This window comes from Oryctolagus cuniculus, chromosome 13 (genome assembly GCF_964237555.1).
Source record: "Oryctolagus cuniculus chromosome 13, mOryCun1.1, whole genome shotgun sequence".
NCBI classification, from domain to species: domain Eukaryota; kingdom Metazoa; phylum Chordata; class Mammalia; order Lagomorpha; family Leporidae; genus Oryctolagus; species Oryctolagus cuniculus.
The window spans coordinates 77,685,185-77,737,980 of record NC_091444.1 but is presented as its reverse complement, the minus strand read 5'-3'; the positions used below and the strand labels follow the sequence as shown (position 1 = coordinate 77,737,980).

Sequence of the window (52,796 nt, the reverse complement as noted above, 5' to 3'; positions counted from 1 at the left end):
TACATAAGTATATAAAATTTTATGAATCAGGGAATTAAGAATTTCAGGAGTTTTTCTTCCCCCTTTACTCCCTTTCGATAACTGTTATCTACACAGTTTAAGAAAATACAAGGGAAGAAAACATTGCAATTTTATTTTAAATTTTAAAACTACTTGTTTCATAGGCTTATGTCACAAAATTTAAATTATGTATATGAATACAAAGATGAACATAGGTGCTTTAAACACTGACAAAATCCACTAACAATATTTTTTTAACTTCCCATTTTTACAATGCAGTGGAAAACTAAATTCATAAAAAAGTACAGAGAAAAATATAATGATTTCAGTATTCTCATTTGAGACATTTGGCTCTCAAGGTAGGTCACTTAAGTATTTATATCACTAAAAAAAATATATATATTTTTAAAAGATTTATTCCTTGGAAAGACAGAGTGACACAGAGAGAGGGAGGGTAAGAGAGAGAGATTTTCCATCTGCTGATTCATTCCCCAGATGGCCCCAATGGTCAGGTCTGGGCCAGGAGCCAGGAACTCCATTTGGGTCTCCCACGTGGATGGCGGGGGCCCAAGTACTTGAGCCATCTTCTGCTGCTTTCCCAGGAGTATTAGCAGGAAGCTGGATAGGAAGCAGAGCAGCCAGGAATTGAACTGGTGCTCACATGGGATGTCAGCATCACAGGCAGCAGCTTAACCCGCTGAACCACAACACTGGCCCCAAGAACATATTTCAGACCAGTTCAAAATAGCTTTGGTAACCAGACTTTCTACATGGCATTATTTTTTAATGTTTATTCATTTTTAATTAATTGAAATGCAGAATGAGAGATCTTCTACTCGCTGATTTACTCCCGAAATGCCCACAACAGCCAGGACTGGGCCAGGCTGAAGCCAGGAGCTAGGAACTCCAACTGGGTTTACCACACATGGGTGGTAAGGCCCCAAGTACTTGGGCCATCAATTGTTGCCTCCCAGGTGCACTGGCAGGAAGCTCAACAGGAAGCAGAGGTGGGTCTTAACCCCAGGCACTCTGACATGGGATGTTGGTGTCCCAAGCCGTGGTTTAACCTGCTGTGCCACAACACCTGTCCCGCGCTAAGTTTTAGATATACATGTGTACTGAAATACAGTAATCCTCCCTTCATCTGTAGGAGATACGTTCCAAGAGTCCCCAGTGGAGGCCTGAAACCACAGGTAATACCAAGCCCTATATATACTATGTTATTTCCTATCCATAAATACCTATGCTAGAAATTAACTTATAAATAAATTCAATACAAGAAGAGATTAATAACACAGTAGTCGCCCTAGCCACAGTTTCAATTTCTGACCTGTAGTCAACCACGATCCAGAAATATTAAACAGAAAATTCCAGACATAATTCCCAAGTTTTAAATTGCATCTGTTCAGAGCAGCATGAAGAAATCTCAGTGACCCACGCTGTCCCTGGGATGAGTCATCCTTTGGTGCGGCAGATCCATGCACTATGTGCTATCCTCCTGCTACTCACTTAGTAGGCACCTCATTTATCATTTATGTGCCATGATGTCACAGTGCTTGTGTTCAAGTAACCTTTACTTAATAACAGGGCCAGAGTGCAGGAGTGGTGGTGCTTGCAATTCAGCTACGCCAAAGAAAAGCCCCTCCTGCAAGCGAAAAAGTTCTCAATTTACTAAGGAATAGGGGAGGGGCGGTGGTGAGATGAGGACGAAGGAAATAAGGTATCAGATCACAGAGTACTTGTAGAGCGTAGGGAGGAAAACTAGGGCAGCCCTGGGTTTGAGAACTCAAGACCCAACTGAGAGGGAAGTCTAGACCTCAGGCTGAAATCAACAAATTCCAAAAGAAAAGCTTGCTGAGTTAAATGAGGGAGTCCAGCTAACCACTCAGCAGACTAATTGGGGAATGAGCATTTTTTTTTTCTTTAAAGATTTATTTACTTATTTCAAAAGTCAGAGTTAGAGAGAGGGAGAGATCTTTGGGGCGCCGGATTCTGTCCTGGTTGCCCCTCTTCCAGGCCAGCTCTCTGCTGTGGCCAGGGAGTGCAGTGGAGGATGGCCCAAGTGCTTGGGCCCTGCACCCCATGGGAGACCAGGATAAGTACTTGGCTCCTGCCATCGGATCAGCGCGGTGTGCCGGCCACAGTGCGCCAGCCGCGGTGGCCATTGGAGGGTGAACCAATAGCAAAAAGGAAGACCTTTCTCTCTGTCTCTCTCACTGTCCACTCTGCCTGTCAAAAAATTAAAAAAAAAAAAAAAAGCCACGGCGGCCATTGGAGGGAGAGATCCTCCATCCATTGGTCCACTTCCCAGATAGTTGTAACGGCCAGTGTTGGGCCAGGATGAAGCCAGGAGATTAATCCAGGTTTCCCAGATAGGTGGGAGGCGCCCAAGCACTTGAACCATCTTCTGCTGCTTTTCCCAGGCCATTAGCAGGAAGCTGGACCAAAGTGTAGTAGTCAGGACACAAATTCGTGCCTATATGGGATGTGAACATCACAGAGGCCACTTTAACTGCTATGACACAATGCCAGCCCAGATGTAGTCCTTTTTACAGACAGCTTTGTGTCCAGCTGAAACTTGATGGTCTATTTCTACGGAAAAGGAGGTGAAAGTGTGCCAGGACAGGCAACTGATAACTGTTCAGTTGGGGTGGTCTGCCTTTTGTTTATCTTGGTCACTGGGGTATCTCAGACCACTCTCTGGTGCATGGTAGCTGCACAATAAATATTTATTGGAAATAATAAACCAAATTAACTTCATTAATATCTTCAAAGAGATAAAGTACAGAAGAAAGAGATCCAATGCCATGTTAAAAAAAAAAAAAGAAAAGAAAAAAAGAGGGCCAGCGCTACGGCTCAATAGGTTAATCCTCCGCCTGCGGCGCTGGCACACCCGTTTCTAGTCCCAGTCAGGACACCAGATTCTGTCCCGGTTGCTCCTCTTCCTGTCTAGCTCTCTGCTGTGGCCCGGGAGTGCAGTGGAGGATGGCCCAAGTGCTTGGGCCCTGTACCCGCATGGGAGACCAGGAGAAGCACCTGGCTCCTGCCATCGGATCAGCACCATATGCCAGCTGCAGCAGCCATTGGGGGGTGAACCAACGGAAAAGGGACTTTTCTGTCTGTCAAAAAAAAAAAAAAAAAAAGGGGCAGGCATTTGGTCTAGCAGTTAAGACTTTGGTAAGGACCCTGTGTCCCACATCAGGGTGCCTGGGACTACCTCCAACTCCTGACTCCAGCATTCCTGCTAATGCAGATCGTGGGAGGCAGTGGTGATGGCTAAGTAATTGGGTTCCTGCCACCCATATGGGAAATCTGCATTGTGCTCCTGGTTCCTGTTTCTGGCCCTATTGGGGTGCATTGTGGGCATATGACTCATGAAACCAGGCATGGGAGTTCTGTCTCTGCCTCTCAAATAAAAACAAATTAAAAAAAAAAAGAGTATATCAGAAAAAGATTCCAACAAAGGTTTAAGAAAAGGAAAACCAAGAAGTATAAAATAGGGGGAGAACTAAGGATAGGGAAAGATCAATTTGTAAGAGGCGGTATCTAACTGAAGTTCCAGAAAAAGATCATAGGAAAGTCAAACAAGGCTTATAATCATCATAACACGTAAGAGAAGGTTGATTTCCCAGTCTGACACACAAGTCACTATTCTGAAAGAGCCAACCAGATCACTACATTTCTGAACACTGGAGATGATTTTTTTCCCTTCAAAGTTTCCAGAGAGAAAGAGACATGTTAAAGAAAAATTAGGATGGCACTAGACTCCTCAACATCAACTGCTGGAAGTAAAGTGAAATGGAGTAATAGCTGAGAAGTCTGATGGAATGCAACTGAAACCCAGTCATACATATCATGGGATAAAATTCAACAGTGGGGACAGAATAATGGCATTTTCAGACATGCAAAAACTAAAAGCAGCCTAATGGAATTCCTGGGAGGAGTCTGTTAAAGGAAGAACAGGGGCCAAGCACAGGGACCATGGAAGATTCTAAAAATAAGGGTTCCAGATACACATCCAAAGGAAGACTCAAGATAGCAAAAGGTAGCAAACTGAGCAAAAGATCCATCCAGACTGGGGAAGCAGGCCTGCAGACTCTAGAGAGGTCTCGAGGAAAAATACAAAGCTAAAAGATTAACTAACATACCTGGTCTTCCGAAAAGAAAAATAATGGCAGATAAAATCAAACACAATTAGAAAAAAATTTAAGGAGCTAGCATTGTGGCACAGTGGGTTTAAATTGCTGTTCGCAATGCCAGCATCCCACAATGGAGTACTGGTTCGAGTCCTGGCTGCTTCACTTCCCATCTAGCTTCCTGCTAACGTGCCTGGGAAGGCAGCGGAGGATAGCCCAAAGCTGGCTATGGCAGCCAGTTAGGGCAGTGAACCAGCAGATGAAGATCTGTCTCTCCCTTTGTCATTCTGCCTCTCAAATAAATCTTTTTAAAATGTAAGATAAATACATAAACTAAACAATATTTAAAGCACTGGGCAGTTACAGCTACTCTAGGAAAATCCAGTTATATAAGAAAATAGGTGACAGCGCTATGGCATAGTGCTGCATGCTGGCATCCCATATGGGTGCCAGTTTGAGTCCCGCTGCTCCACTTCTGATCCAGCTCTCTGCTATGGCCTGGGAAAGCAGTAGAAGATGGCTGAAGTCCTTGGGGCCCTGCAAATACATGGGAGACTTGAAGGAAGCTCCTGGCTCCTGGCTTCGGATCGGCCCAGCTCTGGTCGTTGCAGCCATCCAGGGAGTGAACCAGTGGATGGAAGACCTCTCTCTCTCTCTCTCTCTCTCTGCCTCTGCCTTTCAAATAAATAAATAAACAAACCTTTAAAACATAGTATTGGCTCATAAGTGAAACAATATTTATGCAATAGTGTTAGCAGAGACAATGTCTTTAATAAAAAATATTGATGTAAATATATTAGAATAGAGGAAGAAAAAAGGGGAATGCACTTGCTTAAGAGAACTAAATCTTCCTCTCCCCTAACAGAAAATCATTAGAAAAATGTCAAAAAAATAATAAATCAAGAAATGGCATTATAAGCAAGTGAGTTAAAATAGGGAAGTAAATAAAAAAGACAGTTTTACCTGGGGAACAGGAATGATGGTGGCAGAACACTATTCCAATTTACTACAAATCTTTCAGTACTTGGTTGATTTTATAATTACATACAGATATAAAGTTGATCAAAAGCTGAAAATTCCAACCACCACCACCCTGAGCTTTCCAACCCAAGTTTTGATAATTAGGCAAAATTGCTTGAATAACTTAATGCAGTTGGACCTTCATGAAATATTCATACAAACTTTCATCTAGGGTGATTTGTTGACCCACAATCAGTTCACATCAGAAACAACTCAACATCAGTGTGATTTTTTTTTTTTTTTCAGTTCCTAATCTTGTCCTAAGTACACTACTTGCAAAGTATCTGCAAAGCAAGTCTTCATTTATTTGTTTTGGCCAAATTATTAGAACTGGATTTCACTTGTCCCTTTTGTTTTTCTATGAGAAATCAGTAATCAAGTCCCCTTAGCAATGCCATTCTTATGAACTCATTTCCTTCCCTTCTGTAAGATCTGGTTTCAGCAAGCCAGGCACACGCTTGGGTTTGTCACAGACCTTATCCATGGGTGGACAGCAGATGCTACCTTAGCTTTTCAGAAACTGAAAACTTCAGCTCAGACAGGAGGACGTGTGGGGTCAAACACAACAGGAAGAGAGGATGATAGAGATTTAATAAGAAGCACTTTTAATATCATGTGAAAGCACAGAGGAGGGGAGTAAAGGTGGTTACTAAAGAAAAAGACCCAGTTGTTACCAAACCAGGAAGTCGTTGGTACCCTGAGAATATTTTATAATATCAGCAGATTGTGTATCTTTTAAAGGGACACTAACATAACACGGTCTCACTTATTGTTTCACGAACCCAAGGCATTCTACACAAAAAATATTTCTCCAATCCCTTCCCTTCTCACGATTAAAAAAGAACAGTTTTAGGTTACTTTTTTTAAAAACATGGTTTCTATTTTGTGAATGTCTGATAACCAAAACAAAGGGAGCTTAGTATTTCATGGAACAGTGGCTATGTGTTGCTCTTCATTTAGCAAATAACAGCTCTAGCATAATAATTGAGTACTGACTAAAAAGAACTACAAATGGCCAAAAAATATACGAGAAAATGTTCAATATCACCAATAATTAGAGAAGTGCAAACTAAAATCACAATGAGGTATCATAGTACTCCAGTAGTTATTACCAAAAAGACAAAAAACAAACAAACAAAAAAAAACAAATCCACAACACTGGCAAGGATGCAGAGAAAAGGAAACCCTTACACACACTGTTGACTGAAATGCAAATTAATTCAACCACCATGGAGAACAGCAGGCAGCTTCCTCAAAAATCTAACAGTAGCTCACCTATGTGGCCCAGCTAATCCCACTTCTGGGTAGGTATCTGAAGGAAATGAAATCAGCCTATCAAAGAGGACACCTGTACCTCCATGTTTATCACAGCTCTACTCACAACAGCAATGATACAGAATCAACGATGTCCACCAGTGGGTGAATACAGATGGTCTACATACATAATGAAATATTTAGCCACGGAAAAAACAAAATCCTATCACTTTCTGCAAAATGGATGAAACTGGTCAGTCACAGAAAGCCAAATATCACATGTTCTCTGTCATATATGGAAGTTAAACAAAGTTGATCTGAATGTAGAATGATTACCAGAGCTTGGGGGCAGGGAGCGGGGGAGGGAGGGAGCTAGATAATGGGCTAACAAAACAGACAGAAGGAGTAAGTTCTAATGTTCCACAGCACAGGAGAGTGACTATAGCTCACAGCAACATATTTTTATTAGGAGAACCTAGAAGGTTCCAAACGAATATTGCTAAGGAAATGGAAGTGCGAGTAACCCAACTTGATCATTTCATGCTGTTTCTGTGTGTTGAGATATTACACTGGAGGCTGGTGTGGAACAAAGGGTAAAGAAAGCCTCAATGCTGGCATCCCATATGGGCGCTGGTTCATGTCCTGGCTGTTCCACTTCTGATCAGTACCCCTGCTAAGGGCCTAGGAAAGCAGAAGACGACCTAAGTGCTTGAGCCCCTGTCACCCACATGGGAGACCTGGAAGAAGCTCCCTGCTTCTGTTTGGCCCAGCACTGGCCATTGCAGCCATCTGGAGAGTGAACCAATGGATGGAAGATCTCTCTATGTAACTCTTTCAAATAAATATTTTAAAAACAAACAAAAACATGGAGAGTCAGGAGTGGAACACAGCTCTCTGAGACACCAAATCCATGCCCTTAACCATGACTTTAAAAAAAAATTACACTGCACCCCATAAAAATGTACAAATATTACATACTAAAACAACCTTTAAAATTTTCGAATACTTAGTACTAAGAGGAATATACTTTAGAAAGAAATCATTGATTTTCTCATATTGTCAATACATGCATTTATATTAAATTCATTCTTGTTCAACAGATTTTAAATGTTTAAACTTTACTACCACTACACACAGCATCATTTACATAATCCAGACTCATAAGGCTCTGGTGTAGGGTTCAGTCACTTCCATATCTTAGTACCTCTGAGGATCAGACAATAAGAGAGAACAAGACTAATCCAGAAATAAATTGACTAACAAAAATTCCAGAAATAGAAATACAATAAAGGGGAGGAAATTATCAAGGAAATAAAGAACAGCTTCCAGAATCAAAGGATATGAAGGATGGATGGAAAGAGTCCATCCTAAACGCACAGAATGAAGACTTTAGACTTCCAACACCTCCCTTAGTTCTCTCCAGTCATAAAGCAACATTCATAAACAAGCTTGCAATTAGTCTTTTATGACACTGTACATGTTACTTTCAGCCAAGCTAATTGTATACCATAATTCTCATTATTATACAACTTAACATTTTCCCTGAATTGAGTCAGAGTATGGAATACCCGAAGTCCCACCTTCCTGTTCTCATCTGCACTGAGGGTTCTCTAGGCCTCTGCACAGTACCAGACCAAGACTTCCTTGATTTATCATCTTGAGAATTACTTTCCTTCTCTCCTACATTGACTTCTGTTTCCTTGAGCCAATGTTATCTTCTTTATTTACTCCCTGAGTTACAGTGGGTTGAGTACTGGATGGAAATTTAGGGACTAGTACAGACCATTCTGACACATCTACCTAGGAAGAAAAGCAGCTTTGTAAAGATGTATGGGTATCTGGCAGAGCTGTTAAGCCACCACTTGGAATGCCCACATTTCATATTGGAGTGCCTGGGTTCAAGTCCTAGCCAAGCTTGATTCCAGCTTCTTGCTAATGTGCACCTTGGGAGGCAGCAGGCATTGGCTCAAGTAGTTGAATCCCTGCAACCCACAGGAGAATGAGTTCTGGGATCCTGGTTTTGGTCTGGCCCAACCCTGGCTGTTGTGGGCATTTGGGAAGTGAACAAGTGAACAAGAGGCACAGATCTGCCTCTGAAATGAATAAATAAAATCTTTAAAAAAGATGTCTTTAGAAAAAGAGGTGGAGTTGAGAAGGAATCCAAGTAAAAAAGTTAACATGTAGTTACCACAGGGGACATAGACTGGAAGACTGCTATTTTTCATGCAAAGGCTTGTGGTGCTAATACATCTAGCTTGAAGAGCCACTTACTAGGCACAAGGTTAACTGCTGGACGAGTGGAGGGCTGAGACAATTCTCCAGAGAGAACATGAGCAAAAATGAATGCCAGGGACTCCCCTGCTGGAACATAAGGTGATGCAGTAAGAACGTGCACAAGAGTGGCCAAGAAGTCTTCAGCTTACCAGCACGAATCTAGACCTGCTGTGGAGATGCAAAGATTTTTATATAAGACAGTAGCCTGAACAGCTAGGGTGTTGTCTTGGCAGACCAGAGGAATGAGAGTGCAACAACAGAGTTCAGCTGGAGCCATGGGTCTATAAAGAGGACGGGAAATAATGGAATCCCATTGGGCTAATACATAAGATGGAAAAGAAATGGGTTGGAATACAAAAGGGAGGAACAGTTCCTAGTTTCTGACTTGGATGCATTAATAGGTAATGCTTCTCTCCAAACTAGAAATTTAGTAGCAGGGGGTTTCAAAGGGAAAAATAATTAAGTTTGGAACACGTGTTTCAACTCAGTGATGGTATCTACCTAGTAGGCAGTTGGTTATAGATTCCAAGTTTCCTAATGAAGACCGGCAAGATCAAGAGCTGTATTGGTCAGAGAGGAAGCTTAAGGTCAGGGTAAACAGCTGGAGAGTGAGGAAGAGTGAGCAATAATAAAGGGAAACACCAGAGGGAACAGTGATCTCTCTCAGTCCTCAAGGAGGCAGTGGCTTAGTGTCAAACACCATAAACAGCTGAGAAGAACAAAGTAACGAGGGTCCATTATATATGGGCCACATTGATCTCCAACTGCAATTAACAGGGCCTAGTGGAAGGAGAGGTCTAATTTGTGATCAAATATACTCTTCACTCCGCGAGTGCAGGCTGAATGCAAGAGCTAATCTGAGCATGGTGGTAGGAAGCCTGGCTATGAAAATAGACATGGGGGAGTAGCAGGTGACCTAAATATTCAAGGGCTTGACCTTTTTTTTTCTTCTCTAAAGAGGGAGAAATTTGAGCATGTTTATTACATGCCAGTACAGGGAGAGTCTGCAAATATGGAAAAGACAAGGGTTTCCATGCAAGCCAGCGACCACACTCGTTCATGTTTACACAACTAATGTCCACAAAAAACCTCCACATGGATGTTTATAGCAGTTTTATTCATAACTGCCACAGCCTAGAAGTAACCACAATGTTCTTCAATAGATGAATGAACAAACTGGTACATCGACACAATAAAGCATTATTCACTGATTAAAAAAAAAAAAACTGAGCTAGCTACCGAGCCACAAAAAGATATGGATGAATTTTAATTAAATGCACCATTACTAGGTGAAAAAAAGCCACTGTAAAAAAACAACAAACTGCATATAGCATGGCTCCAGTAGTATGAGATTCTGGAAAAGTAGTTGCCAGGGATGGAGGTGGGGTGAGAATTGAATACATAGGTAAAGCACAGAGGACTGTTATTTTAAGGGGAGTGAAACTATTCTGTATGATATTGTAATAGTGAACACAGATGTTCAACATGCCAAAACTCTTTAAAAGTTTGCAGTACACCCAAAATAACCTTCATATAGATAAATTAAAAAATCATTTAGGAGGCTGCAGGATCCTGATGCAATGAAGAATGTGACAAACACAAGTAAATATATTACAAACTTAAGGAGAAGATGGTCATCTATGAACCAGATAAAACTGACACTGCTCTTGCCTTGATCTTATACTTCTCATGTTCTGGAACTCAAAGAAATAAATGTTTCTTATTTGTTTTTTTTTTTTTTGTTTTTTTTTTTTAACATATCTTATGGTTTTTTTTTTTTTTTTTTTTTTTTTTTTTTTGACAGGCAGAGTGGACAGTGAGAGAGAGAGACAGAGAGAAAGGTCTTCCTTTTTGCCGTTGGTTCACCCTCCAATGGCCGCCGCGCTGATCCGATGGCAGGAGCCAGGAGCCAGGTGCTTTTCCTGGTCTCCCATGGGGTGCAGGGCCCAAGCACCTGGGCCATCCTCCACTGCACTCCCTGGCCACAGCAGAGGGCTGGCCTGGAAGAGGGGCAACCGGGACAGAATCCGGCGCCCCGACCGGGACTAGAACCCAGTGTGCCGGTGCCGCTAGGCGGAGGATTAGCCTAGTGAGCCGCGGCGCCGGCCTAATGTTTCTTATTTGTAAGAGACTGAGTTTATGGCGTTTTGCTATAGCAGCTGAAAGAGTTTATGGCAGACAACATATGATTCATTTAATCCTAACAATCCCAAGTAGGCATGATTTGAATTTTCAAGTGAGGTAATTGGGCACACAGTTAAGTGGTAAACTAAGATCTGAACTGTTTCGTCTGGATTCAACACTACAGGTGCCTAAGGAATAACCAGCAGTTCTTAGCATTCTCATTGCCCAGTTAGGAGGAATCTTCAAAAGCTTGAAAAATGTATGATTATAAAAATATTTACACGGATCTCAAAATTATTGCACCAAAATAAATTTATGCTAACTTGTTACAACATATCCAAATACGATATGGTTTGAGGCACTAACATCAGGTTGAACAGAATATCAGAGAATCAAATTTTCTAAAATTTAATAAATATCAAACTTATACTGGAGTTTGGGTGGGGAATGATAAAATCATTGATGCTTTAAAAATATTATGGGGGGGGACAGTGCTGTGGCATAGCCGGTTAAGCTGTCGACTGCAGTGCTGGCATCCCATATGGGCACGGGTTCAAGTCCTGGCTACTCCACTTGGAATCCAGCTCTCTGCTATGGCCTGAGAAAGCAGAAGATGATGGCCCAAGTCCCTTGACCCCTGCACTCGTGTGGGAGACCCAGAAGAAGCTCCTGGCCTTGGATAGGCACAGCTTTGGCCATTGTGGCCACCTGGGGAATGAACCAGTGGATAGAAGACCTCTAACTCTGCCTGTCAAATAAATATTAAACAAACAAACAAAAAAAGTTATGGGGATGGGCTAGCATTGTGGTGCAGAAAGTTAAGCTGCTGCTTGCAACACCAGCATCTCATGTTTGAATCTCAGCTGCTCCACTTCTGATCCAGCTCCCTTCTAATGTTCCTGGGAAAGCAGTGGAATATAACTAAAGTACTTGGGCCCCTGCCACCCACGTGGGAGATCTGGATGGAGTTCCAGGCTCCTGGCTTCAGCCTGGCCCAGCCCTGGCTGTTGCAGCCATTTGGTGAGTGAATTAGCAGACAGAAGATCTCTGCCTCTTCTCTAATTCTGCCTTTCAAATAAATATTAAAAATTCACTGATGGGGCACAAAGAATGACAAATGCCTACCACAGTGAACTCGGCTAGTTATGTGGTAGCTTATATTAAAACTGTTGTGTTGAAATTAATTTGAATTTTAGTTACCACTGAAAATTTCAAATTTCTCAAGGTTCATTTGCAGATGTAGAAGTTGGATCCCTATGCCAGAAACTCATGACATATAATGTACTAAATGACTAAGGTAGATGTGGATAATTTATAAAGTAGTAATTAAAGAGACTGGGCAGAAAGATATACAAATTAAACTATATCATAATAAATGGCATTTAGATACCTGTAAGTTCAAACATGGTCTTTATATTCATCCACCTAACCCCACAGGTAGAACAGGGCAGAGTTTCATGACTGCTTTGAATTCTTATGGTCCTGTTAAACATCCACTTATGCAGTTCTTTGTATCTTATATTCTCTAACTCAACTTACCTTATTTAACAGCACTTTTATCACAGAACTCCAGTCCTAATTTTATTTAAAATAATACCACCAAAGATAAAATGTTATTTCTTTACTTATGTTAAATAAAAACATGAGAAAATCCTTTTGTAAAAAGGGTCAAAATATTCCTGTCTCCAAACCAAGTCCATGGATGCAAACAATGTTGAGCTTTCCCCCCAAGGGTCACAGTGCACGTTCATGTCATAATAATCTACAGAGACAACAGAGGTTCAGGTCCCTCAGTTGCCACTTCAAAGAAAGTCACATGCAATATTTGGGAAAAGCAAGGAACAGATCATAAGCTTGAATATTTTTTGGAAACATCCATTGCTCTGGCAATGAACTTCAGCAATGAATATTTTTTTGTGTTGCCCTGCTAAATTTTTAGCCCCATTTATCAATGCACTTCAGTGGTACAACTTTTCACATTTCCAGAAACCATATTAATTTGCAGTACAATTCTAAAGTAGATGAAAGGGTTGAGTTTTATAAATTTTAAAATTACATATAATAGAATTAACATTGCTGGATTTTGGCCAATAGAAACAAGACCCCATAGAATTGCCATTACCCAAACATAATTGGGTACATATTTTCAACTTAACAGCTAGGTTCTGAATTAATTTGTCATTTCTGATCTACCCTAAAGACTAAGCTTGAATCTCTGAAAACAAGTGATTCATGATTTCTATACCCACACGTTCCATAAATCCACTACAAACCCTACAGTCTGACTTAGCTGAATGACAAATTATTCATCCAAATAGGTCATGGCTGGCTCACTATTCTTAGCTCAGGCTGCAGAGTTTTTTCTATGACTGGAGTCACTGAAAAGAATTTCTCTGTTAGAGAAAGCAGACATTTTCATCTCTGGCAGACTGCCAAGATGCTACTTTATTACAGAATTTATGAACTAGTTTAATAACTTCTAGGCTTTATTAAAAAGGGAAAGGGGAGAAAGAAAAACAAAGGATAATTTAATACAACCCCATGTCCCAAAACTCCCCAGTTTTTTTAGTGCAAGATATGCTGCATCATCAAAGCACTTGAAAATTACCATGAAATTCTAGCAAGAGTAATGAACTCAGAAGTAGTAATAAAAAAGAGGAACAATCAGAGAGGCACACAATTGTTGTTTTTTTAAAAGGATTTTTATGCTATATTAAAAAGCCACAAGATAAAAAAGGGATAAACCAACATATATCTTAGAAGTCCTTCCAAGAGTCTCAGTATCAACAGTCACGAAGGCTTTTACCATTCCTTCTCCTCTGCTCAGTCTGCAGTTAATTTAAGGATCACTGGAGATGACTTGCACTCTAGTTCTTAAAATCAAACCTGCTCTGCCAAATCCAAAACCCTAAATTTATCCAAATTGTAGAAACATGCTTTTACCACACGTCCACCAAAATACCTCCCATTCAGATCAACAACAGCTAAAAGGCAAACAAAAAGACAGGCGGTTAATAAAGGTATCTTGTAAGACATCATGACAGCATTAACTTTAACAGTAACTTCATTTATAAGAGTTAAGGTCACAAATTCAACTTTTGTTTGTTTATTTTAGCTGTACAACCTACCTTTGATTGCTGACTCAACTCTCTCAAATTCTAAAAATATTCGTACTGCTTCATCATCAGGGGCACCAGGAATCTGAAAGAGAAATGACAGTAAGAGTAAAAGGAATCAGGGCTGGTGCCATGGCTCGCTTGGTTAATCCTCTGTGTGCAGCGCTGGCATCCTGTATGAGCGCCGGGTTCTAGTCCCGGCCGCCCTTTTTCCAGCCCAGCTCTCTGCTGTGGCCCGGGAGGGCAGTGGAGGATGGCCCAAGTGCTTGAGCCCCTGCACCCGCACGGGAGACCAGGAAGCACCTGGCTCCTGGCTTCGGATTGGCACAGCGCTGGCTGCTGTGGCCATTTAGGGAGTGAACCGACGGAAGACCTTTCTTTCTGTCTCTCTGTCTATAACTCTACCTGTCACACACACACACACACACACACACACACACACACACACACAAAGAGTAAAAGGAATAATTTGAGATTAGCACTATGACTTTTCTCCTTTACATGATCTGCATCGGAGTAAACATTCTACTCATTAGCATACATGGACAACAGTAGTCCAAAACCAAACAAGTTTAAATTGTCATCAAGGATTATGCCGAATGCCTGTTTTGTAGTTGGGTGCTGGGAACACACAGCTAAGCAAGGTGGTTTTTGACTCTTAGAGGTTCTACACCAACTGATGGACAAGCAAATACTTATGTGGCCTACAAACAGCAATATAGTAAGGAAAAAGGAAGAAATGGGAGCAGAAATTTTAGATTTGTGCTCTCAACACTTTTCACTTTAGATCTCAATTTTGACTGACTAGCTTTCTAAGTCCTCTGTAATATGGCTCTTCCATCTATGTAAACACGTCGCCTCCTAATCCTCACATCCACCCATTCCATCTACATTACTTCCAAGAAGCTTCTTCCCCAATCTGAATTCCCTTCCCTGGTCCTGCCCACAAAACTGACCTAGTCATTTCAAAACTCAGCTCATATCTGCTGACACTGTTCACACAGCCACCTCTATTTTTTGCTGACTTACTTCTCTTTTTCAGCTCCTATACTTAAAGTCAATACAACCAAGTTCAGAAATTGAATGTTCCCTAGCTGTTTTACCTGTGTTTATATTTCTTCAATTGCACAGATCAGAGAGTATATAATGTTTCCTGCATCCCAAATACTCTCAATATAGTACAGAGCATATGAGTCACTACATAAATACTTGCTAAATGACTGAAATCAAAGGCATGATTAAATAGCTAAACTACTCGAGCACACTACAATAGAGGTATTTAATCACTACATTGATCCTCAGTCATAAAATGAAACATTTCTGAGGGCCGGCATTGTAGCACATTGGGTAAAGCTACCACCTGCAAAGCTGGCATCCCATCTGAGTGCCAGTTTGAATCCTGGCTGCTGCACTTCTGATCCAGTTCCCTGCTAATGTGCCTAGGAAAGTAGCAGAAGATAGCCCAAGTGTGTGGGACCCTGGCACCTACTTGGGATGGCTCCTGGCTTCTGGCTTCAGCCTGGCACAGTGATTGCGGCCATTTTGCGGAGTGAACCAGACGATGAAAGATATTTCTGTCTCCTTAATTCTACTTTTCAAATAAATAAATAAACCTAAAAAAAATTTATTTCTTCACCAAATCACATTTGATGTCATTCTTGTTTTTATATTTAAAACTGTCACAATAAGAAAAGTGTTAATTACTGTCTGTTGTCTGTGGCAGTAAGACAATATGTTACTTACAGCAATATCCCCTGTACTTGTAGAAAATGTTTTGTAAACTGCCCATTACAACTTGGGTTATAAGTAGCAAAAGAAAACTCGCTTACTTCAAATATCACACATTTTCCAACTTTGCCATATTTTTCACATTCTTCCTTGGTTTCAACTTCCAAGTCTTCATCTACCTCTCCTGCACCAACCATGTTCTATAAGCAAACAAAATAATTTAAGCTCAGTATAATTTACAAATACATAACAAATAAATGAATTTTATTCATAACAGCAAATGTTTTCAATCTCCAAAGACACAACGAAAAATACTGTCCCTGAAACACTCAAAGGTTGGTATTTCTTAAAACACCAAAACAATACGTTGTTTTTAAAAGTTTTAAGAGCATCTATAAAGCACCAAAATGCATAAACTCAGCTTAAGTCCTAGCAATTTCAAAGTAATCACTCAATGTACTCTCAAACACTGTTTTTAGCAAAGAAACATAAACATTAGTAAAAAGGGAATCTGAAACCAGCCTTAAATAGGGTCTACCCAAAGATATTATTTGCCAAAGTATTATTTTTAGACTTCTTTAACTGTAAATGGTATGGGGGCGGGGTGAAAGCAATGTTGGTCAGGGTCTAGGATGAGGGAACACAAAAATTAAGGCAGGCAGCCAGGTTTTTTTCTTTTGCTTCTTACCCTTAGTAGGACGACTTTAGTGGGACACTTAAGTATTTCAGTCAATGGATTTGAATCCGACTTCTTAGATGCATCTGTGTAAAAACATATTACAGACATGTCACAGAAGTGAGGCCTACTTACAATGACCAATTTAACTTCAAGAGCAATGTTCACTATGTTCTAGAATCATTAATAAGCATCTATATAATTTCTGAGCAAAAAATGTAGCCTTACTTGCAATGAAGGCATTTGTTTTATGTTTGTATAATAATTACTGAAAATTTTTAGCTTCCACTATTACCTGCAACCTGCTCATTTCACTTTCACTTTCTAAAGGGCTGACAACACATATGGGTCACAATGACAGGTGATTGTAAGAACTGGCGAGTAACAGTCCAAAGTCATTAGCCCAGCATAACAAGCAGTTAATTATGGCTGACACAAATTGGCATAACCACTGTTTTTTTGCTATATTCAGGCTGACTTGCTGCTTCCTGAGCTGCACATCAACAGGGCTGCCCGAAAAGTTTCCTTATTTTAAGAAAGGGAACTCAAGGCCGGCGCCGCGGCTCACTAGGCTAATCCTCTGCCTTGCGGCGCCGGCACACCGGGTTCTAGTCCCGGTCGGGGCGCCGGATTCTGTCCCGGTTGCCCCTCTTCCAGGCCAGCCCTCTGCTGTGGCCAGGGAGTGCAGTGGAGGATGGCCCAGGTGCTTGGGCCCTGCACCCCATGGGAGACCAGGAAAAGCACCTGGCTCCTGACTCCTGCCATCGGATCAGCAAGGTGCGCCCGCCGCAGCGCGCCGACCGCGGCGGCCATTGGAGGGTGAACCAACGGCAAAGGAAGACCTTTCTCTCTGTCTCTCTCTCTCACTGTCCACTCTGCCTGTCAAAAAAAAAAAAAAAAAAAAAAAAAAAAAAGAAAGGGAACTCAGCTAAGATGACTTAAAATTAACTCAATTTGCCTGCTTAAAATGCTACTATGCATTTGTCACATTCCTATATGCTCTCAGTGCAGATTGTAAAAATCAAAATAAAATCATCTATCAACAGACTGTAAAACTTTACATCTCACAGAGCAAGCAATCAACCACATCTATAATGAAAGGCTAGAGAAAGGGGGAAAAGGAGAAATGATTCACTGAACAGAAAGATATAACAGATAAAATAACAATAGACTACACATAGCTCTGTCCTTCATGCCACAAAAACATAATTATTTTATCAAGAAAACAAGATTCTTTGCCCAAAGTAGGTATGAAATAACTTTCCTCAGGACTGTTCATTTCCTGCCTAATTCCCATTGTTGTTTTCCTCCCAGAGGATTTCATCTTTCTATTAGCCGTGTTCTGAAAATATAAAGATGAGCCTGAGGCCTCTGCATTTCACAAAACACAAGTAGAAATGCATCATAAATTTAGAATTACCGTATCACAGCCCGCTGGCCTTTCCAGCTGGGCTGAGGGAGCGCCGCCTCTTTGTAGACTTACCCTGAGATTCACCCTTCTCCATCGCGTCACCCACAATTATTTTGCCGCCCCGCTTGCTGGTCTTCTCCACTGACAACGCAGTGCTCAGTCCCTGCTCATGTTTTCCCAGACCCTGGCCTTCCCGGAAGCCGTACTTCTGCATGATCTTATGTGCTACCGTGCCACTAGGAGGAGAACGGAAAATGTTCCTTCACTTGACATCATCAACTATAAGTTGGATTTTATATCACTATGATCTCCTTCTAGAGAAAGAGAGTATAAATTCCACAAGGGCTTCAATGAAATCACAGATAATTAACAGTGAGTCTTTAGAGGGAAACTGGAGATGTTCCAGATATCCTAAGCTAATGACTGCAATCCAGAATATTCTGTAATCTCTAGTTCTTATAGAATCTTCCCAATACCTCTGTGGAAAACACCAGACTTCTTGAGTCCTCCCAGAACTGCAGTTACATAGTTTATGACCGCAGTTTAGTGAAAAGAGCAGCCTGTCAAAAAGTAAGTATCAAATTTCAGACAATAAAGATATAGCACAGAATTCCAATGGAAGACTTTTGAATCAATAAACACTTAGAAATCACCTACTTAACAAACAGGAAACAGAACCAGATGATGACCTTATGGTTGACCAGAAGTAAAGCAAGACATGATATTCAGAAAGTATTTCTGGGGCTGGTGTAATGGGTTAATCTGCTGCCTCCAATGCCGGGATCCCATATGGGTGCCTGTTTGAGTCCCAGCTGCTGCACTTTCCATCCCGCTTCCTGCTAATGGCCTGGGAAAAGCTGTGGAATATGGCCCAAGTGCTTGGGCTCCTGCCACCCACATGAGCAACCTGGATGAGGCTCCTGGCTCCAGCCTGGCCCACCTCTGTTAGGGCCATTTAGAGAGTAAACCAGTAGATGGAAGCTCTCCCCTCCCCCCCCCTTTGTAACCCTTTCCAATAAATAAATCTTGAGAAAAGGAAATTATTTCTGTGGGTATTAATGGCAGAAGTGGAACTAACGAAGCATTTGCTTCTTAGTCCACTGTTTTTACAATAGCATCACAGCTTTCACACTTGAGGCGCCACATGAGTCTCAAGGGCGCCCCCCAGTGACCACTGCTGCTCAAAATGACCCACAAAACCCTGCTTCCACCAGATCTGTTTCCGAATTTCATGTATTTAAGAGTTTTCATTTGAATAAGCTAATCTAGGAGTAAAAAGACTAAAATCTTTTCAATTACACCACATTACATCTTTCTTAAGTTAAAGGTATAATTCCTGTTTAAAAGGGAAGTCAGCAAAATGTCAATTTTTACCATCAAGCAAAAAAAAAAAGCTGAAGTCTCCAGCACATATTCTATGGAAACCCTGTCCAATAAGATTTACAGCAATGATGGAAAAGCTCTAGATCTACACTGTCAAATACGGTCAGCATCAGCTGCATCTGGTTACTGAGAGTACTTGACACTTCACTAGGGTGACAGAGAAACTAGACTTTCACATGCACCTGTGGCCCATAGCTACCATAAAGCGTCATGCAGGATAGGAGACGGACACCAAGAATTAGAAACTCAAAACATTCCTGGTGTGCAGGAACCCCAGACCCAAAAAGGCGTGGCGGCTCAAGTGCCTCACTGGCAGCATTTCTATGAAAGGCAGCATCCTGGCAAGCAACACAGAACAAAGACCTCAGTGTGCTGCTGCTTCATTTGATAGTTCTTTCACACAATCAGAGCAGACCAGAAAAACATTCCCTTAACCAAAAAGCACACTAAATACACCAAATCCAGCCAGGTGGGAAAAAGAAATCCACGAGCCCCACCTGAATGTCAACCTTTAAATTGATCTTTGTTTGCTGGCAAACAAATACCGAATTATAGTGAGAATGACTAACAGTTTTTAGACTAAAGGTATAGAAACATGACCTTAAAGCAAATGACCTTTTTATTAGAAGGAAAAAAAGTTACTTACCCTTTGGAGATAACCCAAGTTAACGCTAATTCATATGCTATTTTATTTGTGCAAATGTTATTAAAATTAATATAAATAAATGTAGTTATCAGAAACTTCCTATCCAGAGAAATAATACTCAACATCTAAACCATTCAAAACTTGTTGTGTACAAACCAGTTTCACCTTGAGCACAAATCCCTTGAGAAGGGCACTGGGCGACTGAACTCACCAAGTGTCTCCCTGTAGTCCTCAATGTCCCCATTTTCAAACAAGCTGAATCTACGCAAAGGGACTGCCCATACCTCAAACTGTTTCTCAAGGCATTTTTACATTTGCTTAGATAGTAACACTTAAAATCATTACCCCATGTTAGCAAGGAAAGAGTTGCTAGGCCCAGTTGGAGATCTCGGTCTGTCCTGTTCTTCATACACTGGGGGAGGAATGGCAGCTTTGGAAGACTGGGATCGAGGTCTGGAGTCTTCTTCATAAGGAAAATCTCGGGGTACTGGTGGAGAAAAGCAAACCAGCTTCACCAAGACACCATAGAAAAAATTTTGAAATTGCACCTGTATCAATTACTTATCTTGAATTAATTCAAACTACATTTCTGGTTTACCACAAGAAGTGATCAAATCACAAATGTAGAACACTGATTCCTAATTTTAACACCACTTCTACTGTCCGTATCTCATCAAACGTCCTTTTTACACCTTACTGAAATTTCATTCACCTTTTAAAACTGACAATTCTAGCTTGAATTCATAAGATTTTCTGTATGTTTCAAGGAAATAAATATAACTCTCTCCTAACTCTCAGAGTATCTATGGATACTATCTAACCTTTCCATTTTCTTAGTCTTACAGACCACAAAGGTCTTTAATATCAGGGACCACATTTCAACTCTAACTACACTTTAGAACCAATGGAAGCTTTAAAGCTATGCAGATGCTTGGACCCCATTCCTGGAGATTGGTTTCAACTGTAACATATTGTCATATGTTTTTAATAGACAACAGATATATTAAAAATCACCTTCTTTAAATAGTAACATAAATAGTGTGACAGGTATGAGCAGTTTAGAGAAAGCTACATTTTCTTGGGGCAGTTTAGTTATGATCCAGTCCAGAGCAATGGGAAATGATCTAGATGATACAGAAAAGTTCAGTCCCAATCCCCACTGGGAGAAGAAACAGTGTGTGGGCACCATACTTACACAGGCACACACACTCACTCTGAAACAACCTATTGGGAACAAATTAACCAAAGAAAGTACTGCCCTTTGTGGAAGGTCATAAATAAAACAGCTATCAGTTTAAAAAGGTCTAAAAGTAGCAGGGGTGGAAGACAGCAGCAGCTCTGGCTCACCTTCAGCCTTAAGGGTCAGGCTGCTTCCTTCTAAACCCAGGAAACAGTGATCCAACCTATGAATCCCCATAATTAGGTTAACGATTTATAGCAGAATAAAAGGGGAAGAAATGGTTCTACGTACATTCTTTGTCTTTCTCTACAAGAGAAGTAGGTGGGGCAATGGCAGCACCGCCCATACCTGCAAAAACAAATACACAGATGAAAGGAGGGAAGAAAAATGTTTCCGATGCCTGACTCCCAAGGACTTTAACAGGCTCTGTTCTTTCTATCAACATATCCTTAAGGGGAGGGAAAAAAAGAAAAAAGACGAAGACCTGGTACTTCCATATTTCTGCTAATCCCTAAATAACTGAGTATCTGAAGTTAGGATTACAAATGTAGAAATCGAGTCAGGTGTTTAGCACAGTAGTTACAATACTGGTTAGGATGCCCACATTCCATGTCAGAGTCCCTAGGTTTAAACCTCAGCTCCTGAGTCCAGCTTCCTATCGATGCGGAAAGCAGCAGCGATGGCTCAAGTAGTTGGGTTCCTGCCACCACATGGGAGACTCGGACTGAGATCCTGGCTCCAGGCTTCAGCCCAGAATTCAGGTTGTTGTGGGCATTTGGGGAGCAGGCCAATGTCTGGGAGCTCTGTCTCTCAAAAAAATAAATTTAAAAAAAGAAATGAAGAGAACGGGTAACATCCAGACAGACAAAACTGTTCCTTTGTAAAAGGCATTCAGGAACCCCAGAATTGGGGTTGGCACTATGACATTAAAGCTACCAACTGCAATGACCGCATCGCATGTGAGTACTGGTTTGAGTCCTGGCTGTTCCATTTCCAATCCAGCTCCCTGCTAATATGCCTGGGAAAGCAGCAGCAGATGGAACAAGTGCTTAGGCCCCTGGACCCACATGGGAGAACCAGATGAAGCTCCTGGGTCCTGGCTTCAGTTTGGCCCAGTCCTTGCAGCCACGTGGGGAGTGAACCAGAGGATGGAAGCTCTAACTGTGCCCTTCAAGTAAATAAATCTTAACAACAACAACAAAACCTAGAATGTAGTTACCAAGTGATTTTCAAGGAAAAATTATGCATTTCAGACTTATACATGACCTCCTCTGGGCTTCATAAACCTTTGAAGTAGGTTACTATTTCCAGTTTACAGATGAGAAAATGGTCAGAAATGAATAAACTGGCAGAAAAGAAATAAACTCAGTTCCCTATCACACCAAAGCTTTCCCCCACGACACAGCATGGTTAGTCCTGGAACTGAACACCAATTTGGAAGTGTGAGTCCTTCTGGCTCCTGAAGAACCTGGCAGGTGCTGCCAGTATTCCTTCCTGTTTATGTTATTGCATGGAAAATGGGGGATACAAATCAACCAAAAAGGTAAGGTTTTTTTTTCCCATTTTCTATCCAACAATTGAAGGCAGAAGCAATAAGGAATTTTCATTACATGTATATCCTACCATATTAGTATAGAGTAAAATGGAAATTTTAAAAGTTGTTTATAAATTATGCTGCATCAATTTAAAATATTTCACAATAGTAATTACTTTAAATTCAGTATGGATGCATTGTGATTAATCAGACTGGCTGTTACAAATTACTGAGGATAAATATAAATCCACAGAAAGTCTCCATATGTATTTTTTTTAAAGATTTTATTTGTTTATTTGAAAGGTAGTTACAGACAGAGAAAGGGGGAGGCAGAGAGAAAGGTTTTCCTTCTGCTGATTCACTCCCCAAATGGTTGTAACGGCCGGGAACTGCACTGCTCTGAAGCCAGGAGCCAGGAAAATGCTTTCCGAGTCTCCCATGTGGGTGCAGGGGCCAAGGACTTGGGCCATCCTTGACTACTTTCCCAGGCCATAGCAGAGAGCTGGATTGGAAGAGGGGCGGCCAGGACTCGAACTGGCACCCACATGGGATGCTGGCGCCACAGGCAGAGAATTAGCCTACTGCGCCACAGCACCGGCCCCCATATATATTCCTTTTGAATTACTCCTGTGGTAGTTTTTTAATCTTGTCACTAAGACCTGAGGTGATTATTGATGGGACTCTGTGAAAAGCAGACTAATAAGGTCAGCATAAAAAATTCAGGTTGACTACTACAAATCTGCTACTAACCAAGTTAAAATATGAGCATGCCCTATCTGTTAATAGCAGTACAGTAGACCCTCTTTATCCACAGGGAATATGCACCCAAGACATTTCCCAGACACCTGAAACACTGCACATAGAATCAAACACTATATGGCTGCTGGTTCGAGTCCCAGCTGCACCACTTCTGATCCAGCTCTCTGCTATCCAGCTGCACCACTTCTGATCCAGCTGTCTGCTATCGCCTGGGAGAGCAGCAGAAAAGATGGCCCAAGGCCTTGGGCCCCTTTACCCATGTGGGAGACCTGGAAGAAGCTCCTGGCTCCTGGCTTTGATCAGCTCAGCTCTGGCTGTTGTGGCCAACTGGGGAGTGAACCAGCAGATGGAAGACCTCTCTCTCTGTCTCTCTAACTCTGCCTTCAAAAAAAAAAAAAAGAGATCAAACACTATATATCTTTTTTCCTATAATATATGTACTCCTATGATAAAGTTTAAGAGATTAGCAACAATAACTAATAATGCAACAGGACAATTACAATCATATACTATAACAAGTTATATATAATATGGTTTTTCTCCCTTTCACAAAATATCTTATTGTACTATACAATATATTTGTATATATTTTGTGTGTATATACATATATATATACATATATACACAAAATATCTTTAGTCTGTGGTTTACCATGTGCAACTGATACCTCAGAAAGCAAAACTGCAGGTAACGGGGACACTAGCATATCCATGGATATAATATTGGCTACAAGGTCAATAAAAGCTCTTTTTTTTTTTTTTTTTTTTTTTTTGACAGGCAGAGTTAGACAGTGAGGGAGAGACAGACAGAGAGAAAGGTCTTCTTTCCGTTGGTTCACCCCCAAAATGGCCGCTGCACTGATTCGAAAGCCAGGTGCTTCCTCCTGGTCTCCCATGCGGATGCAGGGCCCAAGCACTTGGGCCATCCTCCGCTGCCTTCCTGGGCCACAGTGGAGAGCTGGACTGGAAGAAGAGCAACCGGGACAGAATCTGGCACCCTGATTGGGACTAGAACCCGGGGTGCTGGTGCCACAGGCGGAGGATTAGCCTAGTAAGCCGTGGCGCCAGCCTAGAAGCTCTTTTTATAAGAGGCATTATAGTTCCTAATAACGTTTAAGAAAAAAATAAAAGTTTTTAATAATGTTCTTAAAAAAAGGATAGTCAACTTATAAACTGGAAAGATGAGCTGTATAAACATTTAACCAATAAAAAATGCTAACAGAAATGAAACACCAGTTGCTCAACAGAGATAATGGATATGAAATACAACACAAGTGGCCAGCATTGTGGTGCAGCGGGTAAAGCTACTGCCTGCAGTGCTGGTAACAAGGGTGCTGGTTTGAGACCTAGCTGCTCCTGGATCAAGCTTCTGGCTCCTGCCTTTGGCCCAGCCCAGCACAGGCCATTGTGGTCATTTTGCGGAGTGAACCAGCGGATACGAAGATCTCTCTCTCTCTCTTTCATTCTGCCTTTCAAATAAAGAAAATAAACCTATAAAAAACAAAAGTGGTCCATGGTGCTTTGGCACAGTAGGCTAAGCCTCTGTTTTGGTGCCAGCATCCCATATGAATTCATGTCTTGGTTGCTGCTCTTCAGATCCAGCTCTCTGCTTATGGCCTAGGAAAGCAGTGGAAGATGGCCCAAGTGCTTGGGTCCCTGCATCTGCATAGGAGACCCAAAAGAAGCTCCTGTTCCTGGCTCCAGATCAGCCCAGCTCTGGCCACTGCCGCCATCTGGGAACTGAACAAGTGGATAGAAGACCTTACTCTCTGTCTCTCCTTCTCTGTTTGTAACTTTACCTCTCAAAATAAATTAAATCTTTCACAAAAACAAATAATGATAATAATAGTAATAATAATAAAGCATGCCCCATTCTCACAATTCCCATTAGAACACTGCTAATAATTATTAAGAATTCATGTTGAGGGGGCCGGCACTGTGGTGGTGTAGGTTAAGCCTTCACTTGCAGCACCAGCATCCCATATGGGTGCTGGTTCAAGTCCTGGCTGCTCTTCTTCTGATCCGGCTCTCCACTTATAGCCTGAGAAAGCAGTGGAAGATGGCCCAAGGGTTTAGGCCCCTGCACCCACATAAAGGATCAGGAAGAAGCTCCTGGCTTTGGATTGGCCCAGCTCTCACCATTTGGGGAGTGAACCAGGAGATGGAAAATTTTCTCTTGTGTCTCACCCTCTGTCTGTAATTCTGCCTCTCAAAAAAAAAAAAAATTCATCTTGAGGAATTTATCTGGGTTTGATCCCTGGCTCCCATTTGACTCCAGATTCCTGCTAATGCACACTCAGGGAGGCAACAGTGATGACTCAACTGACTGGGCTCCTGCCACCCACACTGAAGACCCAGGATTGAGTTTCTGGCTCTTATCTTTGGCCCTGATTCCAGGCCCTTGGCCCTTGGGGCATCTGGAAAGTAAATCAATACATTGGATCTTTTTCTCAAATAATTTTGGTTTTTGAAGGATTTATCTCAAAAACAATTACAATTTTGCTCATAAAAGTATAGAGATGGAATGACTCTTCAAGCACCTAGCTCCAACTCCTGTCGTCCCACTTTCTCACTGACAGTTGAAAGCAATCAACACCCAGAAAGCTAAGTAGCTTCCTTAAATCCACGCGTGTAACTCACATGCATTGGTGTGCTTGACTCTACTTCCAGGAATGATGACCAGAAATACAACTGTACTCAGAAGCTCAAAAGATCTATATATAGATCACAGTAGAAACTTAAATTGTTGTGCAGCAAATGGATTGCTGGGATTCCAGAAAGAAAAGCCACCTAAACCAATGTCAAATAAGCTACTTATTAACTTGAGTATAAAAAGCAAATAGTGGGACTACACCACGCTTGAAACATAATATTTCTATCAGTGCCTTACTTCTTTTCCTCCTCTCCCGCTCATAATCTTCATCTTCATCAGAATCTGGGTCAGGTCGCCTTGAAAACCCACTAGCTTCATGTCTATCTTTACGCCTCCTGTGAGAACAAAAGAAGTAAATATTCATCACAGTTGAGTCACACTAGAGATAGAACCTGTGATATCATCTTGCCTTTCCTCCTGGCCAGAAAATATTCAAATCCTCTTAAATAAATTATTACGAATTGGGGAAGGGGAAGGCACAGAAGGACACAAGGACACAACTGTTTGAAGATTAAATTTAGCAAAGCATGAAAAGTGAGAAAACCTCAAAAGATAAAAATGAATAGGTACAAGAGTACAGTTAGCAAGAAAAGTTTCCTTGACATTTACCATAAAGCCTATCAACATAGTAATAATTTAATAGTTTCAATTCTCTAGAAATGGTTCAATAAATGAGTAACAATGCAATATTTAACAAACAATTTAATAACATAAAAACTTAAAAATAAATCCTGCCACCCATACTTTTTAAAAATAAAAAGATACATGTAAGTTTAAAGAAATTCCATCTTGCTCCAAAATAGTGAAGTTAGAAACATTTAAACCATGGTACTTCTAGTAGTCATCACACAGGAAAAATGCCTTCAACATCAGATCTCAAAATTATTTTTCTAATAAATCACTCAAAATCGGTACTTCAGGTTTTCAGAGTCTATAATGAAATTTACTCAGTCTGCCCACATGCCGAGACATCACAACTACAAACTCGGAAAAAAAAATTTGATTCCTTCTGTTGACTGCTCAGACCAATCATGACAATTTCAGTCTTAAGCACTGAAGTTCATTCTCTAATATTTTAATAAATAATTCAACTGCAAAAGAGCCCCAATCCAAACAAAGCCTTACTTTTCCCTTTCCTCTATTTCCTTTTGCCTTTCCAGCTCCCGCTGTCTCTGTCGTTCCTCTCTTTGGCGCTTCACTACTTTCTCATAATCATTAGGAAACATGGGATCATATTCATCAGCTAAGGGAATCAGAACTTCTCCTGCAGAAAATCCACTGGGAACAGGGTCCTGAGAAAGATAAAAACATCAAAATATTATCTCCATATCTTCCAGGATGACTCAGTCAGGTAGCAGCAGAATCATGACTTTTTTTTTTTTGGACAGGCAGAGTGGACAGTGAGAGAGAGAGACAGAAAGGTCTTCCTTTTCCGTTGGTTCACCCCCAAATGGCCACTGTGGCCAGCGCACCGTGCTGATCCAAAGCCAGTAGTCAGGTGCTCCTCCTGGTCTCCCATGCGGGTACAGGGCCCAAGCACTTGGGCCATCCTCCACTGCACTCCCAGGCCACAGCAGAGAGCTGGACCAGAAGAGGAGCAACTGGGACAGAATCCGGTGCCCTGACTGGGACTAGAACCCGGTGTGCCGTGGCGCTGGCTATTATCATGACTTTTTTTTTAATTTTTTTTTTTGGACAGGCAGAGTGGACAGTGAGAGAGAGAGACAGAGAGAAAGGTCTTCCTTTGCCGTTGGTTCACTCTCCAATGGCCGCCGCAGCTGGCGCGCTGCGGCCGGCGCACCGCACTGATCCGATGGCAGGAGCCAGGTGCTTCTCCTGGTCTCCCGTGGGGTGCAGGGCCCAAGTACTTGGGCCATCCTCCACTGCACTCCCTGGCCACAGCAGAGAGCTGGCCTGGAAGAGGGGCAACCAGGACAGAATCCGGCGCCCCGACCGGGACTAGAACCTGGTGTGTCGGCGCCGCAAGGCGGACGATTAGCCTAGTGAGCTGCGGCACCGGCCCAGAATCATGACTTTTAACTTTTAGTTTAGCACTATATTATCCTAATACCCAAGAGCATTTATTCTTCAATAAGCCACCACCAAACAAAATTTAAGACACTACTACTCTGAAGCAAAATTCTTGATTATTTACAGTAACAACAACAAATATTTCAATTTTTCTATACCTCTGGGAAAGCTTAAAAGAAACAACATAAAGAAAACTTAAAAGAACCAAACAAGCCATGGACAGCATAATCATTTTTGTAGTCATCACTGAGAGTAACTTTAGATTCTGATTACATTTCTGATCACATTGTGAAAAACAACATATTATGGTTTCAGAAGCATTTTCCTGGTCTTCTTAAATCCTCTGGACACACATCTCTCCCCAGGTAGGCTGCATCTCAGCTTAACATCATAACTGAAGGTCCTCTAAGAACAGGTATGTGTGCGTGTATGTATCAAAGTCACAGATCAGGTGTGGGCTTACCTTTAACCCAGCTGCTACATGTGGTGGTGTGTCCACAATTTGACGATCATCTGAGGAGCCACCTCGCTTCAGGTCAATGACTGGGGCAAGCACTGTACTTTGTTTTGTTCTTTGGCTCTAAAATAATCAGAAACAAGAGAAGTACACTGAAGTTTCAAATTAAAATTCATATTCTTTGTCGCAAAATTTTTTTTCTGATCTAATAAACCTTTGAGGCATGAGAAAACAATAACCTTAAAATAATCACCTTTTAATTAAATTACTACAATCATATACGATTTTATTAGGGCTTTTAAAAAACCACCAGATTTCCATTTTTGGGGGGAGGCTTACAGTAAAATTTAAACTTCTATGTAAAATTAACATGCAAAAAATAGTTCTACATTGGATTTTCCCTTAGACCACAGGAGAGTAAATCTGTAGCACATTACAATTTTTTAAAATTTATTTATTTATTTATTTGAAAGTCAGAGTTACACAGAGAGATGAGAGGCAGAGAGAGAGAGAGAGAGGTCTTCCATCCACTGGTTCATTCCCCAGTTGGCTGCAACGGCCAGAGCTGCACCAATCCGAAGCCAGGAGCCAGGAGCCAGGAGCCAGGAGCCAGGAGCCAGGAGCCAGGAGCTTCTTCCAAGTCTCCCACATGGGTGCAGGGTCCCGAGGATTTGGGCTATCTTCTACTGCTATCGCAGGCCATAGGTGGGATTGGAGAGCTGGATTGGAAGTAGAGCAGCCGGATCTTGAACCGGCACCTATATGGGATGCCGGCACTGCAGGCCAGGGCGTTAACCCGCTGCACCACAGCACCGGCTCCAGCACATTACAATTTAAGTTGTATGTATCTTTCACAAGGAATGGGTATGGTTTTATATCCTGGGCAAAAAAGACACTTGAGGATAAGTGACATTTTCCCTCTTCCTAGGACATACAATTCTGCCCTTTTTTATTATGAACTTATAGAAAAAATTTTAAAAAAATGTCATTCATATACATTCTACCATTGCTTATGTTTTATCATATTTTCTTTACCATATACGAGTACTTTTTTTTCTGAATCTTTTGAAAGTTGGTGACATTAGGACATTTATACCTAATTCCCTAAAACTAAGGACACTTTCTCACATTATTATATTACCACACATAACAAAATCAATAATTCAGTAATTCTTAATCTGTCCTAAGTAGTTTTTATTTTTTTTTTAGTATTTATTTATTTATTTGAAAGTCAGAGCTACACACAGAGAGGAGGAGAGGCAGAGAGAGAGAGAGAGAGGCAGTGTTCCATCCACTGGTTCACTCCCCAATTGGTGGCAATGGCCGGAGCTGAGCTGATCTGCAGCCAGGAGCCAGGCACTTCTTCTGGGTCTCCTACACAGGTGCAGGGGCCCAAGTACTTGGGCCATCCTCTGCTGCTTTCCCAGGCCATAGCCATAGCAGAGAGCTGGATTGGAAATGGAGCAGCCGGGACTGGAACCGGTGCCCCTATGTGATGCTGGCACTGTAGGTGGTAGCTTTACCCTCTATGCCACAGTGCTGGCTCCAAACTATCTTTTAAACATCTGATTTTTTTAAAACATCGGGTTCCTATCAAAGTTTCTGAAAGACATTTTGTTAAATTTTTTTTTCTCAAAGTTCTAGAAGTTAGTTTTTTTTTTTTTTTTTAAAGATTTATTTACTTAAACTCAGAGTTACAGATAGGAGAGGTAGAGAGGTAGAGAGACAGAGAGAGAGAGAAAGAGAGAGAGAGAGAGAGGGGTCTTACTCTGCTCGTTCATTCCCCAGTTGGCTGTAGCTGCCAGAGCTGTGCAGATTCGAAGCCAGGAGCCTCTTCTGAGTCTCCCACGTGGGTGCAGGGGCCCAAGGACTTGGGCCATCTTCTACTGCTTTCCCAGGCCGTAGCAGAGAGCTGGATTGGAAGTGGAGCAGCCAGGACTCGAACTGGCGCCCATATGGGATGCCAGCACTGGAGGCGGCGGCTTTACCTGCTAGGCCAAAGTGCTGGCCCCAGATTTTTTTTTTTTTACAGAGAGAGAAAGAGAAAGATAGGGAGGGAGGGAGGAAGCAAGGGAGGGAGGTCTTCCATCTGGTGGTTCACTCCCCAAATAACTGCAATGGCTGGAGCTCAGCTGATCTGAAGCCAGGAGCCAGGAGCTTCTTCTAGGTCTCCCATGCGGGCACAGGGACCCAAGGACCCGGGCCATCTTCCACTGCCTTCCCAGGCCAGAGCAGAGAGCCAGATCGAAAGAGGAACAGCCTGGACTTGAACGGGCGCCCATATGGGATGCCGGCACTTCAGGCCAGTGCTTTAATCTTCTATGCCACAGCGCCGGCCCCCCCTTTTTTTTTTTTTTTTTTTTTTTGACAGGCAGAGTGGACAGTGAGAGAGAGAGGCAGAGAGAAAGCTCTTCCTTTTTCCATTGGTTCACTCCCCAGTGGGCGCTGCAGCTGGTGCACCACACTGATCCGAAGCCAGGAGCCAGGTGCTTCTCCTGGTCTCCCATGCGGGTGCAGGGCTCAAAGACTTGGGCCATTCTCCTCTACACTCCCGGGCCACAGCAGAGAGCTGGACTAGAAGAGGAGCAACCGGGACAGAATCCAGCACCCTGAGTGGAACTAGAACCTGGTATGCCGGCGCCGCAGGTGGAGGATTAGCCTATTGAGCCGCGGCACCGGCCCAGACATTTGTTTTTTAAGTGTCTTGACTTAGAAGTCTCTCTTCCATGAACCACCACCACCATTTTCATCTCCTTCCTTTTTTCCTAGACACCGTCTTGTAAAAATGCCCAACACTCTAGATCTGTCTAGTAACTGGTGATCTAGCTTAACTCATTCCTTTATGCCTATCATGTCCTAAAGACCAAAAGTTAAAGGCTTCATTCAATTCAGGGTAAAGCTTTAAGGCAATTCTTCACAGGTGAGATGGTGCCCTTTCATTTTTTTTTTTTTTCCAATTTGACACGTAGAGTTATAGACAGTGAGAGAGACAGGCAGAGAGAAAGGTTTTCCTTCCGTTGGTTCACCCCCCAAATGGCCACTATGGACAGCACTGTGCCGATCCGAAGCCAGGAGCCAGGTGCTTCCTCCTGGTCTCCCATGCAGGTGCAGGGCCCAAGCACTTGGGCCATCTACTGCTATCCCAGGCCATAGCAGAGAGCCGGATTGGAAGTGGAGCAGCTGGGTCTTGAACAGGCGCTCATATCGGATGCCGGGGCTTCAGGGCAGGGTGTTAACCCGCTGCGCCACAGTGCTGGCCCCACTATTTTTTTTTTAATGATTATTTATTGGGCACCAGATTCTAGTCACGGCTGCTCTTCTTCCAGTCCTGCTCTCTGCTGTGGCCTGGGAAGGCAGTGGAGGATGGCCCAAGTGCCTGGGCCCTGCACCCCATGGGAGACCAGGAAGAAGCACCTGGCTCCTGGCTTCGGATCGGCGCAGCGCCAGCCGTAGCGGCCACATGGGGAGCGAACCAACAGAAGGAAGACCTTTTTCTCTTTCTCTCTATAACTCTGTCAAAAAAAATTATTTATTTATTTGAAAGAGACAGAGACAAAGTCCATCTGTTGGTTCATTCCCCAGATACAGCAACAGCTAGAGCTGGGCCAGGCCGAAGCCAGGAGCTTCTTCCAGGTCTCCTCCATGGGCGGCAGAGGCCCAAATACTTGGGCCATCTTCCTCTGCTTTTCTCAGGCCATTAGCAGGGAGCTGGATTGGAAGTTGAGCAGCAGGGACTCAAACTGGCACCAGTACTGAATGCCGGTGTCACAGGAAGCGGTTTTATCTGCTGTTCTACAATGCTGGTCCCTAGTGTTCAATCCAACATCTAGTTTAAAAGCAGAGATACAAATGAAATCATAGTTCCGTCACTTAGCTACAGGTAAAATTTTCTCTCCCAAGTAACCTTCAGAATTTTGATGAGGTCAGTCCTGTACTCTGAGTACTTAAACAGCTTAAAAAAATGAATACAACACATCTTCACTTCCCTTTAAGAAAAAGTACTAATCATAGACAGCAATCTCAAAAATGTTAGAAAACAGGGGCTGGCATTGTGGCCTAGCAGGTAAAGCTACCACCTGCAATACCGGCATCCCACCTGGGCACCAGTTCATGTTCCAGCTAATTCACTTCTGATCCAGCTCTCTGTTAATGGTCTGGGAAAAGCAACAGAGGATGGCCCAAGTGGTTGGGCCTCTACTACCCACGTGAGACCTGGAAGAAGCCCCTGACCCCTGGCTTCGGCCTGGTCCAGCACTGGCTATTGCAGTCATCTGGAGAGTAAACCATCAGGTCGAAGATTTCTCTCTCTCTCTCTCCATAACTCTGACTTTGAAATAAACAAATCTTGCTGGCGCTGCGGCTCACTAGGCTAATCCTCTGCCTTGCGGCGCTGGCACACCAGGTTCTAGTCCCGGCAGGGCGCCAGATTCTGTCCCGGTTGCCCCTCTTTCAGGCCAGCTCTCTGCTGTGGCCCGGGAGTGCAGTGGAGGATGGCCGAAGTGCTTGGGCCCTGCACCCCATGGGAGACCAAGAGAAGCACCTGGCTCCTGGCTTCGGATCAGCGCGATGCGCTGGCTGTAGCGCGCCGGCCATGGCGGCCATTGGAGGGTGAACCAATGGCAAAAAGGAAGACCTTTCTCTCTGTCTCTCTCTCTCACTGTCCACTCTGCCTGTCAAAAAAAATAAACAAATCTTAAAAAAAAAAAAAAGGTTAGAAAACAGAATGATTTCACAAGCAGCTTTTAACTTTGATCCATTTAAAAAATACTTGAAATTAAGATTTGCTAATATCTAGAGTAAGAATATCTGAATAACAGATACAATAACAAAAATAACTTCTTGCTCATTACATGATTTAAGAATGACAGGGTCGGCGCTGTGGCACAGCAGGTTAAAGCCCTGGCTTGAAGTGCCAGCATCCCATATGGGCGCTGGTTCTAGTCCTGGCTGCTCCTCTTCCAATCCAGCTCTCTGCTATGGCCTGGGAAAGCAGCAGAAGATGGCCGAAGTGCTTGGGTCCCTGCACCCACATGGAAGACTCGGAAGAGGCTCCTGGCTTCGGATTGGCAGAGCTCCAGCCATTGCAGCCGTCTGGGGAGTGAACCAGAGGATGGAAGACCTCTCTCTCTGTCTCTCTCTCTCTCTCTCTCTCTCTCTGTAATTCTGTCTTTCAAATAAATAAAGTACATCTTGTAAAAAAATGATAAATACATATACAGAGAGCAGGAAAATGTAACAATGTCCCAAGTTAAGTGAGGGCTTATCTTCACCACTGGAACCCATGCAATACTACCAAGACTGAGAACAATGCAACCCAGCTGCCACTAGTTACAGTGGAAAAAGCTATAGGGAGATTATAATACAACATCCTACCGGAACTAAGGTCAAAGTAACCTATCCAACTGACACTCAAAGACACATCTTCAGAAAGGAGCTTTTTGCCATGACTGCCTCCTTTTTAAAAGAAATGGAGACAACTGATACTCCAGATGCACAAATACTAATGCAGGGATACAAGAAGTATGAAAAAAAGTTACATGATGCCCCCAAAGAAGAATTGTATCTCTTGAGCAATAAATTCCAAAGTAAAAGATACCAAGAAAATATATGATGAAGAATTTAAGAAAATGACTATAAGGAAACTCAATGAGATACAAAAGAATACGGACAATTATACAAAATTAGGAAAACAATGTCTGATATGACTGAGAAATTCAGTAAGGAGACAGACACCTTGAGTAAAAAATATTGGAAATAGGGACAGGTTCAGTGCAATGCTGCCACCTGGGATGCCTGCGTCCCATGTCAGAGTGTGTGAGTTGAGTCCTAACTCCATTCTGGATTCCAGCTTCCTACTAATGCACACCCGGGGAGGCAGCAAGTAGTTGGGTACCTGCCTCTACACCTGAGAGATCCAGACTGAGTTCCAGGCTCTTTGCTTTGGCCTGAGTGAGCCCTGGTTTTTGTGGACATTTTGAGAGTGAATCAGCAAATGGCGGTATCTCTAAGCCTTCCAAAAAAATTAAAAATTAATAATAATAAAAAAACCTACCCCGAGGGGCCGGTGCTGTGGTGTAGCAGGTGAAGCCGCAGCCTGCAGTACCGACATCCCATATGGCGGCTCCACTTCCGATCCAGCTCTCTGCTATGGCCTGGGAAAGCAGCAGAGGATGGCCCAAGTGCTTGGGCCCCTGTTGCGGTGTAGGAGACTCAAGAGAAGCTCCTGGCTCCTGGCTTTAGGTTAGCCCAACTCACGCCATTTGGGGAGCAAACCACCAGATGAAAGACTTCTCTCTCTCTCTGCCTCTGTCTCTCTGTAACTCTGCTTTTCAAATAAAATAAATCCTAAAAAAACCGAAAAAAAAAAAAAAACCAAAAACAAAAACAAAAAAAAACACTACCCTGACTCTTAAAAAATATATTGGAAATTAATAACTCAGTAAGTCAAATAAAAAATACAGCTGAAAGCCTAAACAAAAAAAGATCAAGTAGAAGAAAGAATATCTGAACCAGAAGACAGATATTCCAGTCATATAAAAAGGAGAGTGGCCGGTGCTGTAGCACAGTGGGTTAACACCCTGTCCTGAGGTGCCGGCATCTCAATGGGTGCTGGTTTGAGGCCCGGCCGCTCCACTTCCGATCCAGCTCTCTGCTGTGGCCTGGGATAGCAGGCTCCTGGCTTCGGATCGGCACAGCTCCGGCCGTTGTGGCCAGGTGGAGAGTGAGCCATCAGATGGAAGACCTCACTCTTTCTCTCTGCCTCTCCTCTGTGTAACTCTTTCAAATAAATACATACATCTTAAAAAAAAAAGAAAAAGGAGAAAAATATAGAATGAAGTTGGCCTTTAAGACCTTTGGAATACAACTAAGTGAAGAAATATTTGAATTTGGAAATTCCAAAATGAACAGAAAAGGGAAAAGGCATAGAAAACTTATTCTGTGACATAACAGCTAAAGCGGCTGGTGCTGTGGCATAGTGGGTAAAGCCGCAGCCTGCAGTGCCGGCATCCCATATGGGCACCAGTTCAAGCCCTGGCTGCTCCACTTCCAATCCAGCTCTCTGCTACGGCCTGGGAAAGCAGTTGAAGACGGCCCAAGTCCTTGGCCCCTGCACCCACGTGAAAGACCCAGAAGCTCCTGGCTCCTGGCTTTGATCAGCACAGCTCTGGCCATTGCAGCCAACTGTGGAGTGAACCAGCAGATTGAAGACCTTTCTCTCTCTCTCTCTCTGCCTCGCCTTCTCTATGTAACTCTTTCAAATAAATAAATAAATCTTAAAAAAAGAAAAAAAAGAAATAACAGCTGAAAACTTTCTTAGTTTGGGGAAAGAATGGACATGCAGGTACAGGAGGCCCCCAGTTGGGCTCTAAATAGACAAGAACAGGAAGGAGTCTTACCATGACATCCCAAACTATCAAGGGTACAACACAGAGAATTACAAAAAATGCCAAGAGATGATTATCAAGTCACAATTAAGGGAACTCTCATTAGACTAATGGCAGATTTCTTGGGCCAGAGGGGAATGGAATGGCATATTATAAGTTCTGAAAGAAAAAAACAAAACACCTGTCAGTCAAGAATACTACCACAGCCTGCAAAACCCAGAAATGAAAGAGAAATACAGACTTCCCAAAACATGAAAAAACTAAGGGAATTCATCACTAATGGACTGGCACTACAAGAGATGTGTAAGGAAGTCCTACAATCAGAAGCAAGAGAAAGATAACTACCATCATGAAAACACATCAAACACAGAAAACTGACTAGCAGAGTAGAGGCATAAAAGAGAAACAGAAAAGAATAAAATCTCATTGATAGAGTGAACCAGCAAACCACAAAGACGAAATATAAGAAAGGAGGGGTCGGTGCTGTGGTGCAGTGAGTTAAAGCCCCAGCCTGCAGCTCCGGCATTCCATTTGGGTGCTGGTTTGAGTCCTGGCTGCTGTTCTTCCGATCCAGCTCTCTGCCATGACCTGGGAAAGCAGTAGAAGATGGCCTAAGTTCTTGGGCCCCTGTATCCACATGGGAGACCCAGAAGAAGCTCCTGGCTCCTGGCTCCTGGCTTGGATCAGCTCAGCTCTGGCCATGGCGGTCATTTGGGGAGTGAACCAACGGAATGGAAGACCTTTCTCTCTCTGTAACACTGTCTTTCAAATACATAAAATAAGTCTTAAAAAAAAGGGGGGGGGAAGAAAAGGACAAAGAATATTCAACACAGAATAAATTTTAAAAAACAAGAACTAAATTCTTACTCATCAATAACAATCTCGAGTATAAATGATCTACATCTCCCAATTAAAAGACAGATTGATTAAATGGCTACAAAAACAAATCCTGACCATCTATCACCTACAAAGAAACTCTTCACCAATAAACACACACACACAGGCTCAAAATAAAAGGATGGAAAAGGATATTCCCCTCAAATGGAAACCAAAAGCAAGCAGGAATGGCTGTATTTATTTCAGATGAAACAGACTTCAAGACAAAAAACTGTAGAAAAGAAGGTCATTATATGATGAAGAGATCAATTCAAACAAAAAAATATGATTGCAAATGTATATGCACCTAATGCTAGGGCACACAACATTTTTTTTTAAGATTTATTTATTTATTTATTTATTTGAAAGTCAGAGTTACAGAGAGGGCAAGACAGAAGAAGGGAGGGAGGTAGAGACGTAGAGACAGAGAGAGAGAGAGGTCAGCAGGTCAGTCTTCATTTGTTGGTTCACCCCCCAAATGGCCACAATGGCTAGGGCTGGGTCAGGCTGAAGCCAGGAGCTTCATCCTGGTCTCCCACATGGCTAAAGGGGCCCAACGACTTGGGCCATCTTCTGATGTTTTCCCAGGCACTTAGCAGGGTGCTGGATGGGAAGTGGAGCAGTCGGGATTCAAACTGGTGCCCATATGGGACGCCGGTGGTGTAGGAGGCAGCTTTACCCATTATACCACAGCACCAACCCCTGAAGCACATGATTTTATAAAGCCAACACTTTTAGATATAAAGGGAGACATAAGCTTCAATACATTACAGCAGGAGACTTCAACACTCGACTTTTACCATGGAACAGATACCCAGACACCCTACCTGCCCCCTCAAAAATCAGACTCCAAACTCAGAGTATTTTTTTTAAGATAAAATTGACAAATCAAGGCAAACCAAAAGAAAAAGAAAATACCACTCAAATAAATAAAAAGAGATGAAAAAGTAGATACTACAATTGAGGTCACAGAAAATACAAAAAAAGCATTAAGGACTATTATGAACCATTATAAGCCAACAAACTGGAAAACCCAGAAAACAATGAATATATTTCTTGACATATATAACCCATGAAAACTGAATCATGAAGACTCAGAAAATCCAAACCAACCAATAACTTCTGAAACTGAAGTCTCCTAGCACCAGTACTGTGTTGTAGCAGGTTAAGCAGCAGCTACTTGGAATACCTGCATCCCATACTGGAGTGCCTGGTTTGCGTCCAGGCTACTCCATGCTTCCTGTCCAGTTTTTTTTTTTTTTTTTTTAATTTATTTATTTGAAAGCAGAGTTACAGACAAACAGGCGGGGGGAGAGAGGGAGAGAGAGACACAGAGAGAGAGAGGTGTCTCCCATTTGCTGGTTCACTCCCCAAATGGCCCTAATGGCTAGAGCTATGCCAATCCAAAGCCAGGAGCCAGGGGCTTCTTCCAGGTCTCCCATGCAGGTGCAGGGGCCCAAGGACTTGGGCCATCTTCCACTGCTTTCCCAGGCCATAGTAGAGAGCTAGATCCGAAGTAGAGCAGCCGGGACTTGAACCAGAGCCCACATGGGATGCCAGCACTGCAGACGCAGCTTTACCCACTATGCCACAGCTCCAGTCCCCTGTCCAGCTTTTTCCTGGTACAATCAGGGGGACAGTGGATGATGTCTAGGTACTTGGGTTCCTGCTGCCTGAATGGGAGACTTGGATGGAATTCCTGGCTCTGGTATGGCTTAGCCCCAGCTGTTGAGGCCATTTGGGGACTGAACCAGCAGATGGATGATTTCTGTCTCTCCTACTTACTATCATATGCCTTCCAAATACAATAAACCTTTAAAATGCAAAAACCGAAACAAAAATAGCACTAATTCTTCTCCAACTATTAAAAAAAATTTTGACAAGGTGAACACTCTTTCAAATTCATTCTACAAGGCGAGCATTGCCAAAATCAAAGATATAACAAAAAGAAAACCATAGACCAATATCCTTGATGAGCACAGATAATAAAAATTTTCAACCCAATACAACCAACACAAAATTCAACAGCACAAAAATATTTACTATACTCGGGGGGGATTATCCCAGGGATGCAAGGATGATTCAACACACACAAATCAATAAACATAACACATTACATCAACAGAATGAAGGATACAAATTATATAGTCATCTCCCCCAGAAAAAATGTTCCATAAAAATCCATTTATGATTAAAAAAAATAAAAAGCCTTACAAACTGGTACAAAAGGGACATATCTCAAAATAATGAAGACTACCCACAGTCAATAGCATACTGAATGGGGAAAAGCTGGAAGCATTTCCTGTAAGATTTTTAACTGGCCAAGGTTGTCCATTGCACCACTTTTATTCCATACAGTACTGGAAGTTTTAGCAATAGTCATTAGGCAAGAGAAAATACAAAAGGCATTACAGGGACTGGTGTTGTAGTACAGCAGGTAAAGTGCCACCTGAAACACCAGGATCCTATATGGGCGCTGGTTCAAGTCCTAGCTGCTCCACTTCCGATCCAGCTCCCTGGTAATGGCAAGGGAAGGCAGGGGAAGATGGCTCAAGTGCTTGGGCTCCTGCCCCCAGTGCGAGACACCTGGAAGAAACTCCTGGCTTTGGTTTGGTCCAGCCCCGATCATTGTAGATATCTGGGGAATGAACCCGCGGGTGGAAGATTTTTCTTTGTCTCTTTGTTAGATTCCACCTTTCAAATAAATAAACCTTAAAAAAAAAAAGCCTACAAAAAGGAAGAGGAGTCAAATGATCCTTGTTTGCAGACAACATGATTCTCTGAACAGAAAAACCTAAAGACTGCCAAAAGACTGTAGAACTGAAAAACTCTGTAAATTGCAGCATACAAAATTAACAGAAAAAACAAGATCATTTTAATACATTAATAACCAACTTGCTAACAAAGAAATCATGAAAGCAAGCCCACTCACAATAGCTACAAAAAGATTAAAAGCCTGGGAATAAACTTAACCAAGGATGGCAAAGACCTCTGCAATACAAAGCACAAAACACTGATCAAGGATTCTGAACACACAGGAAAAAAAATGGGAGGAATTAATATTGTTAAACTGTCAGAGATACCTGCACTCCCAGGTTTACTGCAGCACTACTCAAAAAGCCAAAATATAGGATCAACAGGAAGTCCATCAATGGATAAGGAAAAGGTGTGTGTATATATACAATAAAATATTCAATCGTAAAAAAATGAAATCCTGTCACTTGCAGTAAAATGGATGGAACTGGAGGACATTGCATTAAGTGAAATAAGCCAGACACAGAATGATAAATACCATGTTCCTTCTCATATATGGAGCCTTAATAATGCCCATCTGAAAACAGAACAGTGATTCCCAGGGGTTGGGGTAGTTAAGGGGATGGGGAAGGATAGAGAGAGCTATTAGATAATGGCAACAAAATACAGCTATACGGAAGGAATAAGCTCTACTGTTCCACAGCAGTGGGGTTACCACCGTTCACAATAACATACAGTTCAGGAAGAACTAGAAGAAAGGAGCTTAAAGGGTCCAAACATAAAGTAATGGAAATGCTAATTATCTGATCTGATCATACCACACTATACTCCATAAAAATGTACACGCATTACATGTTAATAAAAAAGATTATTGAATTCTCAAATTTCTACCATCCAGTTCCAACAATTAGCAATGTTAATATATACACTTATCTCTCCTATTTGAGACTAAATTATTTTAAGTAAATTTCAGAAATTAAGTCATTTTATCAGTAAATATTTTACTATGTATCTCTCAAATCATTTTTTTTTCAACTTGTTTCTCATTATTGCTTCTTCTCTCAAGAAGTCCTTTTACACATTTTTTTTCTACTCATGAAATGTTAACACTACAGATGCATGCATCTGTGCTTTATACATAAAAAGACCAAGATTTTTTTTCACCGCTTAAAGATCAACATTCACTCAGTTTGAGGGGTGGGGAAGGATACAGTTTCCATTAAGGATGCATGTTCTAAAACATAAGAACCCTTAAAACAACATAAAGTCCAATACCATTCTCATTCTTAAAAATATTTGACACACTTAAAAAACAAATAATCAGTTGACAACCATGCTGTTTTACATACTGAATTATTTTGAAGATATTTTCAATGTTTAGCATGTACAAAAAACCAAAACCGATTACCACCGAAATGACATATACCTGACACATTCAAAACAAATCTGCATCCCCAGAAATGTATACACATTATTATGATGATGCTACAGAGTACCTGAAAGTGCTGATTTCAAAGCTTCCATAACATACAGAAGGAATGCTACTTAAAAACGCACACTTCTGGGGCTGGTATTGTGGCACAGTGGGTTAAGTTGGCACCTGCGATGACAGCGTTCTGTACTGAAGCACTGGTTCAGGACCCAAGTTCTAGAGACTTCACTTCCTATCCAGCTCCCTGCTAATGTGCCTGAGAAAGCAACAGAAGACAGCCCAAGTACTTCAACCCCTGCCAGCCATGTGGGAGATTCAGATGGAGCCCATGGCTCCTGGCTTCACCCAAGTCAAGGCTACTTGGGGAGAGAACCAGAGACCTCTTTCTCTTTGTTGCTTCCTCTCTAACTCTTTCAAATAAATAAAAAAATCTTTAAAAAAAAAAAAAAGAAAGAAAGAAAGAAAGAAAAGAAAAGAAAACTAAGCATACCTACAATAATAACTTATCTTTAGATGATTTTTTAAAAAGATTCATTTGGGTCCCACATGGATGACAGGGGTCCAAGCACTTGGGCCATCTTCCACTGCTTTCCCAGGCACATAAGCAGGGAGCTTGACTGTAAATGGAGCAGCTGAAACCGAAACCAGCACACATACTAGATGCATCCCCTGTGCCACAATGCTGGCCCCATAACTTACCTTAAAAAAAAAATAATACTACACTTTTTAGGCCCCAGCCCAGAACCAGAATTTACCAACATTGGGAATATGGCTACAGAATCAGCATTTTAAATACATTCTAGTCAATGGTAGACATACTGAAGTTTAAAAACAAGTGTCATTGCTGGAAGTTGAGAATACTACTTTTCTTCACTCCTATTCCAAGAAATATTTGCATTTCAAAGAACCAAGAGAAGTAGATGATTTTAAACTCTTCAATCCTCTCCTATAAATGTTTAACACTACTCACCCAATAAAAAGGCAGAAGAGCAAGCAAAGACCAAATTACTCCTAGTCCTACGAGGACCCCACCCCGCAGACATCTGCTCTTACATCCCGAGCTTGTCTTTACCTTTGCTTGAGTGAGAGCTGCCTTCTTCACTTGAAGCTGAGACTGCAGAAGCTTGAAGTTTTTGGACCAGCCTTCTGTTTTTGAGTCACTGGTCTCCACTCCTAGATCGTCGTACAAGGACATCTTTTCATTTTAATGCTGAAAGGCAAGAGGGGCAGGGATTAACGAGTGCAAAATACAATAAAGATGTCAAAGTTTTTCCTTAGCATCATGGAATTCTGCAGGTAAAAGGTCCAGCACCCTTTAGGACGGATGCCAAGACTTAAATCTCCAGTGCAGAGCTTACTCTAGGTATATGAAATTTTGACCATAAATTATTTTAAAAATAAATCTCTAGAATTACTTTTTCTACCTATAAGATCATGTGTTCAAGTGATTCAAGAATGAAATCCTTTGGTTCTGTGGTATATAATGAGGTTAAGATGGAAAGAAGTTCTAGATTTAGGGCATAATTATTTACATAGATCTGATTTTTTAAAAAAATATTTGGAAGGCAGAATTACAGTGGGGGGCGGGGGGAGAAGGGAGGAAGATACAGAGATAGAGATCTTCCATCTGCTGGTTCACTCCCCAAATGGCTGCAACAGTCAAGGCTGACCCACACTAATGCCAAGAACTTCAAAATCTATCTGGGTCTCCCATGGGGTGACAAGAGCCCAACCACTTAGGCCTTGGGCCATCTTCTGCTGTTTTCCCAGGCACATTAGCAGGAAACTGGATCAGAAGTGGAACAGCCAGAACTCGAATTGTTGCTCGTATAGGATACAGGCATAACAGGTGGTAGCCTAACCTGCTGTACCACAACACTAGCCCTATACATATCTGATTTTTTAAAAAATTTCATTTATCTCAATGGCAAAAAGTAGATGCTTAAAAAACACCAATTGCCAGGTTTAGTTTACCACAATTAGCTATCCTTTTATAGTAACAACAACAACAAATTAACAATTCTCAAGAATTGTTTGAAGAATATTTGAAGAACAAATAGACATCATCTCAGAAATGCTTTAATTTTGTAAATAATGACTGTTGAGGGGGGAGTGGATGGGTTATATCTTAAATACTCTGACTTCCTCACAACCCATCAAGTAGAATTTATAATCTTTTAGGACACTGATTATAAAAAGACAATCAACAATCTACATGTGACTGTGCAACACACAATATCCTTGGAAAATAGTTGAATACACAACAACAAAAACAGTAACAGTTAACAGGAGCTAACCTTGTCCAGCCAAGCTCAATGTTAACTGTGATAGGGACCACTAAAACCCAGCAGATTATAGATGTGGCGACCAGGATCTAGGGGATTAATTTGCAAGAGGGCACAATGAAAAACCCCTTTCAAGCCAGTCTTGAGATCATGCTAGTAAATCCCAACTGCCAACTTAAACAACAAAAACCTTCAACACTGTAAAACCCACCAATATGGCCCACTTCTTAGCCCAGAAAGCTTTTTCCCCTAAAAACCACCTTCTACAAAACCCTACTGCAGCCATGCTCTGTGACTCAGAAGGAGGGAAGGAAAATATTTAAATTTCCCACCCAGGTCTGACTCAGGGCGAATACTTCTCTTCAGTTTATTCTTTCCTCTCCACCTTCCCACCGCGGGCCGTGGGGCCCTGCCTCCCGACGCCTTAGCTGACCTGAGCTGCACACACGCAGGGTAGGGGCAGAGAGTGGACAGCAGCATGGATTCCCTTGGAGCAGCTGCTCCAGTTCTCAGTACAGTCGCTCCCTGCCTGAAGTCAGTGCTGGGGGACACTGCTGCAGTCCTTCAGTGCCCTCACTCCTCCACTCTGATGTTAAATAAAAGGCCTCCAAGGCCACAAGAAGGACCCGAGTTTATAAAAGCAGAGCCCTGGGGTATTGGCGGCTGACTTCTCCTCCCCATAAATATGGCTCCCTGGCAACTCACCAATGCCGCTGATGGCAGCACTGCAGACCCACTGCCTTCAGCACCAACGTCAAATTGATTCAGAAACAGCAATGCTTTGTGACATGAATCTTGAAGCACAGAGGCCAATTCAAGTAATAACCTCCATTCCCTAACAAGGACGTTTCAAATAGGATTATTTCTTCAAAGTTTTGTAAGGAATCCCCCTGGGACTCACTGCTGAACCTATTTCACTCCATTCTACTTTAAGCTATGAAAAGCCAGGTCCAGCTTACCCTGTTCACTGCTCTATCCCCAGATCAATACCCAACCCAGAGCCAAACAGGAAATGGGGTCACACACACAGGTAATACTCAATTCACAGAGCCCTTCCAATCCGTCTCTTCAGAAATTTTTGGGCAGTGATACACATGGCTTCTGAGGCTTCTGTGCACTTTCCTGCAGCTTACCTAGAATTCAAAACTCACCTTCTCACTTAGACACAAACGTATCATTGAACTCTGATCTAGAAAAACTCAGAGCAGAAGCAAAGAAAAACACGGAGTGTTCATCCTGGCACCATGATTCTCCAAACAAACTTAATTCAGAAATGTACTAGCCTTCACCCAGAAACGGCCAGGCACCTCTCACCTAACTCTGTTTCAGCTTTTGAGCCCTGCCTATTCAACTGGTCACCAAATCAAAGCCCAGTAAACCACAGGATCATTTGTTTTCTTTAATCTTAGGATGGCAAGGGAAGACTAACACAATCTGAGAAACAAATAAACAATGGCACTTTCTGGAAAATCACAAACCATCAAAATTGCATCGCAACTCAAGTCAAACTCTAGGTGTCTATTTCTCTCAGTATCACTTTGTAAGAAACTGGAGAACTTCTTCAAAGATCTTTACAAATATGGTAGTGATAATGGAAACTGGTTAACCAAATACCCATTTAACTTAGGGGACAGAGGAAGATTACCTTATTCATTTTTGCATCTCCAATGCCTGGTACAGAGTAGATATTTAAACAGCATTTATTAAAATGCTAACAATGAAACAGAAGTTTACATTAACCACATAAATCAGTACTGAAACTGAGCAATGTCCACAGGTTCCAGTGCAAGGCAAACAGAGGTGACAGCTGCACAATGTGAGTGCACATAATGCCCCAGCACCACAAGCTTACAGAAAGCTAAAATCTTAAGTTTTATGTTTAATATATTTCATAATACACATACAAAGTTTATAAAGAAAAGAATAAGCAAAGGAGCAGCATTGAGGATAGAGGACTGAGTGAACATTAACGCCAGTACACCTCCCTACCCAGAAAAGTCGACTCTGATGGGTAAGTCTCCTGACATTTCGGGGCTAAAAATCAAGCAGGGCAGAGGATCTCTGTCTCCAACAGAGTCCTTACATCTACACTTCCATATGTAACAACATTTCATAGCTGAATTAACGAGATTCGATCAGACGATGCTGCTCCTCTGGTTCTGTTTCATTTCTAAATTCCTTTTGATTGCTTTGCTCTGAAAGTTCTAGAACCATCATGCGGAAAAATCTTATGTGCATTTCAAGTTCCTCATTTGTTTTCTCAAACCTTTAAAAATACTTTAAATAACAGAAACTGATGTCACCTCACCAGTATCTGCTAGTTTTCTGTAACACAGAGCTTAGAAAGTTGAATCTCTGCACCACGGTAAACACAGAACTTTTTTCATTTTTCTCACTTTCACTGAAGTTCACAGAACTGTACTAATCATAGTAAAAACACAGTTACAACCCACCCACGCATGTTTGGCTTGCTTTTATTAATTATTTCAATACAAAAATCACCTGTGAATTCACCATTCAAAACAAAAGACAGGATTTGGACAAGAAACCACACTCAATTATATGGGCTACCCCAACCCATCCATCTGACTTTCCTTGAATCCCATTTGCGTTATTTCCTTGTTGTTTTCCTTTTGTATAACTTTATTCACACAATTTTTTAAAAATGATTTATTTAAAAGCTAGTGAGACAGATGCAGAGAGAGAAAGATATCTCCCAGCTGCTGGTTCCCTCCCCAAATGTCCACAGCAGCCCAGGCTGGACCAGGCCAAAGCTAGGAGGCCCAGAACTCAATCTGGTTCTCATTAGGGATCCAGGGTTAAAGCCATCATCAACTGCCGTCTCCCAGGGAGCACATTAGCAGGAAGCTGGAATTGAGGGCTAAACCAGGACTTGAACTCAGACACTGATGGAGTATCCTAAGGTGTGTCTTAACCGTTACAGCAAATGCTCTCCCCGTATTTACACAGTCAAAACGCACCTCTTCTTCAAAAGATGTATTTAATTTTTATTTCTGTTATTTAAAGCATTTATGAATATACCACAGAATGAAGCTGGAGTCAGGAGTTGGAACAGGGAAACAAACTCAGGTGCTCCGATGTGGGATGCGGGCATCTTAACCACTAGGCTAAAAAATATACCCACTCCTGGAAATTTGTTTTTTAAGTCAGCACACAACTGGCATGAAAAAGGGCATGTATAAGTCTCAGAAGCATCCCACCCCCTTTTCTCCCACATGCATCTTAGAAGCTTTCAGTAACTACTCTCAGATTACTACCACGAAACCAGCTGGGGTCACAGCAGAGTTTTACATGCTACGCTGTCTACTGCTTTATACTCCTTTTTTTTTTTTTTTTTTGACAGGCAGAGTTAGACCGTAAGAGAGAGAGAGATGGAGAGAAAGGTCTTCCTTCCTTTGGTTCACACCCCCCCCCCCCCCAATGACCATATGGCAGGCGCGCTGCGTCAATCCGAAGCTAGGAGCCAGGTGCCTCTTCCTGGTCTCCCATGGGGGTGCAGGGCCCAAGCACTTGGGCCATCCTCCACTGCCTTCCCGGGCCACAGCAGAGAGCTGGACTGGAAGAGGAGCAAACAGGACAGTAACTGGCGCTCCAACCGGGACCAGAACCCGGGGTGCCAGCGCCGCAGGCAGAAGATTAGCCAAGTGAGCCGCGGCGCCAGCCTTTTTTTTTTTTTTTTTTAAGATTTATTTATTTGAAAGTCAGAGTTAGAGAGAGAGAGGAGGAGAAGCAGAGAGAGAGAGGTCTTCCATGCACTGGTGCACTCCCCAGTTGGCTACAACCACCAGAGCTGCGCCGATCTGAAGCCAGGAGCCAGGTACTTCTTCCGGATCTCCCACACAGGTGCAGGGGCCCAAGGACTTGGGTCATCTTCTACTGCTTTCCCAGGCCACAGCAGAGAGCTGGAATGAAAGTGGAGCAGCCAGGGCTTGAACTGGTGCCCATATGGGATGCTGGCACTGCAGACGGCAGCTTTACCCACCACACCAAGCCACCACCGCCTCCCACCCCCATACATAAAAACATCCCTTAAAGATGGGCTGTTTTCGGCCAGTGCTGCGGCTCACTAGGCTAATCCTCCATCTGTAGCACTGGCAACCCGGGTTCTAGTCCCGGTCGGGGCACCGGATTCTGTCCTAGTTGCTCCTCTTCCAGTCCAGCTCTCTGCTGTGGCCCGGGAGGGCAGTGGAGGATGGCACAAGTGCTTGGGCCCTGCACCCGCATGGGAGACCAGGAGGAAGCACCTCGCTTCTGGCTTCGGATCAGCACGGTGTGCTGGCCGCAGCGCGCTGGCCATAGCAACCATTTGGGGAGTGAACCAACGGAAAAGGAAGACCTTTCTGTCTGTCTCTCTGCCTGTCCAAACAAACAAACAAAAAAAAAAGATGGGCTGTTTTCATCCTCATCTTTAGTATCTCTAGATCTCTAGCTTGGCAATATGCTTGGAACACAAAAAGCATTCTATAAATATTTGCTAGGGGCCCGTGCTTTGGTGCAGCAGGTAAAGGCACCACCCACAATGCCAGCATCCCATTTAGGCACTGGTTTGTACACTGGCTGCTTCATTTCCCATTTAGCTCCCTGCTAACAGCCTGTGAAAAGAGGCAGAGGATGGCTCAAGTACTTGGGCCCCTGTTTTCCAAGCGGGAGACCCAGACAAAGCTCCTGGCTTTGGCCTGGCTCAGTCCTGGTCATTGTGGCCACTTAGGGAGTGAACCAGGGGATGGAAGATCTCTAACGCTTTCAAATAAATAAATAAATCTTAAATATCAGTTGAGTAGGTGGAAATGTATGCACTATTCAAATCACATTATTACGAAACAATTAGATCTGCAGACCTGCTTTTTAAGGACACAAGGCAAGCAGAATTTGAGAGAAGTATCACAAAATAAAACTGCAAACCAAAATTCATCGGAGGAAAAGCTACTACCACCATACAATCACTAAGGAGTCAGGGTGTGAGTTCTAGCACCTAAAGCAGCAGGCTAACACAGCACCTTTCTATCACGGAATAGAAATGCAGGCTAACACAGCACCTTTCTATCACGGAATAGAAATGCAGGCTTCAGCTGCCTCCCTGAAGCCTAAAGAATATGGCAAGTATACACAGAAACAGAAAGGAAATCTGAGCGGTGGCGCGCTCTGACATCCACAAACACATAAGCTATCAAAGGGCATCTGCCTCATGTATTAGACCTACTGACTGCTGGAAGAATTTACCATGAATTGCAAAGTCCGCCAGTGCCCCTGGAATTTCGGTGTTTAGCATTCCTGACCATTTTGTTACTATGAAAGGCTCCAGTTTACCAGAACAGGATCACCTCTTCCCTGCGGGGAATAGGGCAAGCTCTGAAAAAATCCATGGCTGGTGAAGAACAGAAAGGTCACTTAAAACAAGCCAGGCAAGAAGAAATCCACTTTAGGTAAAATCACACTCGGGAGTGTACAATTTTCTCAAACTCCCCCATAAAGGAGAGCTTCGGATCCACAGAACTCCACAACAGAACAGCTCTGGGCTGTTAACACTTCTTTTATGCCTTTTACATCTGTCTACCTCACACCCAACTGTCCGTTCTAAAAACTCTACAGTGTACAGCAGACTGCTTAATAAATCCTAAAAATAAAATGTTCCCAGTGCAGGCTACTACCCCACATTCCCTAAAAGTCATTCTACTCAGCCTATATTCAGGAAGAAGGCGGAAACTGGGTTGCCTCCTAACTTAAACACTGTTAAAGAGAAACACAGACTTCATCTACCACTCCTGCCTTTGCCCCTAGAATATTCTCTTTCCATCCTATGCCTGGTTCTAGCAATAAGTACTTTTTTTTTTTTTGAGATTTAGTTTATTTGAAAGATAGAGAGAGAGAGGTCTTCCATCCAGTGGTTTACTCCCCAAACAGTCACAACGGCCAGCCAGAGCTGAGCCAACTGGAAGCCAGAAGCCAGGAGCTTCTTCCGGGTCTCCCACATAGGTGCAGGGGCCCAAGTTGAGGGGCTTGGGCCATCCTCTGCTGCTTTCCCAGGCACATTAGTCGTGAGCTGCCTCGGGGGTGGAACAGCCGGGACTGGAATTGGCGCCCACAAAGGATGCCGGCTACAGGCCGGGGCTTACACCCGCTGCGCCACAGCGCCAGCCCCGCAACTGGGTACTTTCAGTGGCGCCTTCACAGACTTCTCAAAGGACCTGCCTGCATGATCCGATCCCACTCCTCCTCAAGCCTTTCTCTCTGCCTCACCCGCAGTGTCCGGAACGCGCCAAGTGCTTCACTTCTGCACACTTTGCACCTATTCCTTGTCCAGAGCACCTAGTCCTCACCTTGCACACCCCACACCTCCAGGAGTCGGTATAAGCATCGCCTCCTTTTGGAGGCCTCCCCAAGACCCCGCCGGCTCTAGCCGCTCAGCTCAACCCACGTACGGGTTCTCACGCCTGTCTTCCTAGGGACCAAATTCCTGGAGAGCACGGATACCCTCACTCACCTCGCATCCTCATCAGGCAAGAGGAGCAGCTCAAAACCTCAAGACTACAAAGAGCCGAGGCAGCGCCGGGATCACGACTGCCTTCACCTAACCCGGCGAGCTCCTGGCTCTGAGAGATGCCAGCACCTGCAACTCTCAGTTCTGAGACCCGGGAAGCCATCGGCTCTTCTCCCTCCATTTCCCGAGCCCGGGAGAGGGGTCGCTGTGCGAGGCCAAGGCGGGGGAGGGGCACACTCCGACCTGCCGCGGTGTGGGAACCGCACACCTTCGTTAGGACACGGCTCCCGTAGAGAAAAAGGAACGCTCTTGTAGTTCCAAACAGACCGAGGCAGACTCGACGGGAGAAGGCTAGAGTCTGCGAGCGGAAGGCGTGGAGAAGACGGACCACAGGGCGGGATGGAGACGGCGCGGCACTGCGGGAGGGGCCCGCCGTGGAGGGGAAGACCCCTCCCCCGGGGGGCTCGGGCTGACCAGGCCGGAACGCCCCGGCCTCCCGCTGCACGGCCCAAAGCCGCGGCCTCGCGCCCAGCGTCCCCCGGGAAGCGCAGCCCACCTCGCGTCCCCGCTGTCAGGCTGCCCGCCCGCGCCGCGAAGGCGCCACTTACCCAGCCCGCTGCGCCGACTTTGCCCATGAGCCACGGCGGCGGCAGCGCGGGGCCGGGCCGCACTCACCGGGAACCTGCAAACGCTAGCCCACAGCGACAGCCCACCCGCATCCGAAGAAGCAGGGCGCTCCGCGGCGCGGGGCAGGGAGTGCGGTGGCCGACGGGAAAAGCGCGCCTGAGCGTGCGCTCGAGCCTCGGGCGTCTGGCCTCACTGCCCCCTGCCGGTGGGAGGACCACACAGCAGGGTCGCCTCCACTGGCGATCTCTTCCACCAAGAGGTGGCGCCGTGGCGCAAGGTTTCCAAAGTGCAAGTTTGAGGAGCGTGGACCCTAAATGCTGGAGAGAAATGGTCCCACGCTTTGCTCTGTCGTCGGGGAGAAGAGAAAGCTCCCCACCCAAGGTTCGCAGCCATTTAAAACCAGTAGTTTATATGTTAAAAAAAAAAGCATGCAAATAAATCTCCGTAGGGGAAATACTACAAGAGAATGGCAGCCAGCATTGAATTAAGTGTAAAACCACAATAACATGCCGAGATCCAGTGTGTGGGTGGGTGGGTGGCACAGCGGTTAACACGCAGTTTGGGATGCCTTCATCCCATACAGGAGCTCCTGGATCGAAGTCCTCACTTCCCACGTGATTCCAACTTCCTATTAATGTGCACCTTGGGAGGCAGCAGGGGATGGCTCAAGAACTTGGGGCCCCTGCCACTCACGTAGGAGACCTGGATGAAGTTCCTGGCTCCTGGCTTTGGACTGGCCCGGCTCATACTGCTGCAGACATTTGGGGGAATGAATTACTGGTTGGAAAATCTCTCTCTCTCTCTTTCTCTCTCCACTGACTCCCTGCTTTCAATATAGATAGTATATGTTATAATAGAATAAAGGTAAAGGTTATAAAGCCTCTCAATTTAAAAACAATGTAGGCCAAGGCCGGCGCCGCGGCTCACTAGGCTAATCCTCCGCCTAGCGGCGCCGGCACACCGGGTTCTAGTCCCGGTCGGGGCGCCGGATTCTGTCCCGGTTGCCCCTCTTCCAGGCCAGCCCTCTGCTGTGGCCAGGGAGTGCAGTGGAGGATGGCCCAGGTGCTTGGGCCCTGCACCCCATGGGAGACCAGGAAAAGCACCTGGCTCCTGGCTCCTGCCATCGGATCAGCGCGGTGCGCCGGCCGCAGCTGCGGCCATTGGAGGGTGAACCAACGGCAAAGGAAGACCTTTCTCTCTGTCTCTCTCTCTCACTGTCCACTCTGCCTGTCAAAAAAAAAAAAAAAAAAATTATAAAAAAAAAAAAAAAAAAAAAAAAACAAAAAACAATGTAGGCCCGCGCCGCGGCTCACTAGGCTAATCCTCCACCTAGCGGCGCTGGCACTCCAGGTTCTAGTCCTGGTCGGGGCGCCGGATTCTCTCCTGGTTGCCCCTCTTCTAGTCCAGCTCTCTGCTGTGGCCAGGGAGTGCAGTGGAGGATGGCCCAAGTGCTTGGGCCCTGCACCCGCATGGGAGACCAGGAGAAGCACCTGGCTCCTGCCTTTGGATCAGCGCGGTGCGCTGGCCGCAGAGCACCGGCCATTGGAGGGTGAACCAACAGCAAAAAGAAGACCTTTCTCTCTGTCTCTCTCTCTCACTGTCCACTCTGCCTGTCAAAAAACAAACAAAAAAACAAAACAAAAAACAATGTAAATTTAAAAAAAAGTTGAAAGGGGAAGGGAGAATGGAACTTCACACGACTATAATTGTCACATTTTTTTTTTTTAAAAGACATATTTATTTAAAGGCAGAGTTATAAAGAGCCAGAGAGAGAGAGAGAGGTCTTCATCTGCTGGTTCACTCCCCGGATGGCCACAATGGCCGGAGCTGTGCTGTTCCGAAGTTCGGAGCCAGGGACTTCCTCTGAGTCTCCCACGCGGGTGCAGGGGCCCTAGCATCTGGGTTATCTTCTACTGCTTTCCCAGGCCATAGCAGAGCTGGATTGGAAGTGGCGCAGCCAGCACTTGAACCGGCACCCATATGGGATGGCAGCACTGCAGGTGGCAGCTTTACCTGCTCTGCCACAGTGCCGGCCCCAAGTGTCACATCTTTAACTGAGTGTCAAAAGGCTGCTGCTAAATGATCAAGTAGTAGAAATTTAAGCAGATGTCTTAATTCAAAGAATCATACCAATAAAGATAATTTTAAGGTACTTTGAAAATGTCATGGCAAATGGAACTAAAAGATAAGTTTATTTTGATGCAAATAAGTTTTGAAATTCATGTACAGTCATAAAATCAATTTAAATTCATGATGAAGAAAGTGGATGTGGGGCCAGCACTGTGGCATAGCAGGTTAAGCTGCCGTCTGCAATGCCAGTATTCCATAGGGGTGCCGGTTCAAGTCCCGGATGCTCCACTTCTGACCCAGGTTCCTGCTGATGCACCTGGAAAAGCAGCAGAAGATGGCTCAAGCTCTTGGACTCCAGCAGATCCATGGGAGATCTGGATAAAGCTCCAGGCTCTTGGCTTTGGCCTAATCCAGCCCTGGCAATTGCAACCAATTTTCTCTCTTGCTCTGTAACTCTGCCTCTCAAATAAATGACATAAATCTTAAA

The 52,796-nt window shown here is 43.4% G+C and overlaps 1 protein-coding gene across 2 annotated transcripts; it reads right to left on the bottom strand.

The window, feature by feature from the left end:
* Positions 1-13,276: 13,276 nt before the first annotated feature.
* Positions 13,277-50,424, bottom strand: LOC103347327 (splicing factor 45). Of its 2 annotated transcripts, none has more exons than XM_051834754.2 (12): positions 50,221-50,424; positions 41,901-42,038; positions 28,388-28,504; positions 27,019-27,185; positions 26,131-26,228; positions 21,240-21,296; positions 20,114-20,255; positions 17,812-17,975; positions 16,341-16,414; positions 15,754-15,852; positions 13,937-14,009; positions 13,277-13,792 (listed from the first exon to the last, which is right to left on the bottom strand). In XM_051834754.2, exons 2-12 carry the CDS (start codon positions 42,021-42,023, stop codon positions 13,689-13,691), a joined length of 1,218 nt encoding a protein of 405 aa, XP_051690714.1. In that variant the 5' UTR covers positions 42,024-42,038; positions 50,221-50,424; the 3' UTR covers positions 13,277-13,688. The 2 variants fall into 2 exon arrangements, with proteins under 2 accessions (XP_051690714.1, XP_069911905.1); XM_070055804.1 differs by having other exon boundaries at positions 41,901-47,036; positions 50,221-50,397.
* Positions 50,425-52,796: the final 2,372 nt, after the last annotated feature.

Excerpts from the sequence above, each read along its gene's own strand:
- LOC103347327 (XM_051834754.2), bottom strand. The coding sequence starts at position 42,023 with ATGTCCTTGTACGACGATCTAGGAGTGGAGACCAGTGACTCAAAAACA. Across the intron at positions 27,186-28,387 it reads ATGTAGCAGCTGGGTTAAAG|GACCCTGTTCCCAGTGGATT; the intron begins GTAAGCCCACAC and ends TATCTTTCTCAG. Across the intron at positions 15,853-16,340 it reads CTAAAGTCGTCCTACTAAGG|AACATGGTTGGTGCAGGAGA; the intron begins GTAAGAAGCAAA and ends GTTTGCTTATAG.